At 44.9% G+C, this 72089-nt stretch overlaps 1 long non-coding RNA gene across 1 annotated transcript; it reads left to right on the top strand.

Moving 5' to 3' along the window:
- The first annotated feature begins 24309 nt into the window (after window positions 1-24309).
- On the top strand, window positions 24310-59080 carry LOC148135611 (uncharacterized). The gene is made up of 5 exons (XR_015755308.1): window positions 24310-24372; window positions 33170-33240; window positions 42400-42511; window positions 50412-50538; window positions 58953-59080. It is a non-coding gene; the product is annotated as an uncharacterized LOC148135611 (long non-coding RNA).
- The last annotated feature ends 13009 nt before the right edge of the window (window positions 59081-72089 follow it).

Below are 72089 nucleotides of genomic sequence, written 5' to 3'. Positions count from 1 at the left end.
TTGGTAGGGTTGTTAAAAAGGCATATGTTGTGTTGGCTTTCCTTAGAAGGGGATTGACTGTAAGAGCTGTGAGGTTTTACTGCATCTTTATAGCGTCCTGGTGAGACCATACTTGGAATATTGTGTTCAGTTCTGGTCCCCTGTTTACAGGAAGGATGTGCAAGTTTTAGAGAGCGTACACAGGAGATTTACCAGCTTGCTGCCTGGAATGGATGGCAGTTCTTACAAAGAAAGTTTGAGGGAGCTAAGGCGGGGCGACTTTGTGGAGGTGAACAAGATGAGGAGAGGCACAGAGTGAGTGAATAGTCAGAGACTTTTCCTCCTATCGCATAAATGGCTATTGCAAGGCGGCATAATTGTAAGGTGATTGGAGGATGGATAAGAGGATAGAGAATGGTAGATGGTTGGATGGACTGTCAATGGTGGTAGTAAAATTAGACACATCTGGGATATTTAATAAACTCTTGGACAGACACATATATAATAGTAAAATGAAGGGTATGTAGTGTACTTTGATCTTACAGTTGGATAAAAGGTTGGCATGAAATAATGGCCGAAGGGTCTTGGGCTGAACTGTTCTGCCTTCTGTGTTCTGTCTGATAAACTGGACAATAAGCTCAGATCAGTGTAAAAGGGTATGGCATTCAGGAGGAACGAGGGAACTGGATACAAAATTGGGCTTGATGGTAGGAGACAGAGGGTGATGGGAGGCATGTTGTCTTTCTGACTGCAGGCATGTGACCAGCGGTGTAGTGGGTCCCTGTTGTTTGTCATTTGGATAAATGGTTTGGATGGGAGTATTGGTTTCCTGGTAAGTAAGGTTTTTGGGTGACACTGAAATTGGTGGTAAAGTGGACAGTGAAGAAGGTTATCTATGATACAGCAGGATGAACAGTCCTGCTGGGATAGTGGGCTGAAGAATAGCAGATGGAGTTTAATTAGATAAATATGAAGTGTTCCATTTTGGTGAAACAAATCAGGGTGGGACTTGTACAGTTAATGTTCGGGCCCTGGGTAGTGTTGTCAGTCAGTGACCCAGTGACCCAGGTACACAGTTCTTTGAAAGTGGTGTCACAGGTAGACAGGCTGGTGAAGCAGGTCTTTGGGATGGTTACCTTCATTGGGAAGAGCATTAAGAGTAAGAGTTGGGATGTCATGTTGTGGCTATAAAAGACATTGGTGGGGCCACCATTATAACATTGTTCATCAGTAGGAAGAACTCATCTAGTTCACTAACCTCCTTTAGGGAAGGACATTAAATATTCTAACCTGGTCTGGCCGACATGTGACTCCAGACCCAGAAATATGGCCGACTCTGAGCTGCCCTCTGGGTAATTAACAGTGGGGTCAAAGAGCGTTGTTCCAGGCAGTGACACCCATATCCCATGAATGAATAAATAAAAATACATATGTCCCTCCCTACCTCTGCAAACTCCTCCAGCGGCAGAAATTCATACTGGCTTTGTAACACCCTGACCACTCTCTGTAACACTCTCACCACCTCCAGCACCTTCATCTCTCCCTTTTCCTATCGTGTCAATGAACCCTGACCGTGGCTCCCCTTCCCACAGCCCTCCTCCTGCGAGCAGACCCATTACAATCCATTAACATTTACTCCTAAAAAACACACTCACTTCAGGATTTTAAGTATTCTTCGGTGATCTTCTCAGCCTCATAATCTAGTATGATTCCTTTTGTCCGAAGTGAGGGATCAGTGTGAATTTCTTGCTGAGGTTTTATACCGTTTCAATTGAATGTCCTTTTGTTGAGTATTTTGCATTGTCCCTTCAAATGTTTTCCACTGTTCATTGACAGGCACATATTTCAGTCTGTTTAGCCTGTTTACCTTGCTCAGTTCTCTCAAACTCATGTAATTGGCTATTTTTGTTTCTAGTTGTAGCTTGTCCTTTCTGTGATTCACTTTAAAACTTTATATTTCTTTAAGCTGCACTTTATCACAATTTCCCGAAGGATCTCTGCAGGTGACATTACTCATTGACAAAGTTTCATTACACGGTCCCTCTGCAATAGTTACGTCCCTTAACAGTTGCACAATGTGTTTTTCAAAGAAACACTGAAAAAAAATTAACCAAACTCCTCTTCCAATATCAATGTTGTCCGTGTGATTGTCCCAGATTATACAAATATTGAAGTTTTCCAAAATTATCACAATGCCTTTGTTAAAAAATTCCAATGAGTTCCTGTTTATTGCAGTAATGAGCAATGGAATGCTGTTCGGTGGCTAAAACTGTTCTGCTGCTTGTGTCCTTGGCAAGTAGTAGCCAGTATTTACATTCAGACTGAATCTATTTCATGATCTGAGACCAAATGCTTTCTCTGTGATGCCTTTCTTAGTGTTACCCATTTTGCCTGAGTTTCCGCAAGGTTGTGATCCATTGAATATTTATGTCCACCTTTTGTTCACCCTGTAACCATATCTCTCTGGTGTCTAAACCTCTTTTATCTCAGTGTCACAAATCCATCTGCCTTATTGATAAGACTTCGTCCATTCAAAATAAAACATAATTTACTCTTTCCCACAATTTCCTGTCACAAACCCCTTCACTGATGTACAGTTTTAGTTAATCGCTGTCCCATCCTGTTCCTTTCTGATTGCCTTCAGCCACATTCCCATACTGTTCCGATGCTTCACCTTTTCTCTTTGGATTTGGAAAGCTCCTTTCACCTGGACCCTGCCCCTGCATCCTCTCTGTCAGTTTAAAGCCCTGTCCTTAAACCTACTGACATGATTGGCCAGGACACTGGTCCCAGCACTGTTCCAGTGGGATCATCCTATTGGATTTTCTTATAAATCAGGTCGGGGATGTGGGTGTCTCTGGCTGACCAGCCTTTATTGCCCAGCCCTAGCTGCCCATGAACTGAGTAGCTTGCTTGGCCATTTCAGAGGGCAATTGAGAGGCAAATACTTTGCTGTGGGCATGTCATGCGGACCACGTGGTGATCAGACAAGTGGGCGGCACGGTGGCTCAGTGATTAGCACTCCTGCATCACAGCACCAGGGTCCTAGGTTCGATTCCAGCCGCGGGCGACTGTATGGAGTTTGCACATTGTCCCCGTGTCTGCGTGAATTGCCTCTGGATGCTCCGGTTTCCTCCCACAGTCCAAAGACGTGCAGGTCAGGCGAATTGGCCATGCTAAATTGCCCATAATGTTAGGTGTATTAGGTCGAGGGAGATGGGTCTGAGTGGGTTACTCTTTGGATGGATGGCGTGGACTGGTTGGGTCGAAAGGCCTGTTTCCACACTGTATGGAATCTAATCTAAGGGATTGTGATTTTTGTACATCAGCAATGGTTTCATATTTGTTTATGGATTGTTAATTGCTATTTTTAAAATTATTGATTTTAAATTACACCATACCTTATGATGGGAATCAAACCTGCCTCCCCTGAACATTAGCTGAGGTTTTGGACAAATGCCCTAACAATAATGTTACTAGGCCATCACTTCACCTGCTCACTGGTTGCTCATCCCTGAGCACTGACACATGAAGCTAAACCCATTCTTCCAACATGACTGTGTGATCCTGAAGTCTTCCAGCACTCCAGTGATATCACTTAGTCTCTCTCCATATGGTATCCCTCACTGTGTGTGTCTAATTGCTGCCTCTGTCAGCGTCTCTCACTCTTCAAGTTACTCCAGATCCTGAGCCAACAGAATTCTCCACTCCAGAGAGACGCAACAGCACAGGCCAGGGATGGAGTTTGGGATTTTCCAGATATCTGTGGGGCTCATTTCCATTCTCCTTGTGTAACCCTCACTGCATCAGTCTAATTTCCCATTCTGTCTATTTCACTGTCTCCTGTAGGTACTCAGGACGTTGCTGATTCAATAGACTTCCCAACTGCTGTGTGTCTCATCCATCACCTCATTGAAGATGGTTGGTCAGTCAGAGTGACAAAGGGCAGGGGGTTCTCGAGCCTTCAATAAATCCTGCAGTGAAGTAAGATCACTCATAGTGCACTGAGCAGGGAGCAATGAGAGGGCTCCAAGCATTGGCCATCAAGATATGACATAGATACAGTGCTGGATGGGGAGCACAGTATAGACACACCCCATGCTCAATCACCATGTCTACTTTAACTTTTGTTGCACTGAAACAGCATCGGGAGATCATAGTTATCAATCCAGGCCTGTGCTGTCTTAGTGAGCATCAGTACAACAGAGGGGAGAGTAGGCCTCTGACGAGAGGTTGGGAATGCTGCCTGGGATCTTTCTGTTCTGTGTTCTCCGTCCAACACTGTACTAAGATTCATTACTCTGCAACACTGTATCTGTGGCATGGCTTGTGCACCAGTGTCTTCAGTCATTTTTAACTCCTATTACAGTAATTGTCCCTGTAACCTGCTCCATTCCCGATAGTCCCTCCACATAGTCGGAATGTACTGCATTCCAGACTACCATCCCTATTGCTGTGACTTGCTTCAGTGTCTACAACATGCCTTATTTCGGTACTGTAATCCTCTTTAACTGGATACAGAGTCATACAGAACGGAAACAGAACCTGCCCATGTGACCTAAACTGAACGAGTTTCATTTGCCTGCGTTTGGCCCTTATCTCTTCAAACCTTCTCCTCTCAATATACCTCCCCAAATGTCTTTTCCATGCTGTAATTGTTCTTGTTTCTCCCATGTGCCTGAGGCAGTCTGTTCTGTCTGTGCACCATCCTCTGTGGATAATGTTCCCCCTCAGCTCCCTCTTTAAATCCTTGCTCTCTCACCTCCTGTTTATACCCTCTAGTTTTGGACTCACCTACCCTTGGTTATTCACCATTCTTAGGGTCACCCCGTGGCCTCCTCTGCCCAAGGGAAATATTGAGGACAATGTTACAAATGTCTCCAACGTATGTAACAAAGTGCTGGCCAATGTCGGCAAATGTGCCAAATGCCGCTTTCCCCACCCTGTCCACCCGTGATGCCACTTCCGAGGAACAATATAACTTGCACCCCCTAGTCAAAACCCTTCAATTTATTTCTCAGTCATTTTGTTGTTTCAAACTGTTAATTTATTTCATTGGAATTGCTTCTCCACATCATATGACTACTGGAAAAGTAGAATTTTTTTTTTATCTTAAATTTTACTCAAGATTTGTTAGAACATATATATGTATGCTGTCTAGATCTCTGATTCTCCTATTACAAACTTATTAGAAACCAGTAATTTTTTTGTTTTAAAGTAAAAAAAATTGGTAATCCCAGTTATTTGCTGAAATAAAAAGCCATAAGCTTTCACAGTTTAGAACGTAAGAGTCAACCAGGCAAAGTCAAAATAGTATCAGTCCTAAACTCCAGTTACGTATCGGAGTTAGGATGTTAGGTGGAGGTTGTACAGGACATTGGTGAGGCTTTTCCTGGAAAACTGTATTCAGTTCTGGTCACCCATTTATAGGAAGGGTTATTGAGCTGGAGAGGGTTCAGAAGTGATTTATCAGGAAGGTGTGAATTATAAAGAAAAGCTGGATAGGCTGGGACTTATTTCGCTGGAACAGAGGAGGTTGAGAAGTGACCTGATGGAAGTTTGTAAAATAATCAGAGGTATAGATAGAGTTGATGGTGGTTGTCTTTCCATAAAATGGGGAATTTTAAGACACGGGCGTATTTTTAAGGTGAGAAGAGGGAACGTTTGAAAAGACATGAACCAATGTTCACTTGTGGAATGAACTTCCTGAGAAAGTTGTAGATGAGGGCATAACTATGACGTTTAAAAGACATTTGGATAAATACATGAATAGGAAATGTTTGGAGGGACTTAGACCAGGATCAGGCAGTGGGACTAGTTTAGTTCAGGATTCTGTTCGGCATCGAATGGTTGGACCGAAGGGTCTGTTTCCGTACTGTATGACTCTATGACTCTATTTAGGATTACCTTGAATTAAACAGGAAGTAACAAGCAAATTATGGATGAATACGATTTGTAAAAAAAGCTTTGCAAATTGGCTGTTTATTACAGTGTGCCACACATCTTTCAACTGTCTTTCCCACAAGGAATTTGAACTCATCTATTTCTGGGAGGTAGTCTAATCCACAGTCAACTGCAACTTTACTCCATACAGCATGGTCTTCATCCAGCAAATGACAGATGTTTTTAGAACCTGCTCAACTTGATTTGCATGGTGGGGATCCATCACTGTTATCTTTAAGAATGAGAAGCAGCTCTGGTTACTTATTATTTTTGCTTATAGTCAATTTCTGGATTTCTGTCTGTCTCTCTCGCTCTCACTCTCGCTCTCTCTCACTCTCTCTCTGTTCGACAACCCTGCCCAGAGCCCTTCCATTAACTGTGTTAGTCCTCCATGGTTTGTCTTAACAAAATCCAACACCTGGATTAAACTCCATCTTTCATTCCTTGGTCCACTGACCCAGTTGGTCACGATCCCCTTTGATAACCGTATTTACTGCCCACGACACCATTCATTTGATCATCAACAAACTTTCGCACAATCACTCCTATATTTTCCATCAAATTATTTATGAAGATGATGCACATCAGTGGGCCCAGCCCTGATCTTTCTTCAATAATGGAATAAAACCATATTCTTGTCATAGAGCCATACAGCATGGAAACTGACCCTTCAGCTGATACCCACCATAATCTAAAACTAAACTCTTCCCAGCTGCCTGTTGCTGGCCCATATCACTCCAACCCTTCCCTATTCACTTGTTTATCCAAATATCTTTCAAATGTTGTAATTGTACCCACATCAACCCCTTTCTCAGGAAGTTCATTCCACACTCAAACCAGCCTCTGTGTAGCAAATTGCCCATATCTTTTTTTTGAACATTTCTCTCCTCTCACCTTAAAAATGTGGCCCCTCCTCTTGAGACTCCCCCATCCTGAGGGAAAGGCAACTACCATTAAGTTGATCTATATACCTTATTTTTTCCCATAAACCTTTATAGCATCATGTCTCAACCTCCAGGCTCCAGTGAAAAAGACTCAGCCTATCCAGCCATTTTTCAGAACGCAAGCCTTCCATACCCAGCAATATCCTGGTAAATCTCTTCTGAATGCCCTGCAGCTTAATAATATCCTCCCTATAACTGGGCGACCAGAACTGGACAGAGTATTGCAGAACAGGCCTCACAAATGTCTGTGCAATCTCAACATGACGTCCCAAATCCTCCACTCAATGGACTGAGCAATAGTCAGGCATGCCAAGCACTGTCTTATCTATCCTGTGACGCAAACTTCAAGAATTATGTACCTGAACCCAGAGGTCCCTCTGCTCTAAAACACTAACTGAAGCCTTAACATTAATTGTATAAGCTCTACCCTTGTTTGTTTTACCAAGTGCATTACCTCCTATTTACTCCGATTGAATTCCATCTCTAGCTTTTCAGCCCATTCACTCCCTTCATCAAGATCCCTTTGTAATCTCAGAAAACATCCTTCACTGTCCATGATGCTACCCTCCAGCCTGCCAGCCCATCACACATGGCTGTCAGTTAGTACACATACCTTTGCTAGGAGCTCCACAATTTCTTCCCGAGCATCCCACAGTGTCCTGTGATACACTTAATCAGGTTCTGAGACTTGCCATAGCTTTGAGTTTTAAAACCTCCAGCACCACCTGTTTTATAACATGTGCTGTTTTCAAGTCATAGAGATATACAGCATAGAAACAGACCCTTCGGTCCCAACTCGTCCAGGCTCACCAGAAGATCTAATTAAATCCATTCCCTTTTCCAGCATTTGGCCCATATACGTCTACACCCTTTTAGATTAGATTACTTACAGATTAGATTAGATTACTTACAGTGTGGAAACAGGCCCTTTGGCCCAACAAGTCCACACCGACTCGCCGAAGCGTAACCCACCCATTCCCGTACATTTACCCCTTTACCTAACACTACGGGCAATTTAGCATGGCCAATTCACCTGACGTGCACAACTTTGGACTGTGGGAGGAAACTGGAGCACCCGGAGGAAACCCACACAGACACAGGGAGAACGTGCAAACTTCACACAGTCAGTCGCCTGAGGTGGGAATTGAACCTGGATTTCTGGCGCTGAGGCAGCAGTGCTAACCACTGTGCCACCGTGCCGCCCACCCTTACTATTCAGATGCCCATCCGGATACCTTTTAAATGTTGTAATTGTATCAGTCTCCATTACTTTCTCTCTCAGCTCATTCCATACACACATCACCATGTGTGTGAAGAAGCTGTCCCTTCAATCCCTCTGTAAACCATTCACCTCTAACCTTAAACCTATGCCCTCTAGTTTTGGACTCCCCATCTTCTGGGAAAAGGCCTTGAATGCTTATCCTATCCATACCCCTCATGTTTATATAAACCTCTGTCAGGTCATCCCTCAGTCCCCGATTCTCCAGTGACAGTAACCCCAGCTTATTCAGCAACAACCCAGACAATATCTTGTTAATCTTTTCTGAGCCCTTTCAAGTTTCACAACATCCTTCCTGTAGCAAAGAGACTGGAATTGCAGAGAACTCCAATTGTGGTCTAACGTATTACTCTTGTTCCCTGAGTTCCCCAGTCTTTCTCCACAGTAAGTTCTGGAGTGAAAATATTGTTTAGGATCTTAGCAAATATCCTGCAGTTCCTCACATCGATGGCCTCATTGATCTTTAATGGACACTATTTTGTCCTGAGTTACTTATGCACTCTTAATATACTGATACAATCACTTTTGGATTCCCCTTTCCTTCTCCATTCCTGTTTTCCACCCAACGTGTATTCCTACAGCCCCTGTATATCCTCAGGGATTCCCTTGATCCAGCTGGCTATACCTGACACGTGCCCCCTTTTCCTTGACCAGCCAGTGTTTCCTCAATAGACAGCCAGTGTTTCTGAATGCTGTCAGCATTGACCTGCACACAAACAGGAAAATGCTGGCGCTGATCGATCAGTTTATCTCACTTTTAAAATATTCTCACTTGCCAAACTTCCCTTTCCCTGTAAATAATTCCCTTCCCCAATCACGTTTTGAAAGTTCCTGGCTAATACGATCAAGATTGGTCAGGCCCCATTTTATAACTTGCACTTGTGGACCAGGCCTGTCCTTTTCCATCGCTGTTTTCAAACTACTAGAACTGTGGTCACTTTGGGAAAACGCTTTCCCACTCACATCTCAGTCCCTTTCCCTACCTTGATTCCCAAGTGGAGGTCAGGTTTTGCCCCTTTCTCTTTTCAGGCCATTTACATATTGATTGGGAGTTTTCTGGAACACAATTACCAAATTCCTCCCTTGCAAACGCTGAACACTGGCAGTCCCAGTCTAGATTTGGAAAGTTCAAATACCCTACCATAACAGCCTTATTATTATGGTTGATATTTAAGATGTCCCGACATATTTGTTCCTTAGTCTGCCACAGATTATTTGGGGTCAGCAGTCCGATCGTATCAAAGTGATGACCCATTCTTATTTCTCTGTTCCGCTAACGTAGCTTCACTGGGTGATCCCACAGGAATATCCTCTCTAAGTACTGCTGGGATGATTCATGCATCAAAACCCACCACCACACGTCCTCTCTTGCCTCCCCTTCCTGTAGCATCTCTACCTTGAAACAATGAGCTGCCAGTCCTGCCCCTCCCTCAGCTGTGTTTCTGTAATCACTATAATATCCCAGTCCCATGTTCCAATCCATGCCTTGAGTTCATCTTTCTTAGCTGTCTGGCCCCTTGCATTGAAATAAATGCAGTTTAATCATCAGTTTTCCCCCATTCCCTGCTATTTTCTTGCCTACCTTGTCTGCTGAAATTGCTGTCTTGAACTCGTGTACAAGCCTCAATCTTCTTTTTGGCCTTACGTTTATTTAAGGTCCAACACCCTGCCAGACAGGTTATATCCTCTCAAGCAGCTCTAGCAATTCACCCCACCAGGATATGGGCCCCTCTCCCGCTCCGAGTTGAGGTGCCTTTCACACCCCGTCTCCCTGTGCTGACACCTTCAGGGATCTATGGACTAATCCACCAAGGTCCCTGTATTCCTCAGTTCTCCGCAAGGACCTACCGTTTATTATGTCTGTACTTCGCTTATCGTACCTCCCACAGAGTATTACCTCACTTCAATCAGAACGAAACTCTGCTTAGATTATCATCCAATCGACATCGGACTGCAGACGGAGACCATCCTCCTCACTGTGAACAATACCCTCACCTTTCATGTCATCTGCAAACCTACTCTTGATACCTTCTGCTTTCACATCCGAGTTATTAATGTTCAATGGTTCCTGCACAGATCCCTGTGGTGAAAGTATTCTATCTATCCAATTTGCCAACTTGCCTTGGAACCCAGTCTTTTTGGACCAGCCTTCCATGTTGGATCTTGTTTAAGGACTTATTCAAGTCTATATAAACCACATCATCTGCACAGCCCTCATCAATATACTTAAACACCATTTCAAAAAAACTGAACTGAATTCCTCAGACAATATCTTCCTCTGCCAAATCCGTGATGACTAAACCAAGTTGATCCTTACCTTTGCAAGTGTTGATTCATCCTCACAATTGTTCCAATAATTTCCCTCCCCCTGCTGTGAGACTATCTGCTCTGTAATTACCTGGCCTGTCCCTGCTGCCCTTCTTGAACAAAGGAACCACATGCGCTATCCTCCAGTCATTCAGCACTTCACCTGTGTTCAGAAAAGTATTATATTTATCCACCAGGGTCCCAACAATCTCTGGGTAATTAGCATGGGGTCAAAGAATGCTGGTCCAGGCAGTGACACCCACATCCCATGAATGAATAAATAAAAATACATATGTCCCTCCCTACCTCTGCAAACCACTCCAGCTGCAGCAATTTGTACTGGCTTGGTAACACCGTTCAGGCCCTGACCACTCTCTGTAACTCTCTCACTACCTCCAGCACCTTCACCTCTCCCTGTTCGTATCGTGTCAATAAACCTTGACAACGATTCCCCTTTCCATTGCCCTCCTCCTGCTAGCAGACCCATTGCAATCCCTTTAAAACTTACTCTAAAACTCTCTCTCTCTCACTTCAGGATTTTAAGTACTTTGTGGTGATCTTCTCAGACTCATAATCTAATATGATCAATTTTGTCCTCAATGAGGGACCGGTGGGGATTTCTTGCTGAGTTTTTATCTGTTTCAGTGGAATGTCCTTTTGTTGAGTATTTTACACTGTTCCTTCAAATGTTTTCCACTGTTCATTTACAGACACATATTTCAGTCTGTTCAGCCTGTTTATCTTGGTCAGTTCTCCTCTCAAACTCATGTAATTGGCTATTTTTGTTTCTAGTTGTAGCTTGTCCTTTCTGTGTTTCACTTTAAAACTTTATATTTCTTTAAACTGCGCTTTATCACAATTTCCCAGAGGATCTCTCCAGGTGACATTACTCATTCACTAAGTTTTATCACACAACAGTCTCTCTGAGACAGTTACTTCCCTCGCCAGTTGCACAATGTGTTATTCTAAGAAACACTGAAAAAGACTCTCCGAACTCCTCTTCCAATATCACTGTTGTCAGTGTGATTGTCCCAGACTTTGCGAATATTGACGTTTCACTAAATGTTCACCATGCCTTTATTAAAAATTCCAATGAATTCCTATTTATTGCAGTGACGAGCCATGAAATGCTGTTCGGTGGTCTAAAACTGTTCTGCTGCTTGTGTCCTTGGAAAGTAGTAGCCAGAATTTACATTCAGATTGACTCTACTTCATGTTCTGATGCCAAATGCTTTCTCTGTAATGCCTTTCTTACCCATTATTGTTAGCGTCGTCCATTTTGCCTGAGTTTGCACAAGGTTGTGATCCATTGAATATTTATGTTCCACCTTTTGTTCGCCCTGTAACCACATCTCTCTGGTGTCTAAATCCCTTTTATCTCTGTGTCATAAATCCATCTACCTTGTTGCAGAGTCTTTGTCCATTAATAAAAAAACATAATTTACTCATTCGCACAATTTCCTGTCACAAATGGATTTGCTGATCTACAGTTTTAGTTAAACTTTGTCCCATCCTGTTCCTTTCTGTTGTCTTCGGTCACATTCCCACGCTGCTCTGATGCTTCACGTTTTCTCTTTGGATTTGGAAAGCTCCTTCCACCTGAAGCCTGTCCCTGCATCCTCTCTGTCAGTTTAAAGCCGTGTCCATAAATGTACCAACGTAATTGGCCAGGACATTGTTCCACTGGAACTGTGCTGGGACCAATCTGAATGGATTTTTTTAAAAAAACAGGTATGGAATGTGGGTGTCTCTGGCTGACTCGCCTTTATTGCCCATCCCTTGCTGCCTTGAGCTAAGCAGCTGGCTCGCCCATTTCACAGGGTAATTGAGAGACAAACACTTTGCTGTGGGTATGTCGTGCAGACCACATGAGAGTGAACTGTTGTCTTTCTTTGAAGGTCAAGTGTTTGGATTTTTATCAATACTTATTTATGGATTGTTAATTCCAATTTTTAAAACATATATTCATTTAAAATTCCACATGGTTAGAAGTTAGAAAGAAGAAGAGGGGTGGTCACTATGTTGGGACTGTACTGGAGACTGTTGTAGACCCAACAGATACCAGAGGAGCAGCTGTGTAGAGAGATTGCAGATAACTATAGGAATAATAGAGAAGTATTGGCTGGAGATTTTAATATTCCCTGTATTGACTGGGCCACCTCGAGTATAAAAAGACCTGGACGGAGGGCAATTTTTCAAATGTGTCCAAAAAAGGTTCCTAAATCAATATGCAGAGGGCCCTATTCTACTCAGGCAGGTGCAACACTGGACGTCCCCTCAGAAAACGAGGTCGGGCAAGTGACTGAAGTGTCATTCAGAGAGCACTTTGGGTCCAATGCCCACAACTGTCTTCGTTTTAACATAGTTATGGAAAAAGATCAGCAGGTCCGCAGATTGAAGAGGAAAACTGGAACAGGGCCAGGTTTGGGGCCATTAGGCAGGATCTGGCCAGCGTCAATGCCGTGAATTTAAAATTGCACAACAGCCAGTTGTAGTCCAACTCGCTTTGGAAGCGCTGGTAATCACTGTAACAGATGAAGGGCTTAAACTAAGTATGTTTGATACTATATTCCATGACACTGCCATCCTGTTGCTATAAATTCTGTACCTTAGGATTGTGCTCCACAACCACCTGATGAAGAAGCAGTACTCTGAAAGCCAGTGCTTTCAAATAAACCGGTTGGACTGGAACCGTGTGTCGGGTGATTTTTAACTTTGTCCACCCCCAGTCCGACACCGGCACCTCCACATTATGATTCCAATCGATCGGGTGAGTCTGTTTGAAGGAAAAGGAACAACTGGCAAATGGGAGGCTTTTCAAAGTGTGATATCAAGAGTCCAGGGCCAGTATGCTCCATTGGATAAAGGGAAAAGCTGGCAGGGTTAGGGATCCTTGGCCGATGAGGGATAATAAGGCTCTGGTCTTGAAATGAAGACTGCATGCATTGGGTTTAAGCTTTCCGTATCTACATAAACTCTTCCATTCTTAAAGACGCGATCAATCTGTGGAGACCCTACAATCCTCTCAGTCCCTGTAACACTCCCAATCTGCAGAAGTCATTCCAATGCCTGTGACTCTTCTGATCCAGACCAACTATCTATGCGCTATCTTTTCATTGCCAGCACCCACCCTGTCAATGTCTGCTCCTCCACTATATCCATCCATCTGCTCATTTCCATAATCTACCCCAGTTCTTACATGTATAAACATCACCCTCCCCGACAACCCTTCCCACTTTGACCAAACTGGAGGAGGTTACAAATGCTCCCTAATCTGTGAAACTGTCTCCAACCAAAATTGCTCTCTTTATCGCTTGGAAAATCTGTATGATTCCACTCCCTCCATATCTAAATAACCTGCAGAACCTAAGCCTTCCTGTATCTATAAACATCTTCAGTCACGACTACCCTCCATAGGTTTGTTTGTTTTTCCAATCTGTACAACCCACTTTATCTCTGTATTCAGCTCCATTCACCTGAAAGATTCATGTCTGTGTAAAACACCCCATCCTACCAACATCCTTATCCCTGTGAACTGATCCATCCCTCCCAACCTCCCCAGCTCCATGAAACCGCTGTAGGCCCTACAGCTCTCCACATTTCTGTAACCTGCTGTGGCTCTGTGCTCCTCCCTCCCTGTGAAACCACCTCCAGTCCCCACAACCCTCTGTCTCTGTTACCTCATACAACCTCAGCAACGCCTCCTCTTTGTGTCTCTTCATTCAGACCCCATCCTCTACAGCTTCACGAAACCGCTTCCTGCCATCATAACCCTCGCTATTTAGAACATAGAATAGGACAGCCCAGTACAAGCCCTTCAGCCCTCGATATTGTGCTGACCCTTTATCCTACTCTTAAGACTAAACAAACCTCCATTCCCTACATTTTGCTATAATCGCTGTGCAATGCAAGAGTTGCTGAGATGTCCGTAATGTGTCTGAATCTCCTACCACGGCTGGCAGTCCATTCCACGCACCCACCACACTCTGTGTAAATAACTTATCTCTGATATCTTAGCTAAATCTTCCGCCAATTACCATAAAAAATATATCCCCTTGTGATAGCCATTTTGCCATGGGAAGTTATCTCTGGTTATCCACGCAATTGATGCCTCTCTTGCCTGAAGATTCCTGAAGAAGGGCTCATGCCCGAAACGTCGATTCTCCTGCTCCCTGGATGCTGCCTGACCTGCTGCACTTTTCCAGCAACACATTTTCAGCCCCTCTTTACCTTGTACACCTCTATCATGTGACCATTATTCTTTATTCACTCCGATCAGAAAAGCCCGAGCTTCCACAACTTACCTTCAATGGGCATGACCTCCAGTCCAGGCAGCATCTTGCTAAGTATCCTCTGTCCTATCTTTAAAGCTTCCCCATCCTTCCTATAATGAGGTGAACAGAACTGTTCACAGTATTCCAAGTGTGGTGTAACTGGGGCTCTATAGAGCTGCAGCAAAACCCTGGAACTCTTAAACCCAATCCCTCGCTAATGAAAGCCAACACACCGTATGCCTTCTTAACACCCTCTCAACTTGGGGAGTAACTTCAGGGACACAGGAACCCTCTGTTCGTGCACACTGCTAAGTATCCTGCCTTTAACCATGTAAAGTTCTTTTTCTGCAGAATCCTCCAATGTGAAACCATCCCTATCTTTGTAACTTCCTCCAGTCCCTACAACACTCATAAACTGTGAAACCTCCTCAAGTCCCAATATTCCTAATGCCTGCAAAATCCTCCAGTCCCGATAGTCCTCCCTAACTCTGTAAATGCCACCGGCCTCCAGTACTCTTCTGGGGAACATTGCAGAAGAAGGAAGAGTTGTAGTGTCCGGGCCATGTGACAGAGGTAGGAAGGGCTGCAGAACCTGGACGATGGTACAAACATGGGAAGGGACGTGGGTCCTGTAGGAGTGTAGAGGGAGCGGGATACATAGAGCCTGCAAGATGGAACCAAGAATGGATTACGGAAACTGAAGGATGTTATGATTTGAATCACAGATCATTTTTGATTGGACCATTCAGCCCCTCTTAGAGTAAAAGAGATGTACAGCAAGGAAACAGACCCTTTGGTCCAATCCGTCCATGCCGAACAGATATACCAATCCAATCTAGTCCCACCTACCAGCATCTCTGGTCAACATTCTTGCAAACCCTTCCTATTCATATACCCATCCAGATGTCTTTGTATCAGCCTCCACCACTTTCTCTGGCAGCTCATTCCATACACGTAGCACCCTCTGCGGGGGGAAAAAAAGCTCGTTAAGTCTCTTTTATATCTTTCCCCTCTAACCATAAACCGATGCCCTCCAGTTCTGGACTGCCACACCCAAGGGTAAAGACTTTGTCTCTTTACCCTCTCCATGCCCCTCATGATTTTATAAACCTCTGTTAGGTCACCCCTCAGCCTTCGAGGCTCCGGGAAAAACAGCCCCAGCGTATTCAACCTCTCAAACCCTCCAATCCTGGCAAAATCCTTGCAAATATTTTCTGAACGCTTTCAAGTTTCACAACATCTTTCCGATAGGAAGGAGACCAGAATTGGGCACAATATTCCAAAAGTGACCTAACCAATGTTCTGTACAGCCACAACATGACCTCCCAACTCCTGTACTCAATACTCAGACCAATAAAAGAAAGCATACCAAACGCCTTCTTCACTATCCTACCTACCCGCGACTCTGCTTTCAAGGAGCTATGAACCTGCATTCCATTTTCCCTATGTTCAGCAACACTTCGTCAGACCTTACCATTAAGTGTATAAGTCCAGCAAAGATTTGCTTTTGCGAAATGCAGCACCTCGCATTTATCTGAATTAATCTCCATCTGCCACTTCTCAGCCCATTGGTCCATCTGATCAAGATCCCATTGCAATCTGAAGTAACCTGTTTCACTGACCATTACACCTCCAATTTTGTTGTCAACTGAACACTTACAAACAATATCTCTTATGCTCACATCCAAATTATTTATGTAAATAATGCAAAGTATTGGACACAGCACCGATCCTTCTGTCACTCCACTGGTCACAGGCCTCCAGTTTGAAAACCAACCCTCCCCCACCACACTCTGTCTTCTACCTTTGAGCCAGTTCTGTACCAATTGGCTAGTTCTCCCTGTATTCCGTGAGATCTAACCTTGCTAACCAATCTCCCATGAGGAATCTTGTTGAACACCTTACTGAAGTCCATATAGATCACATCCACCGCTCTGCCCTCATCAATCCTCTATGTTCCTTCTTCAAAAATCTCAATCAAGTTTGTGAGACATGATTTCCAACTCACAAAGCAATGTTGACTATCCCTAATCAGTCCTTGCCTTTCCAAATACACGTACATCCTGTCCCTTACGATTCCCTCCAACAACTTGCCCACTGATGTCAGGCAGGCTCAACAGTCTATAGTTTCCTGGATTTTCTTTACTGCCTTCCTTAAATAATAGCAACACGATAGCCAACCTCCAGTCTTCTGGTTCTGATGTCCTGTTTCTATAGATCTTTGCCGGAATGGGTGAGCACAGCTTCAAATTCCCAGGCTGGGAGATGTGAATTCCAATGTGAATCTATTTTTCCGTTCTATCTGTGTGCCTGATGCTGACCTGGTGGTGCTCTGGTAGAAAGCACTCTCCGTGGATCTGGTAACCTCCAGGTCTGTGTTACTGACCAGAGCTCACCTCATCAAAGCCTTAATTTGGAATGTTCTTTATTTTAACATTTAAAAATGGCAGTTTTGTGAGATGCAGGTATTGAGGAGTTGTCATTTTTGAAAGAATGAAACTTTTGTCATTGACCCTGACCCATGCAATGGGGATTTGTGGATTCTGTTGTTCTCTACAGACTATCACTCAGAGGGTTGTATCACCAGGGAATCTGAGTGCAGATGGTCTTTGCCTGGAAGAGTGTGAATTTACCAGTTTATGTCGGCTAGGACACAGGGTTTCTGGAAATGTATAACTGTGTAAATACTTCACCGACTGGTTCAGGGATGAGTGCATTGGGCTCTGAGCACCAGCAGCTGGGAAACCTCATGCTGCTTGTATGTGGAGCTTGGCACCAGACTGGGTGAGAGCCGCTCCCTGAGTAAATGACAGGTACGGAGCTTGGGATCCTCCTGCTGTGTTTGACCTTGTGCCATTTCGTTATCTCCCTCTCATGACGGTGTTCTCCAGTCCTGACAGTGTCCACTCCCTGTAAACCCTTCTTGCTGTTGAACATCTTCCTTCTCTCTCACTCCCTCCAGCCCTTCCAAACTGGCCTTCGTCTCATATCTCCTGCAGTCCCAAACAACCTTGCTCTTTGTTATCGCTTTGCTTTCCTTTGAGCTGTGTGGGAACAAACCTGAAGTAGGTTTGGGCCATTGGAAGAAAAAGACAACTCCCTCTTCTCCATCCTTGTCAGACTCTCGTTGTCTGCCTCTCTCCCATAAGGAGAAGGAAGCATCCTTTCAGCATCCACCCTGTACATTCCCCTGAGGATCTGTACATTTTAATGAGGAAGACTGTCTTCCTGATGATCCTCAGCGGCACAGCACCGAAGTGACATGTTTATGTTCTATAATTTTTGCAACCACTTCATTTTGCTCGACCCCTCCATCATTCTGAAGCCTCTACCAGTCTGGACAGTGCTCCAAACCACTAATTACTGAGAATGCTCCAACCCCCGATCTCTGGAAACTTCCCACATTCCTACAATCCTCCTTGTCTGTGAGAACCCCTCCAGCTTCTACAGTCCTTCTAAATTATTGCATCTCCTACAGCCCTCACCATCTCCGTATGCTCCAGTCACTACATTTCTGCATGCATCTGTAAACCCCTCCAGTCCTTCCAAATCTACCTATCTTTCCAAAGTCCAACAATTCCAAAAACCATCCCTCTCCATGGAACTTCCACCAGAGGCAACTGGCCACCATATCTCTGTAATCCCCTGTGCGTCTCTCTTTCTCTGTTCCCAGCTTCGGTCCCTATAACTCTACTTCCATGTGCAACATCATCAAGTCCCTGCAATCCTCCCCAACTGTGGAACCTCCAAAAGACCTTACAATTCCATCTCGATCTCTAACTGCCTGCAGTGATTTGAAACTTCGGCAATTAAGGTCAGAGAATCATAGAGATGGTACAGCATGGAAACAAACCCTTTGGTCCAACTTGTCCATGACAATCCAGTCGCACCAAACAGCACCCAGTCCATCTCCCTGTAAACCCTTCCTATTCATGTACCCATCCATATGCCTTTTAAGTGTTGCAGTTGTACTAGCCTCCACCACTTTCTCTGGCAGCTCATTCCAAACACGTACCATCCTGTGTGAAAACGTTGCCCCTTAGGTCTCTTTAATATCTTTCCCCTCTCAACCTAAACCTATGCCTTCTAGTTCTGGACACCCGACTCCAGGGAAAGTACTTTGCCTATTTATCCTATCCATGCCCCTCATGATTTTATAAACCTCTCTAAGGTCGCCCCTCATAATTTTATAAGCCTCGAGAAGGTCACCCATCAACATCTGACGCTCCAGGGAAAACAGCCCCAGCCCGTTCAGCCTCTCCTTATAGCTCAAATCTTCCAACCCTGGCAAAATCCTTGTAAATCATTTCGGAACCCTTTCAAGTTTCATAACATCCTTCTGATAGGAAAGAGACCGGAATTGCACACGGTATTCCAAAAGTGGCTTAACCATGTCCTGTCCAGCCGCAACATGACCTCCCAACTCCTGTTCTCAATATACTGACCAATAAAGGAATGCATACCAAGTGCCTGCAACATCGTCGCACTCCCAAACATCTCTCCCACTCTGTGACCTCTATCCATCCCTCAAAGGCCCTCTCTCGGTGACACGCGCCATGCATTTGCAACAAGGCAGATGGAATGACAGCATTAACTGAAGAGAACAGATGTGATCGACATGTTGTTATGGAGATGTGGCTGCAGAATGACCATGGCTGGGATCTGATTATTGAGGGGTTGTAGGGAGTTAGGCAGGATAAGTAAAAAAAACAAACAAGGTCCCGTTTTGTTGTGAAGAAAGGATGCAGCCAGTGCATTAGTGAGACAGCCAATTTAATCTGGGAATCAAAATTTAGAGTAATGTTGAATGGACAACTTTCAAATAGCAAGGGAAATCTGGAAGATCAAATCACAATCCATGGTCGTTGGTAAGTTGGATACAATATTTTCTTGGTGATAGTAGGAAGAGGCATGTGCAGTGGTGAGTTTCTGATTGGACGTCTGTGGCCAATGATGTTTCACAAGGATCAGTGCTGCGATATCTGTTTGTAATTTATATCTGTGATTCAGATGAAAAGGTCAGCAGTTGGAGTGGTAATTTTGCAGACGACATTTGGAAAGGCATGTAATGATTAGGGATAGTTGTGGATAGTGAGGAAGAGTGTTAAAGGTCGCAGCAGTGTGTCGATCAGCTGGAACGCTGGGCAGAGAAAGGGCAAATCGAATTTCATCGGGACAAGTGTGAGGTGATGCACTTATGAAGTCAAATGGAAGAGAGAATTACACCAATTGACTAATTGGAAACATTGATAAAACAGGCGACATTGGATGCAAATCCGTAGCTTCCTGAAAATAACAACACAGCAGGATGTGGTGGTAAAGGAGGAATATGGCATGCTTCCTTTCATTGGTCACAGTACTGAGTACAGACGTTTGCATGTCATGTTGTGACTGAATAAAACTTCATTCGGCCATGTTTGGTATGTTGTGTGTTGGTCTCATCGACACACTACAGGAATGATGTGGATGCTTTGGGGACCGTGCAATAGAGGGTTACCAGAATGTTGTCTGGATGAGAATGTGTTTACTGTAAGGAGTATAGACACAGTTGGATTGTTTTGCGCGGGTATCGGCGGCTGAGGGGTGATCTGATACAGATATGTAGCATTAGGAGAGGCATGGATCGTGTGGATAGTTGGAATCCTTCTTCCAATGTTGAAATCTCAAATACTAGGGTGTGTTGGTTTAAGGTGAGTGTGAGAAGTTTTATGTGAGATGAAGGAGGCCAGTTTTCTTGCCAGAGAGAGTGGAAGCTGCTCAGGAGGTGAGAGAAGTGGCAACGAGTGCGAAGTTTTGAAGTGGCATTTCGATAGTCACATGAACAGGCAGAGAATAGAGGGATATCGCCCATGTGCAGGCAGATATGATTAGTTTAGATTAGCATCATGGTCAGCACAGCCATGGTGGGCCGAAGGGCCTATTACTCTGCTGTACTGTTCGATTTTCTAACTTAACGGCATCTACCCTGTCAAAGCCCCTCCGAATCCTGGATGTTTCATTCAATTTCTCTCCCATTCTTCAAAACCCCAATGGTTTAAAGTCAATCTACTCCACCTCTTCTCATTGGAAAATCTCGCCATCTCCAGGTCAGCCAAGTGAACCTTCTCTGGCCTGCCTCTGATACAGGAATATCTTTACTTAGGGCATGCATACTGTTCATTATAATCTAGGTGTGGTCTGACTTGCACCTTGCATCGTCTTCGCAAGACTTCCCTAATTTTAGACTGCATTCCCCTGTAAGAAATGCCAACATTTGATTTGCCTTCTCTACTACCTGCTAACACTGTAAACTACCTTTTACAGAATGATCCACAAAGATTCCCAAAACCCTTTGTGCAGTCAGTCTGAAACCAAACGGTGTTAGCCTGACAGTAAGTCGGGAACGTGCTGGAATGTGTTATAAAGGATATGACAATAAATGATAACTGGACGCTTAGAAACAACGGGAGACGCATGATTTTATAAAAGGGGAATATTTTTTTAAATTTGTTGCATTCTATATTTTAGTGTGACTATAAATGGCAGAATAGTTAAATCTGGGGGAGGCTAGTAGCGCTCGGGGGATATTTTAAATTTCAGAAGCATTTTGATAAGTTTCAACAAGGGCTAAAAAATAGCCCGGGAGATAATAGGGCCCCTGAAATGTCAATGAGGCTGTCTATATGGAATCACTGCTGATGGGTGAGATACTGAACAAGTGTTTTGCATTAGGATTTACTTTGGAGAAAGAGATGGAAGCTCAGGACCTTGGGAAAATACATAGTGATGTCTTGAACAGAGTTCACATTGGAGAACAGGAGGTGCTGGATGTCTAAAAATGCAAACCGTTAGATAAAACCTTGGGACATGATCAGCTGTATCCCAGCGCCTTGTGAGAAGCTACCAGGTCCCTCGCAGAGATGTTTGTGTCATCGACAGCCACTACAGACCAGTGAGACTGATGGTAGAGGTGGGTAAGTTGTTGGAGGTGATTCTGAGAGAAAGGATCATCATGCATTTGGAAAGGCAAGGACAGACTAACGATAGTCAGCATGGCTTTGTGTTTGGGAAATCATGCCTCAAACCTGTGTGTAGAGGTGGATAAGTGACAGATCAAAGCAGAGCAGTACATGATGTCCACATTAACTTTAGCAAGGCCTTTGACAATGGTCTGCATGGCAGACTGGTTAATAAGTTTAGATCACACATAACCAGGGAGCACTCACCAACTGGATACAAAATTGGATTGACGGTAGGAGACAGAACGTATTCATAGAGGATTGCTGTTCAAACTGCAGGCCTGTGACCAGCGGTGTGCTGGGTCACTGTTGTGCATCATTTATATAAACAATTTGGATGAGAAGACAGGAGTCATGGTTAGTAAGTGTGTGAGTGACACTGAAATTAGTGGTAAAGTGGACAGTGAAGAGGGTTATCGAAGACTACAATGGGATCAACAGTACTGCTGGGTCAGAGAGGTTAGGAATAACAGGTGGAGAAATGCACAGTGTTGTATTCTGTTAAAGCAGACCAGGGCTGGACTTGTACAGTTAATGTTCGGACCCTGGGTAGTGTTGTCAATCAGTGACCCAGGGATACAGATACACAGTTCTTTTAAAGTAGCGTCACAGGTAGATACAGCCGGATGAAGCCGGAATTTGGGATAGTTAGCTTCATTGGTCAGAGTATTGAGACTAGGAGTTGGGATGTCAGGTTGTATCTGTACCGGACATTCATGAGGTCACCATATAAACATTGTTGATTATCTGGAAAAACTCATCTTGTTCACATATGTCCTTTAGTTAAGGACATCTGAAATTCTTACCTGGCCTGGCCTACATGTGACTCCAGACCCACATCAATATGGCTGTCGCTGGGCAATTAGCAGGAGGGCAATGTGTGCTGGTCCAACCGATGACATCCTCAGGCCGTGAATGAATCAATGAAAAATACATATGTCCATCCCTACCTCTGCAAACAGCTCTAGCTGCAGCAATTCGTACTGGCTTTGTAACATTGTTTAGGCCTTTGCCCCTTCTGTAATACTCTCACCACTTCCAGCACCTTCACCTCTCCCTGTTCCTATCTTCTGATTAAACACTGGCAACATTTCCTCTTCCTACTGCACTCCTGCTCGGAGACTCCCTAGTGATCTCTTTAACAAATGCGTCCACATTTCTAAACTTTGGCTCCTTCAGAATTGATAGGTTTTTTTCATCTCTTAATCAAATCTGGTAACTCCTGGGAAATACTAGGTCAAGGCCGTCCGAAGTGGGGAGGAGCATTGGGACGGTGTCGGGCACCTCGAGACTTGCTGTGGGGAAAAAGGGGAGTCCAGGAGAAAACAGCACAACGAGCGTGCTGCCACACCAACGCCCCACCCACCCCCTTCCCACGGCAACCTGTTAGCCCAAGTGTAAGAGAACATATGGAAGGCCACATCGGTCTGTACAGCCACCTACAGGTTCCACTGAGAGTGAATGAGAGTCAGCCTCGTCTGTGACCCATCACCAATGAGATGATGAGATAGGAAGGCTGAATTCCCTCTCAATTATCCCAGCGCCTTTGTTACAAATTCCAATAACTCCCCGTTAATGCAGTGTCTAATAATGTAATGCTATAAAAGGGCTTTAACACTGTCCTTCCACTTTTGTGTTCTGACTGTTATTACCCAGAATTTGGTTTCCTATTGCATCATAATCTGAGGACACATATTTTGCTGGTAATCCCATTGTAATCTCGAACTGTGGGAGTTCCCCATTCTGCTTCCCATTCTGTCTGTCTTTCCACAATGTTGTCTGACCTCGAATATCAATGACTCACCTTTTTTGTTCACTCTGTGAAAATGTCACCGATTGTGATTAGACAGAAATCACAGTCACACGTCCATGTAACTTATTGCAAATACTTCATGCATTCAAATTAAGAAACAGCAATTTACTTTTTTTAATCACAATTTCCGTCACAAACCTATTTGCTGATGTACAATTTCAGTTAAATGCAGTCCCTTCCTGTTTCTTTCTGTTTGTCTTTAACCACATCCCATGGTGTTCCAGTATTTCAACCTTTCTCTTTGGACTTGGGAATTTCCTTTCACCTATACCGTGTCCCTCCTCATCTTTGTCAGTTTAAAGCAATCTGCATAATCCTGGTCATATGATTGACAAGGACATTGGCCCTAGCACCGTACCACCCATTCCAATATAATGGCTAACTCCTCCTTGAGTACTGGTAGCTGTTCCCACCGCAACAGAACCACGTCTTCTGACAGCATTATATAATCCTGACAACTTCCTGTACTCTGGTGATATTACTCAGTCTCTCTCCATGTGGTATCCCTCGCTGTGTGGGTCTATTTGCTGCCTCTGTCAGTGTTTCTCCCTCTTACAGCTTGTCTGATATCCTGAGTCAACAGAATTGTCCACTTCAGAGAGACGCAGCAGCGCAGGCCAGGAACGGAGATTGGGAGTTTTGTGATCTCTGGTGGACTCTGTGCCACTCTGCACAATTTATCCTCACTGCATCAGTCTAATTTCCCATTCTGTCTATTTCTCAGCCTCATGCAGGTAATCAGGATATTCCGAATTCATCACCTCATTGAAGACGCTTGGTCAGCCAGAGAGAAATGGTGAGGGAGGTCTGGAGCCTTAAGTAAATCCTGCAGCCGGTAAGATTACTCACAGTAAACAGCACAGGGAGGAGTTCGTGGCCTTCTATATTCAGACTCGGAAGACAGGGCATAGATACAGAGCTGGGCAAGGAACAGCGACATTCTAGGCTTCATTCCCACCATCTTGTGAGGGTCCTGCTCTCACCCCTGCTGTATTAGTCGTCCTTGAGACAGCACAGGGGATCGCAGGCATCAATCCTGGCCCATGCTGTATTAGTTATCTCTGTAATATCCTTCAAACACGATAATCCTTCCTCTGTTTGGAATCTCCTCTAGTCCACACCATTCTCTCTGTCACTGTCAGGTTGTCTAACCCCTAACGCCCTAATCCCTAACCTTCTCCAGTAGATGCTAATTTCCTTCATCCCTGCAAACCCCGACAGTCCTGTCTATCACTGTAAGCTCCTCCTACCAATACCACCCTCCATATCAATGTATTTGTCTTTTACCTCTCCATCGGTCCGTACCTAAGTAATCTTCTCCAGCTCCTACAACCCTTCCTTAGCTGTGAAAGATTTGTAATCTCCTTATCTTTCTCCAATTCTTCGATCTGAATTGTTTTGAATTTCACCCTCGTTCCCGATCCCACACCCATCTGGACCATAGGAACCTATTTCAGTTTGTGCAACCCTCCCCATCTGTGTAACTGTCTCCAACCCAGTAGCCTGGCATTCTCCATTGCCCTCCGATCTATGAAGTCTCCAGAAAGTAGAAAACGCCTTATATCTGTAAACGTCTTCTGTCACTACAACCTTCCATATCTCTGTTAGTATATACAATACTATCCTACTGAAACACACTCCTGTCTGTGCCGCTCAGTCTGCCCCTCTCCCTACATCCATCCCTATCCCTATTTCCAGAGTCTAATCCAGCTCCCTCTATCTCTGTAAATTCCTCTTATCCTCAATCCCCTTTGATCCACTGACATTTTTGACCAGATGTAAATCTGTTTAACTCAAACATCCTCGAGCCCCTGTAAGCCTCCCTATCTCTGTAACCTCTACCCGTCCGTTCAACTCCCCACTACGGAGGATTGACTCCCTGCATTTGCCATAAGGCAGATGGAATAACAGTAAACAGATGTGATGGAACTGTCATTCCGGAGATGTTGCTGCAGAATGACCATCGCTGGGAAGGGAATATTGAAGGTTGTTGGGATATAGTCATAGAGCCAATGAGATGTACAACATGGAAACACATCCTTCAGTCCAACCCATCCATGCCGACCAGATATCCCAACCCAATCTAGTCCCAAGAGACAAACTAGGCAAAAGAACTCAACAAGTTGCGAAGAAAGGACGAGGTTAATGCATAAATGAGATAGCCACATGGAACTGAAGATCAAAATATGTATTCTATTTGGATGGAGCTGAGAATAAACAAGGGGCAGCAACCAGAAGCAGGAATTCCTTGAGAGGCACCAGTCAATGATGGTAATGTCAATATAGTTACAGTCAGATATAACTACATTGAATGTACTTGTAGCAAGGGCAATACAGTAATTGTGTGTGACAGTGGTCTCCATGCCGACTGGATTATTATTGAGTATCAGGGCTGGAATGGATGGAATCCTGGATTGGATACGAGATGGTTTACTGTAACATCACATCAAGGAGCCATCAACAAAATTGTCTACTGTAGCTCAAATGCTGTGTAACAATAAGTATCTAAAAATCCCATTATAAAGGAGCTTTGTGAGCAGAGACCCATAATGTTATGCTGGACATATTGAGTTTGAGTTCGGACCATGAGATGCAAGAGCGGAATTAGGCCATTTGGCCCATTGAGGATACTCTTGCTCTTCAATCAGATCATGGCTGACCTGATGATCTTTAACTCTACTTTCCTGCCTTCTTCACAAAACTCTTGTTTCCCTGATTCATTAAAACCTCACCATCTCTGCTGTAACTATTCTTAATGACCCAGCCTCAGCAGCCCCCGCAGTCAGGAATTCCCACAGAGTCAGTACCCTCTGAATGAAGACAATCCTCCTCCTCTCCATCTTTAATGGGTGAGCCTTTGCTGGGGTATTATGCCCTCTGGTTACAGATTCTCACACAACTGAAATGCAAGGAAGTGACAAATATGATTATTGCAGGTGACATGAAAATTGGTGGAGTTGGGGTGAATGAGCAAGGAGATCCAAGGTTGCAGGAGGTTACTGATCAGTTGGAAAGATATGGAGAGATATGGCAAAATGAGTTTAATCTGGACAAATGTGAGGTCATGTCAAAGTCAAGAAGAAAGTTAAGATACATAGGGACATTGATGAACAGAAGGATCTTGGTGCAAGTCAGTAACTCCCTGAAAATGGCAACAGAAGTGTTTCAGATGGGAAGGAAAGCAAATGGAACACTGGTCTGCATCGGTCACAGTATTGGGTACAGCGGTTTGCATCTGACGTTTGTTTGCCCACATTGGGAGTACTGTGTGCAGTTCTCATTTCCACACAAGAGGAAGGATGTGGAGACTTTGGAGAGGGTGCAAAAGGGGTTTATCAGCATGTTGCCTGCGTTAGGTTTTTTAAGTGTTGTTTGGTGTAAGAGGAAATTTAAACAAAGTTGATTTGTTTTGCGAGATTATCAGAGGGTGACAGGCGACCAGGTACAGGAACAAACATTGGGAGAGGAACAGATAATATGGATGGTCAGAATCTCTTTTCCAATGTGTCAGTTTTGAATACTAGAGCGCATAGGTTTAAGGTGAGAAAGAGAAAGTTTAAACGCGATGTGTGAGGCAAGTTTATTTTTTACATAGAGAGTGGAAGTTATCGAGGGTGTTTGTGGAAGCAAAAATGTGAGTGAAGTTTTGAAGTGGCATTTCGACAGAAACATGAACAGGCAGAGAATAGGGGGATACGGACCATGTGCAGATGGGATAATTTAGAATCGCATCACGGACAGCACAGACATGGTGGGCCGAAGGGCCTGTTGCTGTGCTCTACTGTTCTATTTTCTAACTTCCCAGCATCTGCCCGATCAGAGCCCCTCAGAATCTTGGATGTTTCATTCCATTTCTTTCTCTTTATCTAAACGTCAATGGGTTCAACCTCAACCTACTCCACCTCTTCTCATTAGAAAATCCCTCCATTCCCGGGATCAGCCGAGTGACCCTTCTCTGGACTGCCTCCAATGCGACAATATCTTTCCTTCGGGCACTCACACTGTTCATAATATTGTAGTGTGGTCTGACTGGTACCTTGCGTCATTTTAGCAAAATCTCCCTCGTTTTTAACTCCATTCCCTCTGTAATAAAAGGCAGCATTTGATTTGCCTTCTCTATTGCCTGCTGACCCTGTAAGCTACCTTTTTTAGATTGATAAACAAGAACTCCCACAACCTGCTTCCAGTCTGAAACCCAACAGTGTTAGCCTGACTGTAAGTCAAGAGCGTGCTGAAATGAGTGAGAAAGGATAGTCAATAAAAAAATAACTGAACCCTTAGAAACACATTTTATAAAGGAGAATGTGTTTTGAGCCTGTTGGATTTAATTTGTTGTGTGAGTATAAATGGCAGCATTGTAAGTATGTAGGAGGGATGTAGTGGTACGGGGGATATGGTGTATTTGATTTTTCAAAAGCCTTTACGCAAGTTTCAATAAGGGCTAATAAGTAACTTGGTAGAGAATAGGGCCTCTTAAATATCGATAAGGTCACCTATGTGCGGAACCTGAGGAGAAGGGTGACATATTGGACAAAACAATCTTGTCAGTATTTACTGTGGAAAAAAATATGGAAGCTCAGGAACTTAGGGATAAACATAGAGATGTCTTGGAAAGAATCCTCAACAGAGAAGAGAAAGTGCTGGAATCTTAAAACAAATAAAGTAGATCAATCCTCAGAAGCTCATTAGGTCTATGCTGGAACATTGTGGGAAGCTAGGGAAGAGATTGCAGTGTCCCGAACAGAGATATTTATATTATCAACAGACACAGTGAGGTGTCGGAAGACTGGAGGGAGGATAATGCTGGTCCGTCACTTAAGGGCTGCAGTGAAAAGCCAGGAAACTACAGCCCAGTGAGCCCAGTGATGGGGAAGTTGTTGGAGGAGATTCTGAGAGAAAGGAGCTACGTATATTTGGAAAGACAAGGGCTGATTAGAGATAGTCAGCATGGCTTTGTGAGTGGGAAACTGTGTTTTACACACTGGATTGACTCTTTGAGGAGGTGGCCAAGAGATGGAAAGTCAACGTTGGCCACATGGACTTCAGCAAAGCATTTAACTGGGTTAGAAGGGATGTAGAACATCTAGTCAAGAGGAAGAAGGAAGCTTATTTCAGGTTGAGGAAGCAAGGGTCAGACAGGTTCCGAGAGGGTAACATGGAGCAGCACGACGGCACAGTGGTTAGCACTGCTACCCCATAGCACCACGGACTCCATTTCGGTTCCAGCCTCAGGCGACTGTCTGTGTGGAGTTTGCCCATTCTCCCCGTGTCTGCGTGTGGTTCCCCTAGGTATTCCAGTTTTGCCCACAGCCCAAGGATGTGCATGTCAGGTGACTCAGCCAAGCTAAATTACCCATAGTGTTCACGGATGTGTAGGTTTGGCGAATTAGCCAGGACAAATGGAGAGAATTAGGTTGGGAGAATGGTTCTGGTTGGTGTACAGTTTGGAGGGTTGATATGGAGGCATTGGGCCAAATGGCCTGTTTCCACAATGTAGGGACTCTCTGAAGGTACCAGGAAGGAACTGATTAATGGACTTAGGACAGCTAGAAGGGGGCATGAAAAAGCATTATTGGGAAGGATTAAGGAAAACCGTAAGGCATTCTCCACTTATGTGAGGAACAAGAGTATGGCCAGAGTGGGGGTAGTGCCGATCAGGATAGTGGAGGGAACTTGTACCTGAAGTCGGAGGAGGTAGTGGATTTCCTTAATGCATACTGTGCTTCAGTATTCACTCCTGAGAGGGACCTTTGTTATTTGTGAGGACAGCGTGAAACAGGCTGATATATGTGAACAGGTTGATGTTAAGAATGAGGATGTGCTGAGTATTGTGTAAAACATAAGGATAGATAAGTCTATTGGACCAGACGGGATGTGTCCAAAGTTACTACACGAAATGAGGGAAGAGATTGCTGTGCACTTGGCAATGACCTTTGTGCCCTCACTGACCACTGAGTTGTACCAGATGGTTGGAGGGCGGCAAATGTTATTCCCTTGTTCAGGAAAGGGAATATGGATAACGCTGGGAATTTCAGACCTGTCAGTCTTATATCTGTGGTGTGCAGATTATTGGAGAGGATTCTGAGACAGGATTTATAATTCCTTGGAAAACCATAGTTTGATTAGAAGTAGTCAGCATGGCTTTGTAAGGGGCAGGTCATGCCTTACAAATCTTATTGAGTCCTTTGGCAATGTGACAAATCACTTTTATGGCTCATTCAGAAAGTATAGAGACATGGGATACAGGGAAACCTGTCTATCTGGATACAGAATTCCTGGCTCATAAAAGATCGAGGGTGATGATGAATGCAAAGCACTCACCCTGCAGCTCAGTGTCCAGTGGTTTTCTGTAGGGAGAGGTTACAGGACCCTCCGCTCTTTGTGGTTTTATAAATGACTTGGATGTGTGAGTGGAAAAGTGGGTTAGTAAGTTTGGCAATGACACGAAGGTTGGTGGAATGGCTGAGAATGTGGAGGGCTATTGTAGGTTGCAGCTGGGCAATGACAGAATGCAGAGCTGGGCTGCGAAGTGGCAGATGGAGTTGAATCTGCAAAAATATGAAGTCATTCATTTTGGAAGACTGAATTTGAATGCATAATACATGGTTAAAGGTAGGATCCTTGGCAATGTGGAGGAACAGAGGGATCTTGGGTTCCAAGCCCATAGATCCCTGAAAGTTGCCACACAAGCTGACAGGCTTGTTAAGCAGGAATATATTGTGCTGGATTTCATTAGCTGGGGGATTGAGTTTTAAAGCCATGAAGTTATGATGCAACTCTATAGAGCCCTGGTTAGATCCCACTTGGAATATTGTGTTCAGTTCTGGACCCCTCATTACATGAAGGATGTGGAAGCTTTAGAGAGGGTAAAGAGGAGATTTACCAGGATGCTGCCTGTACTGGAGAGCATGTCTTATGAAGAAAGGTTGAGGGAGCTAAGGCTTTTCTCATTGGAGTAAAGAAGGCTGAGGGGTGACTTGGTAGAGGTGAAGACGATGATGAGAGGCAAAGAGAGAGTGAATAGTGAGAGCCATTTTTTACCCTGACATAAACAGCTATTACAAGGGGGTATAATTTTCAGGTGATTCTCGGATGGTTAAGGGGAGATTTCAGAGGTAGGTTCGTTACATAATGAGTGGTGGGTGAGTGGAATGCATTGCCAGTGGTGGCAGTAAAATTAGATGCATTCGGGACATTTAATATACTTCTGGATAGGCACATGGATGATAATAAAATGAAGGGTACGTCGGTTAGTTTGATCATACAGTCAGATAAAGGGTTGGCATGGCATCATGGCCGAAGGGTCTTGTGCTGCACTGTTCTGTGTTCTGTGTCTGTATGGTAAACTGGGTAATAAGCTCAGATCAATGTAAAAGGATATGGCATTCAGGAGGAGCGTGGGAACTGGTTACAAAATTGGGCTTGATGGTAGGAGACAGAGGGTGATGAGAGACATTTTGTTTTTCTCACCGGAGGCATGTGACCAGCGGTGTAGTGGGCCACTGTTGTTTGTCATTTGGATAAATGGTTTGGATGGGAATATTGGTTTTGTGGTAAGTAAGTTTTCTGGGTGGCACTGAAATTGCTGGTAAAGTGGACAGTGAAGAAGGTTATCTGTGATACAACTGGATGAACAGTACTGCTGGGATAGTGGGCTGAAGAATAGCAGATGGAGTTTAATTAGATAAATGTAAAATGTTCCATTTTGGTGAAACAAACCAGGGTGGGACTTGTCCAGTTAATGTTCGGGCCCTGGGTAGTGATGTCAGTCAGTGACCCAGGGATGCAGGTAGACAGTTCTTTGAGTGTGGTGTCACAGGTAGACAGGCTGGTGAAGCAGGCGTTTGGGGTGGTTACCTTCATTGGGGAGAGCATTGAAAGTAGGAGAAGGATGTCATGTTGTATCTGTACAAGACATTGGCAAGACCACCATGAAACCATTGTTGATCAGCAGGAAGAACTCATTAGATTCACTTACCTCCTTTACTGAAGGACATCTGACATTCTAACCTGGTCTGGCCTCCACGTGAATCCAGATCCACAGCAATATAGCCGACCCTGATCTGCCCTCTGGGCAATTAGCAGTGGGGGCAAAGAATACTGGTCCAATCAGTGACCCCCACATCCCATGCATGAATAAATAAAAAATTATATGTCCCTCCCTACCTCTGCAAACCCCTCCAGCTGCAGCAATCCGTACTGGCTTTGTAACACCGTTCAGGCCCTGAACACTCTCTGTAACACTCTCACCACCTCCAGCACCTTCACCTCTCCCTGTTCGTATCGTGTCATTAAGCCCTGACAATTATTCCCCTTCCCACTGCCTTCTTCCTGCTAGCAGACACGCTGCAATCCCTTTTAAACATACTCCTAAAACACTCTTTCACTTCAGGATTTTAAGTACTTTGTAGTGATCTTCTAAGCCTCATAATCTAATATGATCCATTTTGTCCTTAATGAGAGATGGGAGGGAATTTCTTGCTGAAGTTTTGTCTATTTCAATCGAATGTTCTTTTGTTGAATATTTTACACTGTTCCTTCAAATGTTTTCCACTGTTCATTTACAGACACATATTTCAGTCTGTTTCGCCTCTTTACCTTGGTCAGTTCTCATCTCAAACCCATGTAATTGGCTGTTTTTGTTTCTAGTTGTAGCTTGTCCTTTCTGTGATTCACTTTAAAGCTATATATTTCTTTAAACTGCACTTTCTCATAATTTCCCAGAGGATCTCTCCGGGTGACATTACTCATTCACTAAGTTTCATCACACAACGGTCGCTCTGAGATAGTTATGTCCCTCGCCAGTTGCACAATGTGTTATTCAAAGAAACACTGAAAAAAAAATTCTGAACTCCTCTTCCAATATTGCTCTTGTCAGTGTGAATGTCCCAGATTTTGGGAATATTGAAATTTCCCAAAATTATCACAATGCTTTTATTAAAAATTCTAATTGATTCCTGTTTATTGCAGTGATGAGCAATGAAATGCTGTTCGGTGGCTAAAACTGTCCTGCTGCTTGTGTCCTTGGCAAGTAGTAGCCAGAATTTACATTCAGACTGACTGTACTTCATGGTCTGCGGCCAAATGCTTTCTCTGTAATGCCTTTGTTATCCATTATTGTTAGCGTTACCCATTTTGCCTGAGTTTGCACAAGGTTGTGAACCATTGAATATTTGTGTTCCACCTTTTGTTCACCCTGGAACCATGTCTCACTGTTATCTAAATCTCTTTTATCTCTGTATCTCAAATCCATCTACCCTATTGCAGCGACTTTGTCCATTCCAAACAAAACATAACTTTCTCTTCCCCACAATTTCCTGTCACAAACCGATTCACTGATGTACAGTTTTAACAAAACTTTTTCCCATCCCGTTCCTTTCTGCTTGTCTTCAGGCACATCTCCATGCTGTACCATTGCTTCATCTATTCTATTTGGATTTGGAAAGCTCCTTTCACCTGAACCCTGTCCCTGCATCCTCTCAGTCAGTTTACAGTCCTGTCTATAAACCTAACGACATGATTGGCCAGGACACTGGTCCCAGCACATTTCCAGGGGAACCCAGTGCAACGGGATTGTTTTTATTAACTCATGGGATATTGGTATCTCTGTCTGATCTGCCTTTCTTTCCCAGCCCTAGCTTCCCTTGAACTGAGTAACTTGCTCGGCCATTTCAGAGGGTCATTGAGAGACAAACACTTTGCTGTGAGTATTTTGTGCAGACCACGTGAGGATAGGCAGATGTCCTTCTCGAAATGACAAATGTTTGTATTTTTTGTACATCAGCAATTGTCTCATATTTATTTATGGATTATTAATTATTATCTTTAAAAGTATTGTTTTCAAATTCCCCCATTTCTGATGGTGGGATTCAAACATGTCTCCCCTGAACATTAGCTGAGGTTTTAAATACATGCTCTAGCAATAATACCACTAGGCCATCACTTCGCCTCTCACTGGTTGCTCATTCCTGACCAGTTATACCATCATGAAGCAGAACCCCTTCTTCTCACACAATTGATTGATTCTGAGACCTTCCGACACGATTGTTTGAGCCTGATACCTTCCAGCACTCTGGTGATATCACACAGTATCTCTCTCCATGTGGTATCCCTCACTGTGTGGATCTAATTGCTGCCTCTGTCAATTCCCCTAGCTCTTATAGTTACTTCAGATCATGAGTCAACAGAATTCTCCACTCCAGAGAGACGCAGCAAGGATGGAGTCTGGGATTTTCCAGATCTCTGTTTTACTCAGGACCATTCTCCATGTGTAACTCTCACTACATCAGTATAATTTCCAATTCTGTCTATTTGTCTGTCTCCTGTAGGTACTCAGGAAGGTCCTGACTCAATAGATTTCACAGCTGCTGGGTGTCTCGTCCATCACCACATTGAAGATGGTTTGTCAGCCAGAGAGACCATGGGCAGGGAGATCTGGAGCCTTCAATAAATCCTGCAGTGGGGTAAGATCACTCAACGTGCACAGAGCAGAGAGCAATGAGAGGGCTCCATATATCGGCTAACAAGACATGACATAGATACAGTGCTGGAGGGGGAGTAGAGTACAGACAAACCTCAGGCTTAATCACCACCCCTGCTGTAAGTTTTGTTGTACTCAGACAGTACCGGAAGTGTCACAGTTACCAATCCAGGCCTGTGCTGTCTTAGTGAGCATCAGTGCAACAGAGGGGAAAGCAGGCTTCCCAAGAGAGGGTGGGAATGCTGCCTGGGATTTCTCTTCTGTATTTCCCTCTCCAGAATTGTATCTATAGCATGTCGCATGGACCTGTGTCTTCAATAATTTTTAACTCCTATAACAGTTCCTGACCCTGTAACCTCCTCCCTTCCCTATAGTCCGTCCACATATTTGAAATGTACTGCATTCCAGCCTACCATCCCTATCTCTGTAACTTGCTTCAGTGTCTACAACATGCCTTATCTCGGTCGTCTCCTCCTCAAATGACACAGTCATGCAGCACGGAAACAGAACCTTTGCTTTGATCCAACTAGTCGATGCTGAACACGTTTCCTGAACGAGTCGCGTTTCCCTGCAATTGGCCCGTATCCCTTCAAACCTTCTCCTCTCCATGTATTCACCCAAATGTCTTTTCCATGTTGTCATTGTGCTTCTCTCCATCACTTCCCCTGGCAGCTAATTCAATTTGTGCACCATGCTCTCTGTGAAAAATGTTCTCCTCTGATCCCTTTTAAGCCTTCCCTCTCCCACCTCAAATTTCTGCCCTCTAGTTATGGACTCCCTTAGCCTGGGGTAGAGACCTTCACTATTCACCTTACCTGTACCCCTCATGGTTTTATAATACTTTATAAGGTCACCCCTCAGCCACCTACGCCCAATGGAAATACGAAGGACAATGATATAAATATTTCTGTTCGTGTCCCTGCCACTACTTTACTACAATGTTCTGGGATACAGTTGTTCAGGACCTTGGGCTTTTTCTACATTTGTGTTCTAAGACCTCCAGCACCATCTCTCCTATAATGGGGACTCTCTACAAGCCATCACTGTTTCTTTCCCTTTGTTTCCTAGTCTTTGTCCACAGTACGTTCTGACATGAAATATTCATTTAGGGTCTCGCCCATCACCTGAGGGGCCTTATTGTCTCTCTAGTTGTTTTTTTGTACTTGTATGCTGTAGAATCTCCTTGCATTCTCCTTAACCTTATCTGCCAAAACTATCTCATTCCCACTGTTGTGCTTTCCAGCTTATCCACCCTATCCTTGGAAGTCAAACCCTCCAGTATCAGTAACATCTTCATTAATCTTTGCTCCGTGTACAGTTTCAGAAAATGCTTCCTAAATCGGGAAAATCAGGATTCTACACAGTACTCCAACTGGGGACCCAGCAATGTCTTGTACAGCCGTACCATGATGTACCAGCTCAATGCTCTGACCCCATGAGGGCAAGTGTACCCAATCCGCTTTCACCATCCTGTCCACCTGTGACACCACTGACAAGGAACAATGTCACTGCACCCCTTGGTCTCACTGTCTGTTCGACAGCATTGAACAGGGCCCTACCATTAACAGTATTAGTCATCCCGGTTTTGTCTTAACAAAATCCATTAATTAAAATCCATCTTTCATTCCTTGACCCACTTGTCCAGTTGATCAAGAGCCTCTTCGATAACTGTCTTCACTCCCCACTGTAACACTTATTTTGTTTACTAACGATGATTCCTATATTCTCGTTTATGTAAATAATGCACATGTGGGCCAAGCACCTATCCTTGTGGCACACCGCTGGTCAGAGCTTCCAGTCCACACAACAACTCTCTCCCACTACCCTCTGTCTCTTACTGTCAAGCCCATTTTGTGTCCATTTGTCTCGCTCTCCCTGATTCCATGTGATCTAACCTTATTAACCAGTGCACCACACTAAACCCTGTCAAAGGCCTTGCTGAAGTCAGGATAGACAATGTCTACTGCTCTGTCTTCATCTATCTTCTTAATCACCTCTTCGCAAACTCAATCAAGTTTGCGAGACACTACTTTGTACACACAAAGCTGTGCTGACTATCCCTAATAAATCCTTGCCTTTCCAAATGTATGTAACTCCTGCCCTACAGAATCGCTTCCAACAACATTCGCACCACTGACATCAACTAATTGGTCTTTTGGCCCCTGGATTTCCCTCGCAGCCTTTCTTAAATACTGACACAGCATTAGTCACCCTCCAGACTCCCAGCTCAATACCTGTAGCTGTCTTTGATCGAAATATCTCTCTAAGGGGCCCCGCAATTTTGTTCCCTAACTCCCCTCCCCCCCCCCCCCCCCCCCAAATGTCATGGGATATACCTGATTAGTTCCGAGAGAGTTGTCTACTTTTTATGCGTTTTAATACTTTCAGCACCTCCTGTTCGCCAATGTGGACTCTTGTGAAGACATCACTGTTTATTTCCCTGACTTCCCCAGAGTTTCTCCACAGTAAGTTCTGACGTGACATTTATGTTCAAACTGATAGAATTGTGGTAATTCTGCCACAGTGCTCCCCGACAGACACTTCAGTCCCAGTCCCTACTTTTGTTTCCCAAGGGGAGGTCAGGTTTTATCCCTTTCTGCAGTCAGGCCATTTCCATATTGACTGAGACAGTTTTCTTGAACATCCTGAACGAATTCTTCCTATCTAAGCTGTATACATTATGGCAGTCCCAGTCTAGTTATGGAAAGTTAAAATCCCTGACCATTACAACCCTATTATTCTTAGATATCTGAGATCTCCTGATATATTTGCTGCTCTATTCCCCGTTGACTATTGGAGGCCTGTACTACAGTCATATCAAAGTGATGACTCATTCTTATTTCTCAGTTCCACTAAGAGAATTTCACTGGGCGATCCCCAGGCAAACCCTCTCTAAGTGCTGCAGTGATTTTTTTCACTAATCAAGAACTCCACTCTCCCTCCACTTTTGTTTCCTGTTCTGTCCTTCCTCTAGCATCTGTCCCTGGAACATTGAGCTGCTGGTCCTGTCCCTCCCTCAGCTGTTGTTCTGTAATACCTGTGATATTTCAGTCCCGTGTTCCCATCCATGCCATGCGCTCATCTGCCTTATCTGTCAGGCCTTTTACATCAAAGTAAGTGCAGTTTAATTGATCGGTTTTCCCTCATTGCCTGCTGTGCTCTTGCCTGCCTTATCGATTGAAATGACTCTTTGAAATTCAGTCCCAACCTCAGCCTTCAGACTCTAGCCTGAGACCATCCCCCTCACTGTGGACAACACCCTCACCCTTCATGTCATCTGTAAACCTTCTGCTATCACATCCAACTCATGAATGTACATAATAAACAGCGATGGTTCCTGCACAGATCCCTGTGGTACACCCGCTGGACAAAGGCTTTCAATCACAAAACCAACCCTCCACCAATTGCGGAGCCAATTTACCAACGTACCTTGGATCCCATGGGATCTTCCCTTTAGGACCAGCCTTCCATGTGGGACCTTGTCAAAGGCCTTAATGAACTCCAAGGAACCCACATCATCTGCACTGCCCTCATCAATATTTTTAATCGTAATTTCAAAGAAAACTCCACTGAATTCATCAGACAGGATCTTCCTTTGCCAAATCCATGCTGACTATCCCTAATTGCTTCCTGCCTTTCCAGTTATTGATTCAAACTGTCCCTCAGAATTGTTCCCAATAATCTCCCTCCCCCTGCTGTCAGACTGTCTGCTCTGTAATTACCTGGCCTATCCTTTGGGTCCAGTGACCACAACTGTCTTCGTTTTAACATTGTTATGGAAAAAGATTAGACAGATTGACAGATTACGGTGTGAAATTGGAGCAGGGCCAGATTTGGGGCCATTAGGCAGGATCGAGCAGAGGTAGATTGGGTGAATTAAAAATCACACAACACCAGGTTATAGTCCAACTGGTTTATTTTGAAGCACTAGCTTTCGAAGCGCAGATGATCATCCTAAAAGATGAAAGGCTGAAACTAAATGTGTTTGATATTACATTCCATGACACTGCTATCCTGTTGCTATAAATTCTGAGCCCTATGATTGTCCTCCACAACCACCTGATGAACACACAGTGCTCTGAAACCTAGTGCCTCCGAATAAACCTGCTGGACTGGAACCTGGTGTTGTGTGATTTTAAACATTGTCCACCCCATTCCAACAACGTCTCCTCCACATTATGATTACCATCGATTGGGTGAGTCTGTTTGAAGGAAAAGGAATGACTGACAAATGGGAGGCTTTTAAAAGTGTGATCTCAGGAATCCAAGGCCAGTGTGTTTGAGTGAAGGGAGAATCTGGCAGGTTCAGAGATCCCTGGCTGATGAGAGATCTTGAGGCTCTGTTCAGGAAAAAGAAAGCAGCATACATTGACTTTAAGCTATTTGTATCTTTTTCCAGTCCGAAAGATACAATCAATCTGTGGAAACCGTACAATCCTCTCAGGTCCGTGCAGCACTCCTGATCTGTAGAACTCACTCCAATGCCTGTGACTATCTGATTCACTTCCGAAAAGACTCACTATATGTGTAACATCCTCCCGTGGCTATCTCCTACCCTGTCAATGCAAGCTGTTCCAGTCTCTCCATCTCGCCACTCATCTCCATAACCTTCTCCAGCTCTTACACCCCTATCTGTGGAAACGTCACCCTCCCCGACAACCCATCCCAATTTGACAAAACTGCAGGAGGTTACTAATGCTCCCTTATCCGTGAAACTGTCTCTAACCAAAATTACTGTCCTTTCCTCCTGGTAAAAAATGTCCGACTCCACATCCTCTATATCGAAATAACCTGCAGAACTTTATTCTTTCTTTAACTATAAACATCTTCACTCGCGACTGCACTCCACATAGCTGTGTGTTCTTCTAATCTATAAAACCGTCTTGATTTCTATAAGCTGCTCCATTCACCAAAACCACTGCTGTCTGTGTGAAACTCCCCATCCTACCAACATCCTTCACCTCTAAACTGCTCCATCCCTTCCAATCTCCCCATCTCCATGAACACCTGTAGGCCCTACTTTCGAGGAGCTATGGACCTGCATTCCCTCGGACATTACCAGGATCTGATCAGGTGTACCCTTGAACTCTGTGGGAAGCTAGGGAAGTGATTGCTGGGCCCCTTGCTGAAATATTTGTATCATCGATAGTCCCAGGTGAGATGCCAGAAGACTGGAGGTTGGCTAGTGTGGTGCCACTATTTAAACAAGATGGTAAGGAAAAGCCAGGGAACTACAGACCGGTTCGCCTGACATCAGTGGTGGGCACGTTCAAGGAGGGAATCATGATTTGCATGTATTTGGAAAGGCAGTGTCTAATTAGGGATAGTCAGCATTGCTTTTTGTGTGGGAAATCATGTCTCAAGAAATTGAATTGAGGTTTTTGAAGAAATAACAAAAAGGATTGATGAGAGCAGAGCAGTCAATGTGAGCGATATGGACTTGAGTAAGGTGTTCGCAAAGTTTCCACATGGGAAATTAGTGAGCAAGGTTAAATCTCAGGGAATACAGGGAAAACCAGCCATTTGGTTCCAGAACTGGTTTGAAGCTAGAAGACAGAGGGTGGTGATGGTGTTTTTCAGACTGGAGACGTGTAACCAGTGGAGTACCACAAGGATCGGTGCTGGGTCCACTATTTTTGTTATTTATATAAATGATTTGGATGTGAACATAGGAAGTGTAGTTAGTAAGTTTGCAGATGACACCAAAATTGGAGGTGTTATGATAGCGAAGAATGTTACCTCAGATCTGGATCGGGTGGGTCAATGGGCTGAGGTGTGGTAGATGGAGTTTAATTTAGATAAATGTGAGGTGCTGCATTTTGAGAAAGCGAATCCCAGCAGGACTTATGCACTTAATGGTATGTTCCTGGGGAGTGTTGCTGAACAAAGAAACTTTGGAGTGCAGGTTCATGGCTCCTTGAAAGTGGAGTTGCAGGTAGATAGGATAGTGAAGAAGGTGTTTGGTATGTTTGCGTTTACTGATCAGAGCATTGAGTAGAGGAGTTAGGACGTCACGTTCTGGCTGTACAGGACATTGGATAAGTCACTTTTGGAATATTGCGTGCAATACTTGTCTCCTTCCTATCGGAAGGATGTTGTGTAAATTTAAAGGTTTCAGAAAAGATTTACAAGGATGTTGCCAGGATTGGAAGATTTGAGCTACAGCAAGAGGTTAAATGGGCTGGGGTATTTGAGGCTGATGGGTGACCATACAGAGATTTATAAAATCATGAGAGGCATGGATAGGTTTAACAAAGAAGGGCTTTTCCCTGAGGTAGTGGAGTCCACAACTGAACAGCCTAGCTTCAGGGTGAGAGGAGAAAGATACAAAAGGCAGAGGGTGATGCATGTATGGAATGAACTGCCAGAGGAAGTGGTGGAGACTAGTACAATTATTGCATTTAAAAGGCATCTGGATGGGTATACGAACAGGAAGGGTTGAGGGGGTTTTGGGCCAAGTGTTGGCAAATAAGATGATATTATGTTAGGATATGTGGGTGGCGTGTACGAGTTGGACACCGAAGGCCCTGTTTCTGTGCTGTACATCTCTATGACTGTAAATGTTTTCCACTGTCCATTACCAGTCACACACTTCCCTGTTTCCCCTGTTTACCTTGGCCAGTTCCCCTCTCAAATACATATCAATGGCTTTGGTTGTGATTGTAGGATGTGCTTTATGGTCACTTTAAAGTTCTTCATCTCTTTGAATTCCACTATACCACAATTTCCCAGACGATATCTCAGTGTGACATTACTTCTTCACTCAGCTTCATCACCCAATGATCGATCTGAGACAGTCACATCCCTGGCCATTTACTCAATGTGTTGTTCAAAGAAACACTGACACAACCATTCGGAGAGGAGTTCGGAGAATATCATTTTAGACAAAGATGGAAGTCTCCCAAAATTATCACAGTGCCTTTGCATTACACAAGAATTCATTGGAATGTGTAACAGTGTTGAGCAATGAAATATTGTTAGGCAGCCTAAAAATTGTTCTCTCCTGCTTGTGTTTTTGACGTGCATTCCTCATAATCTGCATTCACACTGATTCAGCTGCATCATCTGAGGCCAAATGCTTTCTCTGTAATGCCTTTGTTACCCATTACTGTCAGGGCTACCCATCCTGCACTCCCTGACACCCCTCAAGGATGTGTACAATAGAATATTTATGTTCCACCTTTTGTTTCTCCTGTAACCACATTTTTCTGGTGACCGAATATTATTTAATCTGTGTCACAAGTCTATTATCTTAATGCAGATGCTTCGTCTATTCCAAAGAAAGAATATTGAAACTAACTTTTTCCCAGAATTGCCTGTCACAGCCTAATTCACTGATGTAAAGTTATAGTTAAACTCTGTCCCATCCTGTTCCTTTCTGCTTGTCTTCAGCCACATTCCCATGCTGTTCCGATGCTTCACTTTTTCTCTTTGGATTTGGAAAGCTCCTTTCACCTGAACTTTTCTCCACATTCTCTCTGTCAGTTTAAAGCCCTGTCCATAAACCAACTGACACGATTGGCCAGGACACTGCTCCCAGCATGGTTGTTTTCAATTCACTCGTGAGATGTTGCTGTCTCTTTCTGGCCAGCATTTCATGTCCACCTCCAAGCTGCACTTGAGCTGAGTTGCTTGCCAGGTCATTTCAGGGGGCAGTGGAGAATCAACCGCGTTGCTCTGCGACTGGAGTCACATGTAGGCCAGACCTGCTGTCGATAACCGATTTCCTTCCTTAAAGGCTATTAAGCAGTTAGATGGGTTTAGCTGACACCGGCATTAAATTCTGGATGAACAGTCTGGTGAGAATAACCTGAGGTCATCAGCTGTCCCACTCGTAGTTCACCCGTCACTGAGTACTGATCCCCGTGCACCATGAATCGAAACCCTTTCACCATGACCGTTGTTTGATCCTGACACTTTCCTGCACTCTGGTGATAGCACTCATTATCTCTCCATGTGGTATCCCTCACTGTGTGGATCTAATTGCTGCCTTTGTCAGCTTCTCTCACTCTTGCAGCTGGTCTGAGATCCTGAGCCAAAATAATCCTCTGATCAACAATAGCACAGACCAGGGACAGAGACTAGGATTTTTGTGATCTCTGCTGGACTCAGTTCTACTCTACATGAGCTGAAAGTGTGTTGCTGGAAAAGCGCAGCGAGTCAGGTAGCATCCAGAGAACAGGAGAATCGACGTTTCGGGCATAAGCCCTTCTTCAGGAATCTCCTGTTCCCTGGATGCTGCCTGACCTGCTGCGCTTTTCCAGCAACACATTTTCAGCTCTGATCTCCAGCATCTGCAGTTCTCACTTTCTCCTACTCTATATGAGCCATCCTCACTGCATCAGTCTAATTTTCCATTCTGTCTATTTCTCTCTCATGCAGGTAATCAGGAGGTTGCTAAATCCTGTCTCTTTCATCACCTCGTTGAAGATGCTTGGTTAGCCAGAGAGAGATGGAGAGCGAGGTCTGGAGCCTTCAGTAAATCCTGCAGCCGGTAAGATCACTCACAGTAAACAGCACATGGAGGAGTTTGTGGCTTTCTGTATTCAGACACGGAAGACAAGACATAGATACAGAGCTGGGCAATGAACAGCAACATTCTAGGCTTCATTCCCACCATCGAGTAACGGTCCTGCTTTCACCTTTGCTGTACTGGTCCTCACTGAGACAGCACAGAAGTCCCAAGCATCAATCCTGGCCCATATTGTAGTAGTGATCTCTGTAATATCCTCCAGTCCCGATAATCCTTCCTCTGTTTGGAAGCTTCTCTCGTCCACACAATGCCTTCTGTTTGTGTCAGGTTCTCCAATCCCTAGCACCCTAATCCCAAAACTTCGCCAGTGGATACTAAATTCCTTCATCCCTGTAAACCCCACAGTCTTGTCTGTCCCTGTGAGCCCCTCCTAACAACACCACTCTCTATGTCAATGCATTTGCCTTAAACCTCTCCATCCGTCCCTATCTGGGTAAACTTCTCCAGCTCCTACAACCCTTCCTTTCTGTGAAAAAATCAGAACTTCCTTATCGTTCTCCAAACCTTCAGTCTTAATCTATATAAACTTCACCCTGTCCCCACCAACCCGCCTGACCACAGGAACCTCTTCCAATTTGTGCAACCCTCCCCATCTGTGTAACTGTCTCCATACCAGTAACCTGGCATTCTCCATTGCCTTCCTATCTATGTAGTCTTCCTGAACCTGGAAGCCTTCTTATATCTGTGAACGTGTTCAGTCGCTATAACCTTCCATATCTCTGTTAGTACACACAATAATCTTCTCCCTGAAACACCCCCTGTTTGTGCCTCTCAGTCTGCCTGCCTCTCCTTTTATCCATCCCTATCCCTATCTCCAGAAGCTAATCCAGCTCCCTCTAGCTCTATAAATTCCTCCAATTACCCAAACCCCTTTGACCTTCTGACATTCTTGACAAGATGTAACTCTGTTTAACGCTAATATCCTCGAGCTACTGTAAGCCTCCATATCTCCTGTAATCTGTACCATTATTTTCAACCCCCACCCCCACACCCCCTCCCCCCCACTGCTGAGGAATGACTCCCTGCATTCGACATAAGGGAGATGGAATGACAGTGAACAGATATGATGGAACCATCATTCCGGAGATGTAGCTGCAGAATGACCATCGCTGGGAAGGGAATATTGAAGGATTGTTGGGATCGAGGCAGGCTAGGCAAAAAGGCAACAAGGTGTGAAGAAAGGATGAGGTTAGTGCAGTAATGAAATTGCCACGTGGAACTGAAGTCAAAATTTGGAGGCGATTTGGATGGAGCTGGGAATGAACAAACAGCAGCAATCATTGGGCGGAATTCTTTTATAGGGACCAACCAGTGATAGGAATGCAAATATGGCTACAGTCAGGACACTGAATATACTTGCAGCAAGGGCAGTACAGTATCTGTGTGTGACAGTGGTCTCCATCCGCACGAGATAACTAATGAGTATCAGTGCTAGGATCCTGGATTGTATACTAGATGGTTTTCAATAACGTCATTGAACAGACAGAGATTGGAGGGATATGGACCATGTGGGGGCAGATGGCATGTGTTGAGAATATCATCATGGTCGACACAGCCATGGTGGGCCGAAGGGCCTATTGCTGTGCTGTACTTTCTAATTTCCTACTTTCCAGCATCTACCTGATCAAAGCTCTTCTGAATCTTGAATCTTACATTCACTTTTTCTCTCATGTTTTCTAAACTTCAATGGGTTCAACCTCAACCTACTCCATCCCTTATTGGGAAATTCATCCATTCCCAGGACCAACCAAGGGACCCTTCTCTGACCTGCCTCCAATGTAAGCATATCTTTTCTTCGGGCACTCACACTGTTCATAGTATTCTGGGTGTGGTCTGACTTATATCTCGTATAGTTTTAGCAAGACCTTCCTATTTTTAGGCTCCATTCCCTTTGTAATAAGTCGCAGCATTTGATTAGTCTTCTCTATTACCTGATGACTCTGTAAGCTACCTTTTTCAGATTGATAAACAAGAACTCCCTCAACCCTTTCTGCTGCCTGTCTGAAACCAAATAGTGTTAGCCTGACAGTAAGTCAGGAGCATGCTGAAAGGTGTGAGAAAGGACCTATCAATAAAAAAATAACTGAAACCTTAGAAACACATTTTATAAAGGAGAATGTGTTTTTGAGCCTGTTGGATTTGTTGGTGTGAATGTGAATGGCAGAATAGCTAAGGGTGTGGGGATGTGGTGGTATGGGGGAAATGTACTATATGAATTTTCAGAAGCCTTGATGCACGTTTCAGTAAGGTCTAAAGAATAACTTGGAAGAGAATAGGGCCCCTTCAATATCAATAAGGTCGCCTATGTGTGGAACCTGAGGAGATGGGTGAGATCTTAAACAAAAAAAAAATCTTGTCTGAATTTACTATGTAGAAAGACATGGAGGATCGGGAGCTTGAGGCAATAAATAGTGATGTCTTGGAAAGAATCCTCAACAGAGAAGAGAAAGTGCTGGAATCTTAAAACAAATAAAGGTAGAGCAATCCTCAGTAGCTCATTAGGTTTATTCTAGAACACTGTGGGAAGCTAGGGAAGAGATTGCAGTGTCGCGAACAGAGATATTTATATTATCAACAGACACAGTGAGGTGCCGGAAGACTGGAGGGTGGTTAATGCTGTAAGGGCTGCAGTGAAAAGCCAGGAAATTACAGTCCAGTGAGCCCAGTGCTGGGTAAGTTGTTGGAGGAGGTTTTGAGAGAAAGGAGCTACATATATTTGGAAAGGCAAAGGCTGATTAGAGATAGTCAGCATGGCTTTGTGAGTGGGAAACCGTGTTTCACAAACCGAATTGACTCTTCGAAGAGGTGGCCAAGAGATAGATGAAGGCGGAGCAGTCAATATTGTCTACATGGACTTCAGCAAAGCTTTTGATTAGGTTCCAAGGGATGTACGATATCTCGTCCAGAGGAACAACGACGCTTCCATAAGGTTGAGGACACTAGGATCGTTAGATCTCTATAGGGTTACATGGGGGCGGCACGATGGCTCAGTGGTTAGCATGGCTGCCTTATAGCACCAGTGACCCGCTTTCAATTCCAGTCCCAGGCGATTGTCTGTGTGGAGTTTACACGTTCTCCCCATGTCTGCGTGGGGTTCCTCCAGGTGCCCCAGGTTCCACCCACCGTTCAGAGATGTGTAGATTAGGTGATTCAGCCATGCTATATTACCCAGTGTTCAGGGAAGTGCAGGATTGACACATTAGTCAGGGTAAATGGAGAGTAATAGGGTGGGGGAATGGTTTTCGGCGGGATGTTCTTCAGAAGGTCCATATGGAGTTGTTGGGCCAAATGGCCTGTTTCCACACTCTGGAGACTCTCTGAAGGTAGCCAGGAAAGAACTGAAAAATTGACTTAGGACAGCTAGAATGGGACATGCAAAAGCTTTTTGGGAAAGATTAAGGAAAACCGTAAGGCATTCTCCACTTATGTGAGGAACAAGAGGATGGTCAGAGTGAGGGTAGGGCCGGTCAGGGATATTGGAGGGAACATGTGCCTGGAGTGACAGGGGTTAGGGAAGATCCTTAATGCATACTGTGCTTCAGTATTCACTACTGTGAGGCACCTTGTCATTTGTGAGGACAGCGTGAAAAGGACTGATATATATAAACAGGTGGATGCTAAGAAGGAGGATGTGCTAAGATTTGTGTAAAACATAAAGATAGATAAGTCTGTTGGACCAGACGGGATATGCCCAAAGTTACTACAGGAAACGATTGCTGCACCTTTGGTACCAGATGATTGGAGGGTAGCAAATGTTACTTCTTTGTTCAAGAAAGGGAATAGGGATAATCCTGGGAATTACAGACTTCACTTTCTTATGTCTGTGGTATTCAATTTATTGGAGAGGACTCTGAGAGACTGGATTTATGACTCTGTAGAAAACTATAGTTTGATTAGAGATAGTCAGCGTGGCTTTGTAAGGGACAGGTCTCTCCCTCACAAATCTTATTGAATCCTTTGTGGCTCATTCAGAAAGTACAGAGGCATGGGATACAGGAAACCTGTCTGGATACAGAATTCCTGGCTCATGGAAGACAGAGGATGGTGATAGATGAGAAGCATTCAGTATGGACCTCGGTGAACAGTGGTGTTCTGCAGGTATCAGTTGAAGGACCTCTGCTATTTGTGTTTTTTTATAAACGATTCGGATGTGGGTGTGGAAGAATGGGTTAGTAATTTTGTCAATGACATGGAGGTTGGTGGAGTGGTGGATAGTGTGGAGGTCTGTTGTAGGTTGCAGCAGGGTATTGACAGGATGCAGAGCTGGGCTGAGAATTGGCAGATGGAGCTCAATCTGGAAAAGTGTGAAATGATTCATTTTGGAAGGCCGAACTTGAATGCAGAATACAGGGTTAAAGGCAGAATACTTGGCTGTGTTGTGAAACAGAGGGATCTTGGGTTCCACGTCCATCGATCCCTCAAAGTTGCCACCCAAGCTGATAGGGTTGTAATGAAGGAATATGTTGTGTTGGCTTTCAGTTGATGGGGGATTGAGTTTTATAGCCGTGAAGTTATTCTGCAACTCTATAGAGCCCGAGTTAGACCCCACTTGTGATGTTATGTTCAGTTCTCATCCCCTCATTACAGGAAGGCAGTGGAAGCTTAGGGAGGGTAAATTGGAGATTTACCAGGATGCTGCCTGTGCTGGAGCGCATGTCTTATGAAGAAAGGTTGAGGGAGGTTCGGCTTTTCTCATTGGAGTGAAGAAGGGTGAGGGGCGAGTTGGTAGAGGTGAACAAGATGATGTGAGGCACAGAGAGAGTGAATAGTAGAGACTTCTTTATATCATGGCATACATGGTGGACGGTTAAGGAGAGATTTCAGATGCAGGTTATTTACACAAAGTTTGTGTGGGGGGTGTGGAATGCACGGCCAGCGGTGGTAGGAGAGTCAGATACATTAGGGACATTTAATACACTCATGGATAATACATTTAATACACACATGGTGGCAGTAAAACGAAGGGTATGTAGGTTCGTTTGATCTTACAGTCGGATAAAAGGTTGGCGTGGCATCATGGCCGAAGGGCCGTGGGTTGAACTGTTCTGTGTTCTACGTTCTGTATGGTAAACTGGGTAATAAGCTCAGATCAGTGTAAAAGGATATGGCATTCAGGAGAAGCTAGTGAACTGGTTACACAGTTGCCTTGATGGTTGGAGACAGGGTGATGGGATACATGTTGTTTTTCTGACTGGAGGCATGGGACCAGGGGTGTAGTGGGTCCCCTGTTGTTTGTCATTTGGATAAATGGTTTGGATGGGAATATTAGTTTCATGGTAAGTAAGGTTTTTGGATGATACTGACATTGGTGGTAAACTGGACAGTGAAGAAGGTTATCTGTGATACATCAGGATGAACAGTACTGCTGGGATAGTGGGCTGAAGAATAGCAGATGGAGTTTAATTAGATAAAGGTGAAGTGCTTCATTTTGATGAGACAAACCAGGTGGGACTTGGACAGTAAATGTTTGGGCCCTGGGTCGTGTTGTCAATCAGTGACCCAGGGATGCAGGTACACAGTTCATGTTGTCTGAACAAGACATTGGTGCGGCCACCATAAAAGCATTGTTGATCAGTTGGAAGAACTCATTAGGTTCACTTACCTCCTTTAGTGAAGGACATCTGACATTCTAACCTGGTCTGGCCTCCACGTCAATCCAGACCCACAGCAATATAGCCGACTCTGATCTGCACTCTGGGCAATTAGCAGTGGGGGCAAAGAATACTGGTCCAATCAGTGACCCCCACATCCCATGCATGAATAAATAAAAATGCAGATGTCCCTCCCTACCTCTGAGCACACCTCCATCTGCAGCAATCCGTACTGGCTTTGTAACATCGTTCAGGCTCTGAACACTCTCTGTAACACTCTCACCACCTCCAGCACCTTCACCTCTCCCTGTTCATATCGTGTCATTAAGCCCTGACAATGATTCCCCTTCCCACTGCCTTTTTCATGCTAGCAGACCCTTCGCAATCCCTCTAATACTTACTGGTTAAACTCTCTCTCATTTCAGGATTTTAAGTACTTTGTAGTGATCTTCTAAGCCTCATAGTCTAATATGATCCATTTTGTCCTTAATGAGGGATGGGAGGGAATTTCTTGCTGAGGTTTTGATGTTTCAATGGAATGTCCTTTTGTTGAATATTTTACACTGTTCCTTCAAATGTTTTCCTCTGTTCATTTACAGACACATGTTTCAGTATGTTTCGCCTGTTTATCTTGGTCAGTTCTCCTCTCAAACTCATGTAATTGTCTGTTTTTGTTTCTAGTTGTAGCTTGTCCTTTCTGTGATTCACTTTAAAACTTTATGTTTATTTAAACTGCACTTTATCACAATTTCCCGGAGGATATCCCCAGGTCACAGTACTCATTCACTAAGTTTCATCACGCAACAGTCGGTCTGAGATAGTTATGTCCTTAACCAGTTGCACAATTGGTTATTTAAAGAAAAACTGAAAAAAATTCTACAATCTCTTCGAATATCACTCTTGTCAGTATGATTGTCAAAATTATATGAATATTGAAGTTTCACTAAATTATCACAATACCTTTATTAAAAGTTCCAATGAGTTCCTGTTTATTGCAGTGATGAGCAGTGAAATGCTGTTAGGTGACTAACTCTCTTCTGCTCCTTGTGTCCTTGGCAAGTAGTAGCCAGAATTTACCTTCAAACTGACTCTACTTCATGATCTGAGACCAAATGCTTTCTCTGTAATGCCTTTGTTATCCATTATTTTTAGTGTTGCCCATTTTGCCTGAGTTTCTGCAAGCTTGTGAAATATTGAGTATTTAATTTCCATCTTTTGTTCGCACTGTAACCACATATCTCTGGTGTTTAAATCTCTTTCACCTCTGTGTCACAAGTCCATCCACCTTATTGAAGTGACTTTGTCCATTAAAAAAAACAACTTACTCTTTCCCACAATTTCCTGTCACAAATCGATTCACTGATGTATAGTTTTAGTTAAACTCTGTCCCATCCTGTTCCTTTCTGCTTGTCTTCAGCCACATTCCCATGCTGTTCTGATGCATCACCTTTTCTCTTTGGATTTGGAAAGCTCCTTTCACCTGACTCCTGTCCCTGCATCTTCTCTGTCAGTTTAAAGCCCTGTCCATAAACCTATCGACATGATTGGGCAGGTGGGACCATCGGAATGAATTTTTAAAAAAAATCAAGTATGGGTTATGGGTGTCACTGGCTGACCAAACTTTCTTGCCCAGCCCTAGCTACCCTTGAGCTGAGTAACTTGCTCGACCATTTCAAGGGTTATTGAGAGGGAAATGTTTGCTGTGGATATGTCATGCAGACCACGTGAGGATGGGCAGATGTCTTTCTTGAAAGGCAAAGTTTTTGGATTTATTGTACATCAGTAATGGATTGACAATTACTATTTTTAAAATAACTTATTTCAAATTCAACCTTCCTCCCCCGAACATTAGCTGAGGTTTGGGATACATGCTCTAGCAATAACACCACTAGGCCATCACTTCGCCTGCTCACAGGCTATTCATCCCTGAACACTGATGCCAGTGCACCATGGAGACAAACATGTTTTTCTTTCATGATTGTTTGATCCTGATACCTTCCTGCACTCTGGTGATATCACTCAGTATCTCTCCAAGTGATATCCCTCACTGTGTGGGTCCAATTTCTGCCTCTGTCAGTGTCTCTCTCTCTTACAGCTGCTCCAGATCCTGAGCCTACAGAATTCTCCACTCCAGAGAGACGCAACAGCACAGGCCAGGAATGGAGACTGGGATTTTCCAGATCTCTGTGGGAATTACTGCCAGTCTCCATGTGTAATCCTCACTACGTTAGTCTAATTTCCCATCCTGTCTATTTCTCTGTCTCCTGCAGGTAATCAGGAAGCTCCTGATTCAATAGAATTCCCAATGTCTCATCCATCACCACAATGAAGATGGTTGGTCAGCCAGAGAGACAAAGGGCAGGGAAATCTGGAGCCTTCAATAAATCCTGCAGTGAGGTAAGATCACTTACAGTGCACAGAGCACGGAGCTATGAGAGGGCTCCAAACATCGGATAACAAGACATGACACAATACAGTATTGGAGGGGGAGCAGAGTACAGACACGCCCCAGGTGAATCACCAGCCCTACTGTAAGTTTTGTTGCATTGAGACAGTATCGGGAGTGTCACAATTATCAATCCAGGCCTGTGCTGTCTTAGCGAACATCAGTATAACAGAGGGGAAAGCAGGTTTCTCATGAGTGTGTGGGAATGCTGCCTGAGATCTTTCTGCTCTGTGTTCCCCAACTGTATATATACCATGTCTCGTGGACCAGTGCCTTCAATAATTTTTAACTCCTATAACAGTTCCTGTCCCTGTAACCTCCTCCCGTCCCGATAGTCCCTCTACATATTTGAAATATACTGCATTCCAGACTACCATCTCTATCTCTGTAACTTGCTTCAATGCCTACAACATGCCTTATCTCAGTAGTCTCCCCCTCCAATAACTGGAGAAAGAGCCATGCAGAACAGAAACGGTTCCTTCCATCCAACTAGTCCACGCTGAGCACGGTTCTTGATCGAGTTGCATTTGCCTGCATTTGGTCCTGATCCCGTCAAACCTTCTCCTCTCCATGTACCTGCCCAAATGTCTTTTCCATGAGGCAATTGTACTTTTCTCTACCACTTCAGCGGCAGCTCATTCAATATGTGCACCATTCTCTGTGTGGAAATTTGCTCCTCTGGTCGCTTTTATGTATTTCCTCTCCCACCTCATATTTTTGCTCTCTAGTTATGGATTCCCCTACCCTGCTGTAGAGACCTTCACTATTCACCCTACGTATACCCCTCATGTTTTTATAAACATTTATAAGGTCACCCCTAAGCCACCTACACCCAATGGAAATATGCAGGATAATGATACAAATATCTCTGCCACGGTCCCCACTGCGACTTTGCCGCAATGTTCTGGAATACACTTGTTCAGGACCTTGGGCTTTCTCTACCTTTGTTTGCTAAGACCTCCAGCACCACCTCTTCTGTAATGGGGACTCTTTTCAAGACATCACTATTTATTTCCTTTTGTTTCCTAGTCTTTGTCCACGGTATGTTCTGACATGAAATATTGATTTCGGGTCGTGCCCATCTCCTGTGGTTCCAGGCATGGATGGCCTTATTGATCTTTGAGGAGCCCTATTGTCTCTCTAGTAGCTTTTTTGTACTTGCATTCTGTAGAATCTCTTTGGGTTCGCCTTAACCTTATCTGCCAAATCTATCTCATTCCACCCATGTTGCTTTCCAGCCTCTCTGTTTCTGTCAAACGCTCCAGTATCAGTAATATCTTCGTCAATCTTTGCTCCATTTACAGTTTCAGAATATGCTTCCTAAAGCAGGAGGATCACAATTCTACACAGTACCCCAACTAGTGTCCCAGCAATGTCTGAAACAGCCGTATCATGATGTACTCAATGCTGTGACCCATGAGGGCCAGTGTGCCAAATGTTGCTTTCCCCATCCTGTCCACCTGTGACACCACTTCCAAGGAACAATGTAACTGCATTCCTTGGTCTCTCTCCGTTCGACAACACTGTCCAGAGCTCTGCCATTAATTGTGTTAGTCGTCCCTGGTTTATCTTAACAACATCCAACACCTGAATTCTGCTCCATCTTTCATTTCTTGACCCACTGGCTCAGTTGGTTAAGAGCACCTTTGATAATTGCATTCACTGCCCACTATAACACTTATTTTACTATCCACAAACTTACTAACAATAATTTATATATTCTTGTTTATGTCAATAATGCACATGCGTGACCCCAGCACCAATGCTTATGGTACACCGCTGGTCAGAGGCCCCCAGTCTGCACAACAACCCTCTCTCAGCATCCTCTGTCTCCTACAGTCAAGCCCATTTTGTGTCCATTTGTCTTGCTCTCCCTGATCCCATGTGATCTAACCTTACGAACCAGTGCACCACGCTAAACCCTGTCTAAGGCCTTGCTGAAGTCAGGATAGACAACGTCTATTGCTCTGCCTTCATCCATCTTCTTGGTCACCTCGTCAACAAACTCTATCAAATTTGAGAGACATGACTTTGGATGCACAAAGCTGTGCTGACTCTCCCTAATCAAGTGTTGCCTTTCCACATTCATGCAAGTCCTGTCCTGCAGAATTGCTTCCAACAACATTTGCACCACTGACATCAAGCTAATTGGTGTTGATGTCCCTGGCTTTCCATCGCAGCCTTTCCTAAATGCTGGCACAACATTAGGCAACCTCCAGGCTCCCAACTCACCACCCGTGGCTGTCAGTGATAGAAATATCATTGTAAGTTTCTTCCCTAACTTACCCCAATGTCCTGGGATATACTTGATTGGTTCCCAGGCAGTTGTCTAATTTTCATGTGTTTGAAAACCTTCAGCACCTCCTGTTCTCCAATGTGGACTCGTTTGAAAATATCACAGTTTATTTCCCTGCTTCCCCACTGTGTTTTCCACAGTAAGTTCTGACGTGAAGTGTTTGTTTTAGATCTCACCCATTTCCTGTGGGTTCACACATAGATGACTTTAAGGGGTCACATTCTGTCCCAAGTTAATCTTCTATTGTTAATATACTTTTAGAATCTCTCTGGATTTTCCTGAACCTTCTATGCCAAAGCTCTGTCAGTTCCCCTTTAGGCCCTCATGGTTTCCCTCTTAAGAGTATTACCACACCCACAATGTTCTTCAAGGGATTGACTTAATCCAGCTGGCTATAGAGGACATGTGCCCCCTTTTGCTTTGACCAGAGCCTCAATATCCCCAGTCATCCAGTGTATCCCACTTGTGTCGGCATTGTTCTTCACGCTAACAGGAATATGCTGGCCCTGAAATATTAATTTATCTCTCTTTTGAAAGTGTCCCACTTGCCCGACATTCCTTTACTTGCAAATAGCCTCCACGAATCAATTTTTGGACAGTCTTGCCTAATACCTTCTGGACTGGGGCAAGGCCCGTTTTGATCTTTAACTTGTGGACGAGGCCTGCCCTTTTCCATCGCTATTTTCAAACTAATAGAATTGTGGTGACTTTGCAGAAGTCCTGCCCCACAAACTCTTCAGCCCCTTTCTCTCCCTTGTTTCCCGAAGGGAGGTCAGGTTTTATCCTTTTCTCCAGTCGGGCCAGTTACATCCTGATTGAGTCAGTTTTCTTGAACACACTGAACAAATCCCTCCCATCCAAGCTGTGAACACACTGACAGTCCCCCAGTCTAGGTTTGGAAAGTTAAAATCCCCTACCATTACAACCCTATCCTTCTTACAGATATCTGAGATTTCCGACATATTTGCTGCTCAATTTGGCGCTGATTACTGTGGGCTTGTAGTACAGTCATATCAAACTAATTATTCATTCTTATTTCTCAGTTCCACAACAGCTTTACTGGGCGATCCCCAGGAATATCCTCTCTCAGTGCTGCAGTGATGTTGTCACTGATCAAAAACTCCACTCCCCCTCCTCCCTTGCCTCCCTTTCTATCCTTCCTGTTGAATCTGTCCTCTGGAACAATGAACTGTGAGTCCTGTCCCTCCCTCAGCTGTGTTTCTGTAATTCCTGTGATTTCCCAGTCCCATCCTTGCATCCATGCCGTGCGTTCATCTGCCTTACCTGTCAGGCATTTTACATCAAAGTAAATGCAATTTAATTCATCAGTTTTCCCTCATTGCCTGCTGTGTTCTAGCCTGGTTATCAATTGAAATTACTCTATTGAAATTCTGTCCCAGCCTCAACCTTCAGACTGTAGCCTGAGGCCATCCCCCTCACTGTGGACAACACCCTCACCTTTCATGTCATCTGCAAACCTAATAATGATACCTTCTGTTTTCATATCCGAATGATTAATGCCCCTAAGGAACAGCAATGGTTCCTGCCCAGGTCTCTGTGGTACACCCGCTGGGCAAAGGCTTTCAGTCACAAAACCAACCCTCCAGCAATTATGGGTCCAATTTGCCAACTTGCCTTGGATCCCATGGGCTCTTCCCTTTTGGACCAGCCTTCCTTATGGGATCTTGTCAAAGGCCTTAAAGAACTCCCTGGAACCCACAACATCTGCACTGCACTCATCAGTATTTTCAGACACCATTTCAAAAAACTGAACTGATTTCACCAGACAAGATCATCCTGTATCAAATCCGTGCTGACTAACCCTAATCAATCCGTGCCTTTCCAGTTATGAATTCAAACTGTCCCTCAGAATTGTTCCCAATAATATCCCTCCCCCTGCTATCAGACTATCTGCTCTGTAATTACCTGGCCTGTCCCTGCTGATCTTGAATAAAGGAACCACATTAGTGATCCTCCAGTCATTCGGCACTTCACCTGTGGCCAGCAAAGCATTAAATATATCCGCCAGAGCCCCAGCAATCTCCTTCCTTACCTCCTATAGCAGCCTGGGGTACATTTCATTGGGCTCTGTGGATTTCTCCACCTATTTATGCCTGTGAAAACATTTAATACCCCCTCCTTATTGATCTTACCATGTTCTAGAACCTCACCATCACGACTGAAATCCCCGGCTACATTGCCTTTCTCCTGTGTGAATACAGATGGGAAGTATTCATTGAAGACCTCACCTACTTCCTCTGGCTCCATGCACAGATTGTCCCTTTAGTTTCTAACAGGCCTCACCCTTTCGCTGGGAAGCCTCTTATGCTAACGATGGTGATCAAACATCTTGTGGTTTTTCCTCAGTTGTATCTGCCAAATGTACTTCATGACCATTGTTTGTCCCTCATTTTCTACAACCCGCTTGCCCTCTCTATACTTGTGAATGGCTTCAACTGATTTTATTGAACTGGATCTTCTTTATCAAACTCACGATATCGCTTGATCAGTATTCGCTGGAGTTGCTGCCTTCACTAGTCACTCTTCAAGGAACCCACTGGCCCAGAGTTTTCACAGCATCACTTTTAAATATTCCCACTTTCCTAATATTGACCCAACAGCGGGTAGTTCCTCCCTGCTCTGTTTGTCATATCCTGTCTAATGATTGCAATACTGATAAGAGACTCAGTTGTGAGGGGGACAGACAGGAGACTGTGTGGCTGCAGAAGAGACCCCCGATGGTGTGCTGCCTCCAGGGTGCCAGGGTCAAGGATGTGTCTGAGCGGTTACTGAACATTCTTAAGGGGAGGGTGAACATCCAGAGGTCATTGTCCACATCGGCCCACGTGACAGAGGTAGACAAAGGGATAGGCCCCTGTGAAATAAGTACAGGGAATTAGATAAGAAGTAAAAAAAAACAGGATATTGAGGTTAATGATCTCCAGATTACTCCCAGTGCCACGTGCCAGTGAGGATAGAATTAGAAAGATTGGCCAATGGATGTGTGGCTGAGGCGCTGGTATAGGGGGTAGGGTTTTCAGTTCTTAAATCATTGAGATCTCTTCTGGGTGGAGGTGACATGTACCAGGGGGGATGGTTTGCACTGGAAGCAGAGAGGCACCAGTATCACTGGGAGGAGATTTGCTAGTGTTACCCGGCAGAATTTAAACTAGTTTGGCAGGGAGTAGAGACTCTGAATAAGACAGGGGCCATCAACTCGTCAGGGGAAAATACATGAGCCACCGAAAGCAAGTTTCCTATCCAGGATATCTGGGCACAGTACAGGGAGGGAAAAGACTTCTGGTTTAAAAGGCATTAATTTCAACGCACGAGGTCTGACTGGTAAGGCAGACAAGTTCAGACCATGGATTAGCTCTGGGGACTGGGATATTATAGCCATAACAGAAACATGGCTGAGAGAAGCGCAAGACTGACAGCACAATGTTCTAAGATACAGAAGCTACATGCGTGACAGAAGGACAAGTAATTGAGGAGGGTAAGTTGTCCCTTTGATTAGGGAGGGCAGAAAAACAGTGCTGAGAGACAATATTGTTAAGTGGTCATCAAATGAGGCCATATTTTTAAAACGTTAGAAGCAAAAAGGGGGTGGTCAGTCTGCTGGGATGGTGTTCTAGTCCCCCAAATAGCCAGCGGGTACGAGAGGAGAAAATGCGCAGTGAGATTTCAGGTACCTATAAAAATAATAGAGTAGTATTGGATAGAGATTTTAACTTCCCATGGATTTACTGGGTCACCCAGAGTGTAAAAGGACCATACGGGGTGGCATTTGTCAAATGTGTCTAAGAATGTTTCCTAAATCAAGATGTACAGGGCTTTATGCTACTCAGGTGGATGCAACACTGGACCTCCCCTCAGAAACCGAGGTCAGCCAAGTGACTGAAGTGTCAGTCAGAGAGCACTTTGGGTCCAGTGACCACAACTGTCTTATTTTTAACATAGTTGTGGAAAAAGATCAGACAGGTCCACAGTTTAAGGTCTTAAACTGGAACAGGGCCACCATTGGGGCCATTCAGCAGGATCGAGCAGAGGTTGATTGGGTGAAGGTAAAAATCACACAAAACCAGGTTAACATCCAGCTGTTTACACAGTCACCTCGATTATCTGAACGAGATGGGCGGGCAATAGTACATTCAGATAATTGGTTATTCGATTAATCGATTCCATGCCTTTCCTCTGGGGCTCGGAGTTTTGGTAATGTCTAGTCCCCGTTGAGATGACTAGGCAGCAGCAAACCATGCGCGAGCCCTCATGCCCCGCCAACTCCCGAAAACACCCCGCTGCTCGGCCCCAAACCCTTCCAACACCGCCCCCACTCACACCTCAATATCGCCTCCCACCCATTCTCAAACCCTTCCAACACCAACCCACGCCATCCCCCGCCACAAAGTCCTGCCCACCGCCACCCTCCACTTGCCACCCGCCCCCAACCCATCCAACATCACCCTCTCCCTGCCTCCAACAGTTCACCCCGCCCGCCCCCAAACCCATCCAACACCGACCCACGCCACCCCCGCCTCCAAAACGTCCAACGCCACCCTCCACTTGCCACCCATCCCACCCCTAAACCCATCCATCATCACCCTAGGCCCGCCTCCAACAGAGCACCCCTCCCATCCCCAAATCCATCCAACATCACCCTCTGCCCACCTCCAACAGAGCACCCTGCCTGCCCCCAAACCTATCCAACACCGACCCGCGACACCCCCCGCCTCCAAAACCGTGCAGCGCCACCCTCCACTTGCCACCCACCCTACCCCCAAACCCATCCAACATCACCCTCCACCCGGCTCCAACAGAGCACCTCGCCTGCCCCCAGACCCATCCAACATCACCCTCCGCCCGCGTCCAACAGAGCACCCCACCCGCCCCCAAACCCTCCCTGTGAAACCACCTCCAATCCCCACACCCATCCCAATCTGGGTCATCTGTTTCAGATCAGAACATTGGTGTTTCTGTTACCTCTGGCACTCCGAGCAAATCTTCCTAATTGTGTCTATTCGTTCAGTTCTCATCCTCTTCAGCCTCCTGAAACTTCTTCCTGCAACTATAACCATCCCTATTTAGAACACAGCACAGTTTCTCTTGTAAACGCATCTTTCTGGTGACCAAATCTTATTTTTCCCTGTGTTACAAGTTATTGCTGATACTTTGACAATTCCAAAAAAAACTGTAATTGACTTTTTCCCAGAAATTGCTGTCACAGCCTAATTCAGTGGTGTACAGTTTTAGTTAAACTCTGTCCCTTTCCCGTTCCCTTCTGCTTGTATTGTCACGTCCTTACGCTGCTCTGATGCGTCACCTTTTCTATTTGGATTTGGAAAGCTCCTTTCACCTGAACCCTGTCCCTGCATCCTCTCTGTCAGTTTAAAGCCCTGTCCATAAACCTACCGACACGATTGGCCAGGACACTGCTCCCTGCAGTGTTGTTTTTATTTCACTCGTGGGATGTTGCTGTCTCTGGCTTGCCAGCATTTCATGCCCACCCCCGAGCTGCCCTTGAGCTGAGTGGCTTGTCAGATCATTCCAGCGGGCAGTTGAGCGTCAACCTCCTTGCTCTGGGTCTGGATTCATATGTAGGCCAGACCTGCAGCACATAACAGATTTTCTTACTTAAAGGGTATTCAGTAGTCAGATGGGTATCCCTGCTACCGGCATTAAATTCTGGATGAAGAGTCGCGTGAGAGTAACACGAGGCCATTGCCTGGCCCACTGATAGCTCCCTCAGCCCTGAGTACTGATCCCAGTGCACCTTCTTCCTAACCGTGGTTTGATCCTGATACCTTCCTGCACTCTGGTGATATCACGCAGTCTCTCTCCATGTGATATATGTCACTGTGAGGGTCTAATTGCTGCCGGTGACCACACCTTTTGCAGCTACTCCAGATCCTGAGGCAACAGAATTCTCCACTCCAGAGAGACGGGCAGCATAAGCCAGGGATGGAGACTGGAATATTCCAGATCTCTGCGGGATTCAGTGCCATTCTCCATGTGTAATCCTGACTGCATCAGTCTAATTTCCCATTCTGTTCATTTCTCTGTCTCCTGTAGGTACTCAGGATGCTCCCGACTCAGCAGAACCCCCAATTCCTGTTTCCTTCATCACCACATTGAAGACAGTCGGTCAGCCAGAGAGATGGAGAGTGAGATCTGGAGCCTTCAGTAAATCCTGCAGTGAGGTAAGATCACTCACAGTGAACAGAGCAGAGTGTATTTAAGGGATCTAACTTTGGTCCAGAAGACATGACACAGATACGGTGTTGAAGCACGAACACAGAGCATGATGGTCCCAGGCTCAATCCCCACCGTCTTGTTAATTTTCATCTCTGCTGTACTGAGCCTTCCTCTGACAATACAGTAAGTTGACAGTTATCAATCCAGGCCTGTGCTGTCTTAGTGAGGATCAGTACAACAGAGGGGAAAGTAGGCCTTCCTCAATGAGATGGTATTGAAACCTGGGATCTTTCTGTTCTATATTCCCTCTCTCACACTGTCTCTTGTCGTGTGATGCAGTTATGCAGCATGGAAACATGCCTTTTGGTCCAAATTGTTGTCTTGAATGCTTGTTATTCCCAGAAATATTATTATTTCTGCAACCTCCACCCCTCCCATATTCCTGCTGTATATTTGAAACCTACTCCAATGCTGATGACTCTCCCCATATGTAAATTGCTCCAGTGTCGATAACATGCCCAATCTCACTAATCTCAGTACAATAATCCCGATTTCTGTAATCTTGCGCAATACTTACAGTGCCCCCGTCACTGTAAAATCCTCCAGCCTGGACCAAAGTACCCACCTGTGTACCTTTCTCAAGCCCCAGGAGAATATGATATCACTGTAACCTTCTGCAGGCCCTATAACACTCCTGCCTCCTGGCGATAGCACCACACGACCTCAGTAACCTTCTCCCATCCCTACCGACCTCCTTATCTGTATTAACACCTCCACACCCTTTTCAAGCCGCAACAGCACTCCACATCTCTATTTGCTCCTCCAAACCCGACAGCCCTCCCAGCACCTCAAACAATATCTCTTCATGTAATTCTGCAATTTGGGGGATCACGGTGGCTCAGTGGTGAGAAATGGTGCCTCACAGCGCCAGGGATCCCAGGTTCGATTCCAGCGTTGGGTGACTGTCTGTGTGGAGTTTGCACATTCTCCCTGTGTCTGCGTGGGTGTGCTCCGGTTTCCTCCCACAGTCCAAAGATGTTCAGGTCAGGTGGATTGGTCATTCTAAATTGCCCGTAGTGTTAGGTGCATTGTCAGCGAGAAGTGGGTCTGGGTGGGTTACCCTTTGGAGGGTCGGTGTGGCCTTGATGGGCCGAAGTACCTGTTCCCATGCTGTAAGGAATCTAATCTATACTCTCCCTCTGCGTTCTATTTTACTGTCCCTAAATATATCCCTCTATCCATAAACAGCCCCAAACCCTTCAAACCTTCAAGTCTCTGTGAACTCCCACAGCTCCAACATCTCTCCTTAACTGTGTAACCTTTTCCATTCCTGAAACACTCTGAAAATGTGGGCATCCTACAATCCTCCCTATCTGCGTAATCCTCTCAGGTCCCTGCAACACCCCCGATCTGTGGAAACAACTCCAATACTTGTGACTCTCCCGATCAGTTTCTATAAGACTTATCATCTATGTAACATTCTCCCGCCGCTATCACCCGCCCTGTCAATGTAAGCTCCTCTAGTCTCTCCATCAATCTAATCTTCTCCATAACCTTCTCCAGCTCTTACACCCCTATCTGTGTTAGTGTCCCCAGGCTCTATTGCTGTTCCTGTCTCTGTAAGCTCTGACAGATTATCCAGCTTTCCGGTCCATATAATTTCCAGAACCTCAGCATCTGACATCAACAAATGACTTCATTAACTACAGCCTTCCATATCTCTGTTCGTTCCTCAATTCCATATAACTTCATAATCTCTGTAAATAGCAACATTCCATAAAATACTCCCTGTCCGTGTAAACTACCCCAATCCTACACTGAGAAGCCTCACTGTCCTTTTGATCACTTGTAGTCCCTTCAGATCTCCCTGTATCTTTCCTGACTCCATTGAATACAGCTCATCTCATGTTATAACTCCTCTAACTCATATGTTACTCCCCATCTCTGTGATATTCTTCAGTTACTGCAATTCTCATTCTTTATCTCCAGAGCTTCCAATCCCCCTGATCTATGTAAGGTTATTGCAGCATGTTTAACACCTGTAGCAGCCTCCAACTCCTCAATGCATCCAGTCGCTGTAAACTCCTCAAATACTACAGCTCACTGTCTTTGTAATATCTTCCAGTAACTGCAACCCTGTCGATTTCTGTATCCTCCTCCAGAACAACACTCCACATCTCTGTGTAACTGATGGGAATGCTGCAAACCTGCCTTCACCGTCCTCTCTAGCTCTCTGAACCACTGCAGCCCGAGAACCCTCAGCATCTCTGGCTCCTCCAATCCCTACACTTCTCCCTGGCTGTGTGAACTGAACCAACTCCTTCAACCCTCCCGATATCACTCCTGCAGCTCCAACTATTGTCCATGTCAGTGTAATTCCCAGCACCAACAATCTTCCCAGTCTCTATAAACTCCTGTAGCTCCAACTACCACCAATATCTCTGTAATCTCCAGACCTGACAACCCCCCCGCTCTCTGTATCTCCTGTAGCTCCAATGACCACCCCATCTATGTAATCTCTAATCCCTATATTCCTCCTGATCTCTGTAACTCCTTCAGAACTGATAACCCTGTAACACTCCTTGACGTCTTTCAGCCCGCCAACCATCTGATCTCGAACCACCAACAGTGATCTCAAACCACCCGAACTCTGTAACATCCTCCAGTCTCTCCAACCCAGCTTTTCTCTGTTAGCTTCTCTAGTGTCTGTATTCCCCTTTATCTCCAGTTACAGATCCTTGCTCAGGAGAAAATGTCTCAGTACCTAATCTGTAAGAACACAAGAATCGTTGGTGTATCAATACATTTGCCTCATTTTCTAAATTTTAACGACTGCAAGTTCAACCTTCTCCACCTCTTCTCATCAATATCCCTCCATTTTGAAGCCCAGCCTGGTGAACCTTCTCTGGGCTGCCTCCAATGCAAGGACATTTTTCCTCCAGATAGGGGTCCAAACCTGATCACAGTATTCTCAGTGCGGGCTGACAGGAGTCCTCTATAGTTATTATAAGCCTTCCCTATTTTTATTCTCCATTCCCTTTGGAATCAATGCTAGCATTCCATTTACCTTCTCTATGTCCTGCTGGCCCTGTATGCCACCTTTCTGAGGTTTATACACAAGGATTCCCACGTTATTCCGTGGTATAGCTTTCTGCAGTTGATCTGAAACCAAGAGGTGACAGCAATAATCAGAAAAGTGTTGGAATGTATGGTAAACGATATGCTAGAAATGATAACTGGACAGTTAAAAATCTATGGAAAAAGCGCAGTCCATTTATAGGGGTAGAATTAAGCCATTCGGTCCAACGGGTCTATTCCACTAATCGATTATGGCTGAATTGTTTCTCAACCCCATTCTCTCACCTACTCCCTGTAACCATTGATCTCCTTACTCATCAAGATCCTGGCTATCTCTGAGTGAGATATGTTGAATCACTTAGTACCCACAGCCCCATGAGGTAGTGAGTTCAACAGATCCATCACCCTCTGGCTAAATAATTTCCTTCACATCTCTATTCTAAAGGGTATTCCCTTCACTCTGAAGCTATGCCCTTGGCCCCGAGTCTCTCCTGCTCGTGGAAACATCTTGCCCACGTCCACTCCATCCAGGCCCCTCAGTATTCTGTAAGTTTGAATGAGATTCTGCCGCTGCCTCTGAAACTTCATCAGGTGCAGACCCAGAGACTTCACCTGCTCCTCATATAACACGAATTTCATCCCTGAGATCTTCCTTGGAAACCCATTTCTCGTACCCCTTCACATCCTTTGTCCAGATTCTTAATGTATAGCGTGTAGAGTGTAGTCCCAACACTGATCTCTGCGGAGCTCCCCTCATCACCAGTTCCCATCGTGAAAAAGACCCCTTTCTTCACACTCTCTGTCTTGTGCCAATCAGACAAATCCTTATCCATGTTCTGCATGTTGTTCTGAAAGGAATTTTCATTTCACACACACTGCTGGATTTATTTTTCTGTCTGGCTGGAAACAGCAGAGTATCACCATTACCTTCCCATCTGTAATTCCCTGGAGAAGGTGATGGTGAGCTGCCTTCCTGACCCATTGCAGTCCTTTAGGTGTAGGGACAGACACACTGCTGGGAGGATGGAGTGTGGCTTGAAGGGCACCTTGGAAATGCTGGTGTTCCCGTGCAGCTGGATCTCCTGTCCTTCCAGGGTATAGTGGTTCCGGGTTTGGGAAGTGCTGTTGAGAGGGCTTGCCTGAGTGACCTCAGTGCTACTTGTAGATCTTTTATTCCTTCATTCATTCATGGACATGAACTTTGATGGCTGAGTCAGCAGTTCTTGTTGACTTTGTGTTGTTCCTGAGAAGGTGGTGATCTGCCTTCCTGAGCCACTGCACCAGCCGTTGGAAATTCTGATCACCTAAAATCTCTCCCTTTTTAAATTTGTCACCCCTTCAGCTTCTGTAACTCTCCATATAACTGTAATCAATGACAGCACAGATTCCCTTACTAAATCTCTATAATTACAATGGTAGTGTGTGCTAAATTGGCACTTTTCGTCCTCTTTATCCATCTCATGACTTCCAGCCCCTACCATCCCACTATTTGGAATGCTTCCATTATCTGCACCTCTTCATGTCCTGAGGAACCTTGAACACCACCAGTGCTTGAAAGTTTATATTCCGCCCAGTTACTGCGAGTCTTCTAACTCTGTAACATCCAACAGTTTCCAGTACCATACAACACTTGCTGGCTCTCAATTTGCATTTGTTGAAGTCTGCACATCTCTGTAAGCAGCTCAGAAAAAGCCCTTTAGACTCTACAAAGCTCCATCATGAACAAGCCACAATCTTTCTATTTCCTTTGCCTTCTTCTGTGTCTTCAACTCTCACTCTATCTTCCAGTAAACCTCTTTAGTTGCTGCACGTCTCCCTAGCTCCCCAGATAACCTGTTCCATCCCATACAGCTCCCTCAATCACTGTAACACCCTCTGCTCTGTCTAATCCTCCTCTTTCCCACTGTCTTTCAGGCACAACAGCGATCCTGTAAGAGTGCAGTGCGGAACGGGCTATTATAAATCTCAGCTGAGGCTTGAGGCCTACCATTACCTGGGAGTCACAAGGGGAGAGACCCTGAGAGAGAGCAGTAGAATATTAATCAGCAGCGAGGGTCAAGGCCAACTGAGACTTGGAGTTGGAGAAACAGCAGAGCAGGAGGCTCGAAATCAACAGCGAGTCACAGAGGGAGTGACCATGTGAGGGAGCAACATGGAGCCAGAGCTTGAGGCTCACTCACGTCTAGGAGGTGAATGCACCAACATGGGACGATATAAATCAGCACTGAGGATCGATGCCTAGTCATGCCTGGGATTCACAGAGATGGTGACCCTGTGAGGGAGCAGAATGGAGTGGGAGCTGGAGGATTACATGTAGCTGGGAGTCACAGAGATTGTGACCCTGTGAGGGAGTGGGAGCTGGAGGATTACACGTATTTGGGAGTCACGGAGAAAACCTTCTGCTGCTGGGACCTGCCTGCACCGAGTTTGAATGAATTGCAAGAGCCATCACAGAAAAGGTTGTATGTTCATTGGCTGATAAAATACACCGTTATTAGTGACTGTCAGTTAATTGCTGTAAGTCAGCAAATTTATTTTTTAACTTCTGAAGTAAAGATTGGTCTCAGAAATATGAGGGGGATGTGAAATTCTGAGACAGTATAATAAATTACGCTCAGTAAGCCACAGTGGAATAAGGGACTTTACCATATTATGATGTCCCTGATGTTAACTTAATTCTAAGTAATTAAGTAAGTTACTCGAGACATGTTGCATTTTAAGACATGGCAAGGCATGTTTGTCAAATGGAAAATGTGTTCTGTTACATTGGGAAGTCAGTGCGCCTGCTCGTGTCCTCGATGAACACTGGGTCGTGGAGCTCAGACAGTGACTAGAGACTCTGTCATGCTGAGAGTTATGGGGATAGTACACACACAGAACAGACCACCCTGCAGACATGACAGCCTGGAATACGTAAGGGATGGGGTCTAGGCAATCGAAGAGAAACAGCCAGGGAATGCAGGTATAGCCTGACGTCTCCCTCCCAATTCAGTTTCCCATTTCGGAAGCTGATGAAGGTGCAGTCAGACCCATGTCTGTGGCCTCACAAGCAGCCTGACTGTATAGGAGTGGAGGGAGAAGGAAGGAGGAACAATAGTTACAGAGGAGTCAGGAAAGTGAAGAAGGTGTCAGCGTGTCTGTAATTCCAGAATAGTGGATTTAAGAATGTTACTGTGTCTGCACGACAATCGTCTGGTGGCCAGTGAGCAGTCAAAGGTCATGTCCACGTTAGTAGGGATGGCATGGCAGGAAGAGTGAAGTGGTCTGGGAATCAGAATTTAGGGAGCTAGGTGGATGATTAGCAAATGGGAACTCAAATGTATCAATTCCTGGAATACTCCCAGGGCCGTGTACAAGTGAGAACAGGACTCGAGTTTTAGGTAGATGAGAGTGTGACTGGAACGATGGTGCAGCTGGAAGGGCTTTAGATTCCTGGCTCATTGGGACTGATTCTGGGGAAAGCAGCAACTGTACAAGCTGGATGGGCAAACATGTGACAGAGCTGGGACTGAATTCCTTATGGGGTGTGTGGGAGGGATTGAAAATAACTTGGCGTGTGTATGGGACCGAAAAAGGAATGGTGGAGGAGATTACCAGGATTCTCAAAATAATGGGAGATACAGTTGGTACTAATTTACAACAACAAGTTTATCAGTGGAAGATGGAGTGAGAAAGAAAGCCTTAATTTGAGGTATTCTGCATGGACTTGAATACTTGGAGCGTGGGGAGTTCCAGATGCAGATTGCTGTGTGGAAATCTGATGTACTGATCACCCAGAGCTGGCTCAAGGAATAGCAGGAGGGGGTGTTAAATATTGCTGGGGATAAAGGATTCCAAAATGATAAAAGGGAAGAGAGAGGATGAAGGTAGAAGTACTGGTTGAGATTAGCGTTAGTTAAGGAGTCCAAGAGAAAGAGGGTCCATCCAAGGACAGAATGAATTTGGCTGGAGCTACAGAACAAAAAGTGTACAATGACACTGTGAGGTACAGTCTGTCAGCCAGCAACCATTGGAAAGGATGGAGAGAATAAATATGCAGGGGCATTTGAGAGGGATGATAATACTACAGATTAGTTATTACTGATAAACTTAATTTATCCAAATATTGACTGGATTATTGGTGGTGCAGGGTCATGAGGGGCCAGTATCCCTGGATTATATGGAGGAGAGCATACTTCAGGAGTATGTGTTCAGCCCAAGAGAGCATGTACTGTTGGACCTGGTCCTTGTGAAAGAGATGGGGCAAGTGGATCCAGTGTGAGTAGGGGAACGTTTTGGGAGGCAGCGATCATTTTTTTTTGTAAAGTTCAGAATGATGGTAGAGAATGATCTGCAATAATTGAGAGTGAGAAACATTAGTTGACTGAGAGCAGCCTTCAATAAGGCAAGAATGAAGCCGGGATCTTGTCAACAAGGCCAGTGAAATTGTAGCTGTAAATAGCTAGGTGAGATGGAGCTGGGATTGTGGAGATGTGGCTGCAGTGTGACCACGACTGGGAACTGGATAATCAAAGGTTTTCCCCATTTCTACAGGAATGATAAATAGGCCAACACAGTGAAGTAGTATTGTGTATAAAGGATGGGATCAGTATTATTGTGACGTTAATCAATTCACACACTGCTCCTCCCTGTCCTCATCCCTCATCACTGCGTATTGATCCTATCAGATATTGAGAACCTTTGAAAACTTCAGCAAATAGCACAGTATAGAGGAGATGACTCTGTCCACTGTCTGCATTGGTCAAGATGTAACGTTTGTTAAAGCCCTAGTTCTGTCTCCCCAGACAGTGTAGGACTTCAGGTGCAGATCCCGGCACCTTTTTAAAATGGTTTGAGGATTTCTGCATCTACTCCGCTTCCATGTGTGACTCCCAGGCCCCTACCATACTCTGGGTGAAATAACAACCTTCCTCACCACTTCTCTAATATTTCATCCAATTACATTAAAGATTCACCGCTGGTAATTGAGCTCTCTAACAGCAACAAGATGTTGTCGCCCTTTCTACCCATGTCTCTGACAATATGTGCACCCCAATCAAATCCCCTCTCAGCATCCTCCGTTCCAAGTAAGTCCATATTAGAGTACTGTTGGAGCTGCACTCATTCAGACAAGTGTTTATTCCATCACATTCCTGACTTGAACCTTGGAGATTAGATTAGATTCCCTACAGTGTGGAAACAGGCCCTTCAGCCCAACCAGTCCACACCAACCCTCAGAAGAGTAACCCATCCAGACCCATTCTCCTGCACGATATTGAACCCTGACTAATGCACCAAACACTATGGGCAGTTTAGAATGGTCAATTCACCTGGCCTGCACATCTTTGGACTGTGGGAGGAAACCGGAGCACCCGGAGGAAACCCACGCAGACACGGGGTAAATGTGAAAACTCCACACAGACAGTCACCCAAGGCCAGAATTGAATCCAGGACTTAGGTGAGGCAGCAGTGCAAAGCACTGAGTTCTTGATGGTTACTGTACAGTGGGAGGTTTGCCGGGCCGTGATGGTGACTGTACAGTGGGAGGTATGTCGAGCCATGAAGTTTATTGTACAGTGAGATGTATGTCTGGCCGTGATGGTTACTGTACAGTGGGAGGTATGTCGGGCTGTGACGGTTACTGTACAGTGAGATGTATGTCTGGCCGTGATGGTTACTGTACAGTGGGAGGTATGTCTGGCTGTGAGGTTGCAGACTGTATGAGCTGTGCAGAGTATGATTCTCCTCCTGCCGATGGCCTATTGCACCTCAAGGATGCATCATTATTTGTTTCTCAATCGGTTTTAAGTCTGTACAATTCACTGCCCGGGGGCTACATATCATGGTGAGGGGAGACTGGACAATGTGAAGGTAGCCCTTGCTCCCCATAAGGACTGTGCAGTGACCATTCTTACCGATGTATGAAATGGAGTGGTGTATCTGCAGCAGGCAGATCGGTGAAGATGTGGTCAATTATATGTTTACCTTTTATTGATTCCCCATAACTTGCGACAGAGCAGTCTCGCAGTCACAGGATCCAGCATCAATGCTGAGCACTGTATTGACTATATACCAAGGAGCTGCCCCCTCAGCCTGGCTGTGTCTTGTCAGTGGGACAGACCCCACCAGAGAGGGTGGTGATGTTGCCTGGTACATATCCTGTTCACAGAATCCTGCTTTACAGACAATATCTGACTGTTGCTTGATGAGGTTGTGGGAAAAATACAACAGGTCACTTTTCCTTTTTGTACAATGAAGGGTTAATATCACGTTGTTTCTTACATATTTTAAAATAAACCAAACATCATTATTTTTCAGTTGAAAACAATTGAAGTGAACAATAATTGAATTACCACAGTGCACATCTAACTATTACACAATTCAGTACCTTTAGTAAACAGCTGATTGATGTTTAAATCAGTGAACACACCATCTTGCAGGCAGCAAAGCTGTTGAAAAAGACTGAGAAAAAGCCTGAATTCAGACACAGTGTTATTGGGCCTCACCATGACCTCCAAAACGTTGGCCATCTCCAAAATCTGTCCAGAGAGCTTCCAAACTGGAGCTGGACATTTACTGACAGAATCCCTCACAATGGACTGGTTAGAGACATACCTGAACATCGGAAAGATGTGAATGGGGAAAACTGGTCAATGGACTAGGAAATGGCGCTGGTCTAGACCCAGTTCAACATTTGTAACAATGACCTGTGAACAGCCATGTCTTGCAGGTATATCTCTTCTGGTATGGCACCTAAACTCTGTAGTTCTGTACCTTGGACCTGATCCTGAATGAAGGTGTTTTACAGGTGTTGGTCTCCTGCAGCACATTGCATCTTACAATTGGATCCCTCATAAACCATATCCAGTGTTATAATATCCAATATCCAAACAGAATTGTGCAGCTCCATTGATGGCCAGTATTATCTCAGCCCACCGACGTTGTGTGTGACTTAACCTGGAAGTTTCTATGGAAATGTTTTCAGCATTGTTCTAACCATTAACAGCAAAGACTCTTTACTGAATGTACGATAACCTTTCATAATACCAACTTTTAGATTGTCCAATAAGCACAAAATCGACCCATTTATTCTGTTCACTTTTATATCAACAATATGATGAAAACAGTGCCCAACTCATAGTAAGGAGCATTGAAATGTTGAGGCTCATTACTACACCCAAGACCAAATGATTATTAAGTGCAAGGACTTTGAAAGAATGCAGTTATTTTCTCTTGTATTCATATTGTGAACTAATAGTCGACTTTCCTGCTCCTCAGATGCTGCCTGAATGGCTGTGCTTTTCCAGAACCACACTTTTTGGCTCTGATCTCCAGCATCTGCTGTCCTCACTTTCATCCTGCACCCATAATAATTTTCGTAGCAACAATATCACTGTGTGTTTAAACATGTTACAGTCAGATATGAGGATATTTTCAATTGCTTCTGTCTGTCTCAGAGCTCAGTAATGAGTGGTGTGATGCTCGGTATGTAGGCCATGCGTCTGAAAGACTGACAGATTATTTCAAACAACATATCCCTTCAGCTGTTCACAACAAGCAAGGTACTGCCTGGACCCAACCAGCCTGAGCTTCAAAGCCCAAAACTCAGGGTCCAGCATTGGGCAGTGTGGTGTAAAATTATGTCCCAATACATGTGTGATGGGCCAAGCAGTGGAATGTGGTGAAAGGGTTAAAATTGTGTCCCAATACATGTGTGAATCTAACCGAAAATGGAAGGTGTCGCTTAGTCCCGTGTGAATCTTATTACACACCTTCCCGTGTGAATCTTCTTATCTGTATGTGACCAGAATGGAATGTGTTTTTCAGCCTTGCTCTGCTGTTCACATGAATGTTTAGATCTCGAAAAGAGTATATCAGCTGGAAAAGTCTCCAGTTCGGTAGAGTCTGCTCCGGGGTTGCGTTTAACCGCCGAGCGTGGGTTGTTGGCAACCGCTCTACGAGAACTGACGGCTCCCAGTTCCGGTAACACGTAGAGTGAGTATAAACCAGACCCGTTGTAAGTACGAGACCTGGTTGTGGCGACGCTGCGGGGAATAAAACACTTATATTCTAGCAGACTCGCCTCTTGGCTGTTTGTTCTGTGTCAGACTACTTTCCTGCAAGCCTGGTCCTTGACCTTGAGAATTTTTTAAAACATTTTTGGCGTAGTCGGCAGGATCAATCGCAATTGAGGAAAGATTTTGATACAGAACAATGTTTTGGAAAAAGGCTAAGAAACCAGAGGAACAAACTGTGGATGTCCCGACCGTCCCAGGATGGCATGGACCGTGGCATGGCGTGGCAGTTTGTTTGAGAAATGGTGGGGGGCGACCGGAGAACTGGGAGGCCGAGGGCGTAGGAACCCCAGGGTCGCTGCTGTCCACCCTTGAGAGGATCCCAGTCCTGCCGAAGAACCCCTTGCCTGGGGTACAGCGGAGGATGTGGGCCTGTGCGGCGGCTTGTAGACAACAGTCAGACAAGCGCCAAAAAGCTGAAGCAGAATTAGCCCTCCTGAAACATGAGCAGGGACTCAGTTCGGGAGATGCCTCTATGTTGAGGCAGGAAATTATGAAGTTAAAAGCTGAATTGACAGCATTAACTGAACTAGCAGGACGAACTATTATGTATCTGTCTGCTAAGAAACGGAAAGAGAAAAGGAAGGTCCCTCGAACCCCGGACCCAGTACAAGTACGGGCGTTTGTAGCCCAGTAAAATAACGGGGATCGGTGGGATATCGATCATTGGGATGGGAACATTTGGGGAGATTCAGATGATCAGTACGAAGAGGACCCACCCGTACTCCAAGCTAAACCAGTGGTTAGGAGAAAGCAGGTTCAGAGACGTCTCCCAGTGCAACGGGAGGTAATGTTAGATGAGGAAGGAAACCCTATACGGAATGAACAAGGGGAGGCAATTATGCATGAATAACCGCGGGCTCAGCCTCCTGCAGAATTCTCTGAATTAACGGAAGACTTCACTACCGATGAGGTGCTGTTTATCACCCAGAAAACCCGACGTAATCCTGGGGAGCCGTTAGAGCTATGGCTAATTCAGCTCCTCGAGGAAGGGGGGCAACAAGTGCAGGTAGACTATCAGGATGCTCCCAAGTTTGGTGGATTAGCAAAGGATGCTGCCATAGACCTGGGGTACCGCAGACAAGCCAAGGATATGGTAATAGATCGCAGTATGGGGACCTTATTTGGGATGTATGCCAGGGCAGTGGCCGAACAGTATCCCTTCCCGTCCGATTGGCCCCCCTTGGAAGGAACTTGGACAACAATTAAGGAAGGGGTTCAGAGGCTAACCCGTTTGTGTGTGCGGGATGCCCTGTTGCTGGGAGTGCTGGACGAGGTAGATAACACAAATGTTAGTAGACAGACTAGAGACCACCTAGTGAAGACTGCCCCCCCCCCATTATAAACCACTGTTATTAACCATAATGTTGAGTGGACGGGGAGAAACCCTAGGAGATGCCCGTAGTATGATGAGGGAGATGGGTGGTTTGGGGGATTGGGGACCCACAACCCGTGCTTCTCAGGGGGGCACGGAGGGGCGTCGCCCTGAGGCTCGGGCAGGGGGAAAAGTAAACCCTAATCAAGGAAGTAACCAAGGCCCCTCACGGCGTGCTTTGTGGCAAGCTTTGATACGGGCGCAGGTCCCAGCATCGGAGATTGATGGCCTACCTACACCGGAATTAAAAGACTTATGCAGACGAAAGGGACTGAAGGTGTCCCGGGTAGAGACGGAGTCCCGACCCACTATGGAAGACCTAGTGGAATTACTAACACAAAAATGTCAGACACGGGGTCCGGTTGTTAATGAGCCTCGAAGGGGTAGAACTTCCACTTCCCAGCGGTGGGAATCCTCGGAGGACGAGGAGGAGGAGGAGGTACGGCCTCCCCTCCGAGAGTGTTATAAAGTGGATAGGCGTGGCCGGAAACCTAGTAAGAAAGGCAA

The sequence above is a fragment of the Chiloscyllium plagiosum genome, unplaced genomic scaffold (assembly GCF_037043375.1).
Source record: "Chiloscyllium plagiosum isolate Xiang-an unplaced genomic scaffold, Cpla_swu_hap1 HiC_scaffold_49, whole genome shotgun sequence".
NCBI classification, from domain to species: domain Eukaryota; kingdom Metazoa; phylum Chordata; class Chondrichthyes; order Orectolobiformes; family Hemiscylliidae; genus Chiloscyllium; species Chiloscyllium plagiosum.
The sequence above is the reverse complement of the archived record's forward strand: the minus strand, read 5'-3'. Positions and strand labels throughout refer to the sequence as shown.